The sequence below is a fragment of the Homalodisca vitripennis genome, unplaced genomic scaffold (genome assembly GCF_021130785.1).
Source record: "Homalodisca vitripennis isolate AUS2020 unplaced genomic scaffold, UT_GWSS_2.1 ScUCBcl_957;HRSCAF=3953, whole genome shotgun sequence".
Classification (NCBI taxonomy): Eukaryota; Metazoa; Arthropoda; class Insecta; order Hemiptera; family Cicadellidae; genus Homalodisca; species Homalodisca vitripennis.
This window is the reverse complement of record NW_025777074.1, coordinates 36,113-106,493: the sequence shown is the minus strand read 5'-3', so window position 1 is coordinate 106,493 and position 70,381 is coordinate 36,113. Positions and strand designations below refer to the sequence as shown.

Below are 70,381 nucleotides of genomic sequence, written 5' to 3'. Positions count from 1 at the left end.
AAGCTTCGTAGTAATCAAGCCAACGTTTCAAATCACATGAAATAACCACTGATCCATGGAAGGACAGCAGTTTTCAAGTTAAAAGGAAGTGTTTTATTTAAAAATTACTGGTGAAATTTGTGACAATAGAAACTAGTTAGGGGCTGTTGTTTTTTTTTCTTTCATAAGACTTTGCGAGTCAGTCAGTTACTACTCCCAGGCATAATAAGGTACCGGATTGTGTAATAAAAAATCATTGTAGGACCTGAATGGCTGGTATTTTTATTAGTATATGTCTCTCTGTGCTTGTGTATATTATGGACCCAATTACTTACAAATGATAATGGACAACAACATACTCACAGATATCTAGATTAATGAATAATTGTAGTCACTGGAGTATATTTTCGTCCTAAAATCCTTTTAATCCTGACGATATAATACATAAGCATTTAATTTTATCAAAATTCAACTCTGCAAGCTTTTTACCGATGATAATTTATAAAACGTGCATGTTCCATCGGGCCGTTATGTGCATTGACGATATTAAAGACAAAACAGTCATAAATGCTAGTCTAGCGTGTAAGCTGTCAATTTAGTACGGTTCCATCAGAAAGAGGCCATTTCCCAGCAATGAAAGACTTTTCTCCTGACAAAGGCAAAATGAATCAAAGCATTTCACTTTCAATGTAACGAATTAAGACTATAAATATAGTAAATTAAATTTTGTATAAAAAACAACACTACAACAAATAAAAATTACCACGTTTAATTTTTATTTTTAAGCAGATATAAATAAAAATGTTATATAAATAACAATATAACGTACTGTACTACTTTTTGATTTATTGGTCTATCGTTTTTTTCCATTGTGCGTATGTTAAAACCAGTCATTTTGCATTAAGTTAGTTACTGAATTGAGAATAAATGCCAATAGAACCTCTAAGTACTACTACTCAACTGTTTTAAAATTAAAAAATCTACAATTGTAACATTAACATATGGTATTTGGACATCCATAGAACGGAACCCTTCAGTCAGATTTATTTAAAATACGAACATCGGTAAGCTAGAATATACGAGCTTTCAGATAATAGCATATATTTATATGAAGTAATACTTTTATGTGACGAAAACCTCCATACAAAACTACAAAACATTCACTTAATAGTGTAAATAAGTAATTCAACTTCCTGTTTACACTTTAAATTTTTGCACCTACGCAGTTTCAGAGGGTTATATATATATATATATATCATGGGAAAATTGCAATGTAAATTATGATAAAATAAATATTTACAATTATATTTTCAGTCTCGATTAAAGAACTGCAGACAACACTGTGCAGTACCGAGAATATGTAACAAGGGGTCCGAATGGTTTTCCAATACAAACTCAATATTACGGACTAGCATTCCTTGTTTGGTGTACCATAAAATAACGATATTATGTTTAGAGGAAGATTGTTTCTGGAATAACTCACATAAATACGATTACTTTTTAGAAAGCTAATATTATACAATATACCATTCTCCTTAAATAACCCAGTCCTATTAAATAGAATTTATAATACAGTTTAATTACAAAATAGCATTTTTCATAGGAATTTTACAGCAAAAATGTTATTAGTTCTACACTCTCAGCAAAACACTGGAAATATCCTGGTCTCACATGTACACAGAGATTAAACATCATGTAGCACAACTATTGAGTTCAATGTAAGGTCTTTGCACAGCGTATAATCAATTTAGTTGCAATTATATAAGGTCAAGTCTTAGGCGTCACAACCAGGAAAAACATTTCATATGAAACACTACAGAATTTATTAAATAACATTTATTTTCGTACCGAGAGCATAATTTTGAACTCAATTAATTTCAATTGTTACGAAACTTATCTATTCCTATTATATTAACTCTCTAAAATGTTATGAACCAAGCAACAATAAAGCACGTAATACATAACGTAATTGCAGTATTATATTTATCCTAAATGAGCAATTTGGTTTTTAATGTTTTAGATGAATTTATATTTTTACTAATAGTAGACACTATTCTTCATGTTTTATCCAAAGATCGGAACAGTGATGATCCATTAATATAGAATTACTGATGTCCACTGACATATGCTTTGGTAATTGTGGTCATATAAAGTAAAATATTTTCAAGTTTACATCTTTGTGAGAGCCTCTAAAAATTTTTCAAATGCTTAATTTATCACAAAACTGTCAACCCAAACTGTCATCACAAACTGCAATACGGGTTCTATGATACTCTTATTTATGCATGAGCAAAGCCAGACTTACCGATAGAAACTATTCTCTACAAAGACATTTACTTTAATTTTCTTTATTGCGTTACTTCGTAAATAGGATAAAGGAACTAGAAGGTCCGAGACAGTCTATGCTCAATAGGAGAGATAATTTAACACAAGCAGTATTTGAGTAATACATATAGAGATAATAATTACTACATAACTATCATTATCTGAATCATTTTCCATGAAAAACAAATTGATAACGAGAATCATAAAAATATGTAACTTCATACAACCTACATTAAAAGGCGATAAAAATAAAACTGAATATGAGAAAATTTAATAACGAATCTTCCACTGCAGCGAAGCCTAGATATTTCAATACGTTTTCCAATTTAATCATAAACATTTACAGAATCTCCTGCAAAGAATATCTTCTTTCTAATGTATTGCACTGCACTTAGTAATGTTACAGAATAATATTCATATTGTATATCATCTACAATATGACTTTTATGTATATTTAATATATATATATATATATATATATATATAATTTTTTCATATTTTTCTCTTATATTTTGTATTATATTTATATCAATCTCCACCTATTCATCTTTCATTTGTCCTATTATTAGTCACTAATTAGTTCCAAGTGCAAGATATAGTTGGCATTTGTACAAATTGTATTATTTATATAAATGGATTACTAGTTTGTCAAGGACTAAGTAAATTGTATGTAATATCAAAATTTTACAAAGTAGGTATTCGTTTTAAAATTCTACTAATAGAAATCATTATTTTATTTTATTCTTTTAAACTCTTTAATATGATTTTTTTACATAACTTATTATATTCCACAACATTTAACTTTTATTTGACTACATAATTTTTGCTGAGCCTTATTGTATATTATTTAATTTAGACCCGTTCGTTTTATTATGCACTGAACGAAAGCTCTTTTTTCAAATACTTGTACACGACTTTTTAAGTACCACCTAAAATGTGTTCGAAGTTGTAAAAGGTAATAGTTTAACATCGTATATTCTTTAATGTGTAATACAACATCTACTGTAGTAAATAATACAGAAGACACAAATATTTTTTAGCGAAACATGACTTTTATATTTCTATCTATAACAAAATCTAAATCAAGACGACCGTTATGTTTTGTAGCCGAGCTAAATAAAGTGTATTATTATTATAACAACACATTATTCGTTATGGCAGATTACTTTTACTTTTACAGATAAGAATTATTTTAGGACTAAATAATTTATGAAGAAATGTAAGACGCAACTATGCTGGTACTAACCACATTTCATTAGCTGATTGGAACAGACATCAGCGATGTGAAAACCACCCTAGCCACTAAAACTTTCCGGACGTCTTATGTCTCACGTAAAGTTCCTTCAGCTAATTAGTTTGACGTTTCAGACATGAGGCACTCCCTCAGATTTCTAATCTGATGTGTAAGTTAGTTTTAAGCAATGAATAACAATAAGTTCAACGAAAAAATATATTTTAATACGTAGTATAAAATAACGCTACAATGTACAAAATATGTAAGATTAAAAATTGTAATAACATCACTGTGTTTCATTGCAATATAATTTTCTTAGTTTAATTTATTCCAGATTATAGATCTTAAAGTGCCGACTTATGTTATCATGCGGCGTATGTTATGGTCTGCTGTATTTTTACTTTCTTCCCCAATGACATGGCAAGTCGATTTGGATTATCTAGAAATATGATTTTAAGCTTTAGCCCTTTTGGCCGCAAGTCTTATATTTTTATCAAAAAGCTGAGACCGTAAACACTTATGACGATTAATGTAACAGTTAAATATATGTTGAAACATTGCAAGAATGTTAGGAAAGCTGTATTATATCTTGGCTAAAAAGCCTTCTAAGGATACTATGGTAATGTAGTTTTGGTGGATTATAATTGCTCCATGCCGAGATATGAAGGAGCAGCTATAAACAATGGGTATATATGATGATACTTTTACCTCTTCATCTTTGTAGAAGGAAGGGTTGACAGCAACTAACTTAATAATATTAATTCGGCCGAATTAAATTAATATCTATAAATCTATACGGTAGCTGTGAAAAAAAGAATATGTGCAACTGCATGGCAGTAGAATAAACTGAGTAACATTTTCTGAAATTAAACGATTCATTATTTTTTTAAACAATTGGGACCCTTTCGAGATATTATTGAAAAAAAAAACGCTTCAAAGGAGTAATTGCTCATAACAAAGCACCAGGCCATAGGAAGCGTGATCACTCGTAAAGGCCATCCTGGCGCGTAACGCCGTTAATGCAGTGCTGTTCTCTCAGAAAGACCTCATTTACTGCAGTGAAAGGCTTTTTGTTCTCAGGACCGTCTTGACAAAGATAAATTAATTTCGAAACTCCGAACTTTAAAATTTGGTAAAATTATATTTAAAACAGATTTTTCAATATATTTATATATTTCCTAATTATCTTAAAAAATAAAATCTAAGTATAGTGTTTAAGTACGGTACACCATATTTTTTGTTACCAGGTTTCGCTGAGTTGCAATGAAAATGTTGTGAAATTATATATCTCTATACTGTTTTAAAATAAATCGAAAAATATCGGCAGCCAATCGAAAAATTACTTTCATGTTTCTATCTATAACACAATCCAAATCAAGACGACTGTTATGTTTTGTAGCCGAGCTAAATAAAGTGTGTTATTATTATTACAACACATTATTCGTTATTACAGATTACTGCAGTTGCACAAATTCTTTTTTCATAACTACCGTGTAGTTTTACTACACATGATAAATTTATAAATTTACAGTAAATATAACAGAGAAATTCCGTCTGGTTATTAAGTATTAGGCTTCTATAGGGATTACCCAATTCAATAGTTGGGCTTGTTGGCTTAAGTCCGAGTCAGTTCGTTTTTGAAATATCCTGCGACATAAAGTCAAACATACAGAAATGAAACTTTCCTGGCCTAAGAGTAAGACAGTTTAGCATAGCTTTATACGCAATTTATAGTATTATTACCGATCTCAAAGGTTATTATGATATAACATAAAACAGTAAGGGTAGGTATTTTAAATACCTTGTGTACACAATTACGTTTTTCTCTAAATATATATTTATAAATAATTTATATGTAATTATTTCTAAAGAGTTACTTAATACTTTGAATGATTGGTGTAAACCTTATCAACACTTAAAGTATATTTCTGAGGTAAAGAGGTTCCATATACAGCTACGTTTAGAACTAAGGTTATTGGATGTCAGAAATGAAAATCCACCAAACTGTGATGAAAATTAATTTGTATTAACAGTATCAGTACCGGCTATATACATTACATGGAAGTGCTCTCAAGTATTACTCTGACGATTCACTGGTAATTTTACATGCCTAACACAATCGCTGTGGACTGGTACAGTATATAACTTTAGATTTTAACTAAGAATGCAATTATTTATTTAATTACACAAACTATGTTTTAAATCACCATGGATCATTATAGTTTGGTAAATAAAATAAAAATTGTGTATTACATTTTATTAGCTACTCTTATAAAATTAAATACTTTAGATAGTGAGCTATTGTCGTATATATATCGGTCAGTAGATTAGGATTAAATGAATACAACTAGTTCGTACATTTTGGATTATGACATTTCTAACATTGTTACATGGAGGTCAGAAGGCAAAATATTGTTGAAATTAATTTAAATTTTAAACTGATGCCACTACTTTTTCCATACCATTCATGTACATTACCTTTGAAATACATACCCAGAATCTGAGTTTGCTCTCAATTTATGTATAGTTCTTAATACTTAACAGCAGAATATAACCGAAGTCCCCGTTTTTGGTATTCAACATAAAATAATGGAAAAAGTTCAGGCTGTGTGTGTGTGTGTGTGTGTGTGTGTGTGTGTGTGTGTGTGTTTGTGTGTGTGTGTGAATATTTCTACATAATATATAAAAATGTATTTAATTTTTCTTTTATTCAACTTGTTAGTTTTAATATTATTATTCTGTATAAATTATTTATATACCATTAATTTATAAATTAATTTTTATATATAAAGTTAGGTTAAGAAAAACGGAAAGGTTAAGCTGTTTAAGTTGTTTGTTAATTCATTTCACTCATGATATTAAACACACACTGATACTTACCTTAATGATGTCAATAGAATTACCCTGGTTTGCTAACGAAAAACTTGAGATATGTTGTTGATGATGCATAGCACTAAAGCAAACAATTACAGGTATTACTAGGTCAGAAATGTTTAACGGTCCCTCAACAATATATTGTACAGATAAATATAAACCTCCTAGAGGTTACGCCTTTCAGTTTTCCTATTAAACAAATAGTAATCTTTTTTTTATTTGTTAGATTCATATTCTTACACAGTTTATAATTAATTTCCAGGTAAATATCCGTTTGTAACTATTGGTACGAAACCGAATATTTAGTTGGCGTCAACTGTGTATAAAAAAACTTTACTATAATAATGTTCATTCTTATAATTTTTATGTTTTCTAGAATAACTTCTTATACACTATTATTTAATACGCGAATTAGAAATAACAATAGTTATACGGTTACCTGTATACTATTATGATAGGTGTTCGTTCTGTTTATTTTTCTGTGAGATGAATTTTTGTAACCGATTTGATAAGTCACATGTAACATTTAGAGAGTTGGTAGTCATCAAAATTGAAAGGTTTTGATAATATTTGCATAGGTATATTCGTATCTAATGTAGAAGATAAGGCGAATGTTCTATAACTTAAAGAAATGTTCCTCACATTAAAGTGGGGAAATATGGTCTGGAGTTACTTTAAAGATTTCATTATCAATGTAAAATTACTAAATTTTAGAAGAACTTTTTTCTGGAAGGGAAATGAACTTTATTACCCTTTGCCTTCTGCGTCAGCTATGTATAATGTTTTTATATGTGTCAGCAAAAATAGAACACATTCTTGAAAACAATGTTTATATTCACCTTGTCCAGGTTTTTTGTTTTCAAAACAAAACAATATAATAATTTGCACACACAACCACACACACACACACACACACACACACACACACACACACACACACACACACACACACACACACACACACACACACACACACACACACACACACACACACACACATAGGCCTATAATTTATATATAGACTATTCCTACATTCAAATTTGTTCAAATCTTCGCTAAACATATTTACTGTTGGTATTTAGTATTCTTATAATATTAACAGTTAGAAGCCTTAATAAATTTAATTTAATTTTCCGATACTTTATAAAATACCATATAAACAAAGTTTTTACCCGTATTGAACAACAGACAGTACATTGCAGTACAGGGAGGACAATAGAGCACAATGGTTTTCCAATGGAATCCCATTATTAGTGGCGAGCCTTCCTTGTTGGGTATCGGTTGAAATAGCTAAACAACAATGTCTATATGGGAACGTATGTTAAAGGTTTATTGATTACGATTATATCTATATCTATTGATATAATGTGAAGTTTATTATATACTTGACTGTTTATTAATTGTGTTCGTCATTTCATATTATAAAAGCGTAGATCGTGACACGTAACAGTTACTAATAATAAAATTATGGACTTTTAATGTTCATACAACGGTTACTTATTATTGCAATTTATTTATTCCCGTATATTCTCGTAGCCTTGTGTGCATAATTATATAATACATGAACACAAATACATATATAACATCACTACAGTTAATTTTTTTTAAACATTTGAAACTAGTCGGCAACTATCTTAAATGTTAAACCCGTTAGTGATTTAAATTATTCCCACTCTCTTCAGTAAATTGCTGGACGAATCACGTTGGGCAAGTCTTATATCTGGACTTAAATGCTACCCATTGTTATTGATGCCCTATATTTTAATTGATTCCGTGTATTGTATATTCTTTAAATATAGTTGGTTTAATAAGGGGAATTGTGTGCTTCACAAGGATTTGGTAGCCAGTTGATCGTAGATATTGCATGGATTTTTATCATAAATATAGTTCTTTTTTAATAGCTTTTCTCCTATTTTTTATATTAAATTACATTGCACCAGCGTTGACAGTAGATTCTTCTACATTTAGTTATGAGTAATACTTTGGCAAATGTCTACTTTTTACTATATTTGAATATTTAACATATTATTAAATTCTACGCTATTTTAATAAGTTACCTTTGATTTTAAGTTAAATTAATATTTAAACTAAGATAATTATATTTTTAATTTTATTATTTACTCAGGATATATTTGTTTTAGATCCTCGGAAAAGTCTGCTTTCAGCATAATTGTTCAAGATCTCAGGAAGAAAATAATTTGTTATTTATTTTTTCTTGATTTCTTTAAGAGACTACCCACATCTTGATTAAAAGGTATTTCGTATCAGAGATTTTTATGGAGAATTTACAACATACGAACATAAAATTACATCGAATTCCCAGTTGCAGTATTCGGTCTAGAATATAAATGTTTTCTGAATTATTTTACGATAACGCAATGAACTAGTTTCATTTATCATGTACTAAATGTACTAACGTGCAGTAACAAAGCTGACTTATGTGGTCTGAGATCGGTATATGTAGTATGCCAACCTTAATGGTATATGTACTGAAATTTGCACAAAAAGTATCAAATGGCATCTGTGAGGTGTAGGAAGCTCAAAAGCATTAAAACTTTTTCTTTTCGTGGATGGTAGTTATGCTGTCGGCTGAATTTGCATATACCGTATGATGATGAAAACTTCCAGTCCACGTAGCTCCGGAACCATTAGAGATATTGAAAAACTTTCAAAAGCAAAAATGTCTTATTTTGTAGAGTACAATCTAAAAACAACATAAAATACAGCGTGTTCCAGGCCGCCATTTACCAATATTTCAAAAAATTTGAAAGTTTATCCCTGAGTGAAACTTAAAATTGAGCAAGTTCCAAATTTAAAGTGTGGTGCTAAGTCGTGTACTTAAAAAGTTAGCTATTGGATCACTTTAAAAAAACACACCCGGTATAACGTTTTCTGAGGATATAAAGACGCTTGATAATGCAATTAATCTAGCAGTAATTTCTTCGCATATAATGGGCGGCCAATAACTGTCTTCATGAATCTAAAGTGCATGACTATTTACTACACAGTTGAGTTGGGAAATGTTTTATGTTGTTAAAGCAGTGACATTGTTTGGGCCTAAACTTAACATTCTGGACTACAGGTACATGCTACTTTGGTAATACTTTATCTAAAACAAAAAATATATTTTTGAGATATACCAAACCCTTGATCATCATTCCTTGTTTAGGATTTGTTCAAACTGGATTAGTTTTTAGTTTTATTCTTTCCTCTTTTACTTTGAGCTGGCTATCGTCTAAACAAAATTGATCATATGCATTGCTGTATTTTTGAATTGTCAGTTCAATTATTTAAGATTTATTTGATATTTATTATTCAAGATTATTAATTAAAACAGTTTCTTATTTATAGAACTATTGTTAATTTATAAAATAATTTATATTTAGTAATATATTTATCAACACATAATAGTTTTACTGGAGGTATAATCAGGAAGAATATTGATTTATATACTCTAATATCTCTTCCTAGCTTAAACAGGATATTTGCAATAGTAAGAACAAAATACCTCCAATTTTTCAATAAAAATACTAGCACATTGTGAAATGTATCACGCTAAAGCCATTTACTGCTTTTATTAAGGTAACCTTGAAACAACTAGATGGTATATGAACATTTATGGCATCTAAAACACACAACGGTTCTTAGTGAAGAACAATGTCAATCAGATAAAGCACTCGTTTATTTCATAGCCTTGACGATTTCGTCTAGGAAGATGTGAACGAAACAAACAGTGACAACGTAGTTGACGTACAGACTGGGTTTACACGTTTTAAAAGGAGTATGGTAAGAATAGTTAGTTATATGAAATTATCCTTCTTAATTTAGAATATTTATCAAATAAAACTAATACAGGTTACGAAATTAAACTGTTAAATATTTCTGCACTCTCTTAGGCTAGATTTGGTCTATAATTCACCTGTTTTATACGTTTTAAGTGGCTTTTAAGATGAAAATATTTTATAATTCTTTTAAATAATTTGCATCGTAGTCAAATGTAACTGTATAATAAATTATTGTCATGTATTAACTTTATTTGTTTTGATGTGAAAGTTATACTCTACGTCTTAAGATAACTAAGTACACTTAATTATATTTTCACATATATTTACGATTTTGGTGTTTTAAAAACACTACTCAGTTCTCATTAACTGAAAACCATTTAAATTTTATTTCGCGCATTGTTTTTACAGCGTACTGGTATTTTGTTTTCAACGTTTATTCAATAAATAACTTTGTATATAATTGAGGAAATTTTGGTAACATGTCAAGATAAGAGGAAATAATTAACATATTTATATTATAAGAAATTAAAAAATCCTTATATGTGTTCTGTTAACCTCCATTTCACCTTCAACATAACAGAAAGTCTTAAGTTTAACACCGTAACATATTTGACTCCTAGAATCTTGAATCAATATCCATCTGAAAAGATCCAAAATAACCGGTGACTAAGAAATTTAAAACGAACTCCTTACATCGTTTTGATATCAGAGCCACCTAAATTACAAACAAATGCGATTTTCATTGCCGCATTAAGTGCAAAAATAAGTTCCTTGATTCCAGATTCCAGGAGTAAAAACTGTCATAGCGTTACACGTGAGACGCTGCACTAAGTGGAATGTGAAACGAAGCTAAACTTAACATTCGTATTGAATCAACCCTTCCCACCATTGCTCTATGTTATGTGTACAATGTTATAAGAAACTGTCCAGTGCTTTTAAATATATATAAAGCCAGATCCTTAGAGCGTTTAGAACACAAATTGAAGGAAAGGAGAGCCGAAAGATATTTCTATAAATGTAGCAAGATAAACTAAGTTTTAGTTAAATTTGATTAGCAAAGTATAATTTTTAAAATCTGACGTTTTCCTTATCCGTAACCAACGTAACTCCATATAATGAAAATAATAGTTGTAATCTGAAAATTTGTTTCAGGAAATGCGTTATCCATGGGTGCAACTGAATTACGTCTTTTTCATTATTACTCTGGTTTATAGTAAACCAAATAAGGTAAAATTACAAATATTGTGCAACACATTACTATTCTTAATAATTAAGCTCTAATTATAAAGTAGACTTATAAATGACATTAAACAAACGTTGACACTTTATTTCAATGTAAACATTTGACTTCGTTGTAGGTAGTTCATTATATTGGTTATTTGCCATATATGAAGGATAAAAGCACACATTTTTACCATTAGTTGTCACTGTACACAATACCATAGCTTATTTAGAGCCAAAACTAATAGATTAGATATTATATTTATTATTTAGACATGAAAAAATTTATTTCTGCCAAGTTGATCTCATGCCACAACTACATGATACCTACCAGTATGGTAGCTGTGCCGAACCCCTTGGATTTGGCAACTTGACACATTATTTTCTATCACATAATTTCTTTCAACATAAGGCATTATATTACAGAAAACATCACTATTGTTAGTAGAGGAAGTAGAAAATAGTTCTTGTAACTGACAACCTTTGACTGTACAATTATATTTTATACTTTGATAAATACAACTTCATACTTTTATAGTAAAAAAACTAACTTGAAGGTGCTTCCAAGGCTTTCTTTTTTAGAACCATGCGAATAACTATTTAATTTCTTCTTTTTTCACATTATCTTTTGAAGACGATTTTTAGTTTTAAACATCAAATATAAATGAATCTTTATAGTAAATATACGTTGTAAAACACAATGAAATATTAAATATTTTTCAAAATATTATAACTTATTGAAATAAAATCTATAATGAGACAGCGAGGGCAAACTACACAAGCTGAGGTACGTGGATGATTGCTTCATTCATAAATTCACGGCTCTCACCACCAATTCTTTTCAATAAGAAACCAAAAGCTTGTTCAATAAGAATGGCTAGTACTCAACCAAGCTATATGTGTTTTTCTCCCAAGACACAGACACTCACATGTGATAGTTAATATAAATATCACCCAAAATTTTTACTAAATTAATTTTACAATAGGGTCTCCACATAGTATAGCATTATTTTCTACAATGTATTGATTAAAGCATTAATATTTCCACCATTGTTGTTTTTTGTTACTGTACACCCCTTTAAGGTATTATTAAGGTTACTTTATCGTCACTAATATTTAAAACTTGGTCAATTTACATTTTTATTACAGCAGATAAAAACGTAGGCTATATCATATTATAGTATAACTTAAAAAAATTTTAGGTTTAAGCTACTCTTATGATAGCTTTAATGTTTAAAACCATTATATTAAATAATCTTATTAGCGAAACTTGCTAATAAAAAACATTTTTGTTATTTCAACAATAAATTATTAGCAATGAGAAAAACACTCAGACAGTTCTGAAGACGTCATGTATTCAGATGAACATGAATACTTCAAAGAATGTGTTTTCATATAGTTTATTTAAAATTATTTGCAAAAAACATAAGTATTACAGTTTTTTTCACACATTTTTATTTATAATGATTTATCAAATTCTAAGTAGGCTACCAATTATACACTGAACGGTTAACAATATATGATATACCGCTTATGACACTAACCTATTGTAAGTGATAAGGCACATAACTAATCGTCTGTAACAAACATTTTCCCTAACTGTTAAGTCACATATTAAAATTTGGCCGAATTAAATTATAAGGTTAATTTATTACTAGGTTATTTAATATTAGGTAGGTAACTACCTAAGTTTTTAGTTTATATTTTTAAAGTATTATTTAGCACTTAATATAAAATAATACCTAAGCCTATATGATAAGATAATCTATGCCTTACTTTACAAACTGAAAACTATAAGAACTACGGTGGTATTTGGAGTATGACAATGCAATGTATTAATATTACTACCCATAATTCCGTTAAATATCCACAGGTGCTAAAAATATTATAAGCTATTGTTACATTAAAACATTTATAGAAATTTGCTAGAATTTGTAATATACCAATTCTTTTTAAATTTAAATATTATTTACAGGTAAACAATGGTTTTGATGAACTCAACCCATTAACAACCCATAATAGTGAGGACGTAATACACTTCCAACCAGCAGTTAATATCAGTACAAAAAGAATAAACCCACAAAGCAGCAATAGTACTGGCAATTCTGATTTCCAAGGCAGTGTGATGTCTAACTTACTGAAGCCTCTTGACGGTGGTGAAAAACAAACTATTAATATCACAGCCGATAATGAAGTTGCTCCAAGATTTCTCGGCTTGCTTAGTGGAGTAGTAAATATGATAGCCAGCCCTTTCAAACACGCATTTATGCCAAGATCTCCACCGCCATGTACTTCACCAGCACCTCGCCCTCCAAATATAATTCACCGAACACCACCTCCTCCAACCCAAAAACCTACATCACCAGCACCACCATCGCATCAACCAATCAACATAATAGTAAATATTCCTAAAGATGTCGATGTTGATTATTATTATTGATTTAATGATATGAACATAAATAAGTATTTCTACGGAACATGGTTGATACATGTCAATGTAATTACATTATTAAATGGTATATCTTTACACTTACATTATCAAATGTTTAATTTCAATAGGCTGAGCTGTTTAATTAGAAAGGCTGTCATTGATCCGAAAGAAATTTTGCTTATGATTATTATTTGCCTATCTTTATATCTGTCTATATTACATATACAATACATACAGAAAACAAAATAATACGTAGATTTTGCACATACGTAAGTTTCCACGTTCGTTTGCAGAAATGTTAATTTATATGCAGGCAGCACTTCAATGATGATGCATGTCACACCATAGGATTTCTCTGAGTATTAGCAAAAATTTTCGCATTAGTCTTAAGAGTAATCATGATGTCACCATAAACATACCAGAATAAACAAATTTTAAAAATAAATTCAATACAATCACATAAGATTTCATGTGAAATATTTACTGATATAGTTTTAAAATATGTAAAGGAAAGCGTACTTAGTTATTTGATTTCTTAGTTCACCGGAAGTTTTAGTTTTTGAACACTGCTATGATACCTAACTTATTGAACAAAATATTAAAACGTATCATATCGGAAGATGTCTCGAGGAATATTTCGTCAGCAGATGTTGAATTATTGCATGATAATTCAGATACAAAGAGAAAAAATTAGTTTTTTTAATTTGCACGTCCAACCTTTAAATCGTCCTGGGTTCCTACAAAAATATCGCGCAGTAAGCTGAAATAATTTCTTTTGTATCTGCCGGGGAAATAAAGAAACTTATTTCCCGCCTGTTTTGACTGTCCTTCCATAGAATTATCAATACTGAAATGAGCTATATATCTGAGGCTACGCAAGAAACTTCAGCGAAATCTTTTAAGTGACATGTGGTGTGGTTTAGCTTGTAAAATTTGTATGCAAAATATTATACAATCAATACTCTTATTGTATAGCATTTAATATATTTAATTTACATAAATATTAAAAAAGCTATTTATTGTATAAATGGTCCTCCAGGGTAATATTCCCACTTAACTATGAAGATTGTTTAATTTAAGAACTATAGTATTTTGTTTTTACAAATAACCAGCCTAGATGGAATGATAATATAAAGTTGTATTGTTACACATAATTTTGTCAATACCATTCCTTTAAGTATAGTTCAATAATAGCCTTAAAAATAAGGGTTATTAACGAAGATGGCGCCAATAAAAGTTCCAAGAAACATTGTTTATTCAATCCAATAACGTTTTACAGATTATAATTTATCATGTATTTTTATCCCGGAAAGGGTTATAGTATTTTCATGCTTAGAAACAAATGGAGGTAAAGTGGTAGAGCCAAGAGTAGATTACTAATCTGGATTGACCGAAGGTAGCAAGAACGTTACAATACGTGCAGATTTGAATTTAAAATGGCATGGTAGATATGTGCAATATAATTTAACATAACTATTGTATGGCTTTAAGTTAATACAGGATAAGGAAACTTATATTATACTATAATTTTTATATTTTGATAAGATAAATACCTGGACCACATCCTTGTTTAAAATACTATTGAGTGCCTGTTTAAATAAAGGTTATTTATTGTAGATATGTGTTAAACAGTTACAGGCTTCGATCTGGGTTAAAAACCTTAAGCTGCCATGAGTTTCCAGTAGTTTGGTGCTGGTACTTTGAAAGGTTTCTAGTAGTACCTAATAGAAGTTTAAAATCTCAATTTGGTTGACTTGTGCAAAGGTAAACTGGTTAGTCCACTAGGGTTTGGTATTTTATAAAGTTTTTTTTTAACATATATATATTTTTTTTTTACTAACAGTGAACCCTCAAGGTGGCAAACTATAGTTTTAAAAGTTTGCAAAAGAAGGATGTTTAAACATTTTGGAAAGAAAAGTTTAACTTTGTAAGTAATTAAATCACTTATATGTATGTCAGCACGTCAAATCCAACCCCAAGCTGCAACTTCATAAAAATTACAAAACAAACATAGGCCTATGTTATTTTTATTAATAGGTGAAACTAAAGGTGTACTCCATATTAAGTTTAATTGCATAAATTAAACAGGCACTAGACAAAAGAAGCAAAAGCCTTTTAATAATAGACTATAAAAGAATTATTTTTACAATAACATTAAAGTTTTGAAGAAGGTTTAGAAAAAAAATTTGCAAACTGTTAGAATAAATCAACCCTTTAAGTTTGAATTGCCCTGAACATTCAAATAGCATAGGCCTACATAAAAGTTTGACATATTTCTAAGTAGAAAAATTATCAGATAAATTTAACAGTAACACTTCACTTACCTTGTGTGTAGACTAACATTAACTAACAATACTTTACAAGACTAGAATAAATTCAACACAGTAGACAAAAAAATCATCATATTAGTGCTATTAAAAATTTAAACTCTTATTAACTTATTACATGTACAAAAGGTGTAATCCGTGGGAAGAATAAATAAATAACTAAATAAATCAGGTAAGAATAACATCAATAAATTGCATTTGGAACTAAGGGTTGGTGTGGAGAGGTTAAAATTTTAAATATTCAGATGAAGAGGTGAAAGTTCGGAAAGGAAAGCAATTTATATAAAAAAACAAGAACACTTTTCATTATAAGCCAACCCATAGTAAATAATCTGGTGAAACTGAATGGGGGTATTAAATAGTAACCAGAAAGCTAAAAACTTAAAAACAAAAAGTAGGCTATTCATAGGCTGCAGTACAATAAGTGGCCACCAACTGCATCAGCCCTTCTCTTCGACTTCACTTGCACCCATCTGAGCCAAAGCTAAAATTAATATACCAAAAGGTGCTAGCTAAGTTTAAAAGTACAAGTAATTAAGTACAAGGTTTGTTTAAAGCAAGAGGCTACACTGTAGGTGGTATTAAAAGACAGGTTAAGAGTTAAACTTGGTCAGAAAAAATTTATTAATTTGGTTAAAAGTAAATTTTAAGCTTGAAAAAAATCAACCAATTACCTATGCCTAATTATTTAGTGAGAACAAGTTACCAAAGTTTATGAAATACTGCAACTCAACATTTTGAATTATTATAGAACTAGGCTTAGGTTGCAGTTGGTTGCAAGAACTGCTTGGCTCAGACCTGCACATAAAAACATGCTACTTCGAAAAAGTATCTACATTTGAGTATAAAAACAGTAAGGAGAAATTTAGAAAACTAAAAAAATTTAGAAAACGTCTACCCCCTTAAAAAAAAAACTTAAAACTAGGACTTAGCTCTCATAGTTGTGTAGAATTCTTCCGCTCCCACCGGCAAGCCTAGCCTTCCATTTCAAACCACGCTCTGCTACCAATTTGCGACGAAATTCGTACACTGAATTTGGAACGACTGGGTCCTAAATATTAAACGAGGTCGTGAAACGTTGATTGGAAGGTAGGGCCCACGATATTAACACCAAAACACCGTGCCGGTTCGTCGAGGGAGCGGGCAGCCAGCTTTGATCACAAAACTCCGACCACAGAAACTCTAAGATGTCCTCGCCCTACGGAAGCCAGAAGAGAAGCGAGCAAGAAACCTAATTCCAGATATCTGGAAAAACCTGAAAACTAGAACCAATCAAACAGGCAGAATTCCACAGAAACATCTAGAAATAGAGATAAACCATCTGGAAAAAAACAGACGACTCGACCAGCTGTAGGGAAAACAGTTCCCGGCCCGTCCAACGGCCAACAAAATAAAGTGGCAAACGCCACACAGTGATAAGACATTGGAAAATATAAAGGCATAATTTTCTAAATAATGAGAGGTTTAACAAAACGGAAACTCCCAGCACACTAGGTTTTAGACTACAAAAGCTCCCACTTCCCTGATTTTACCACGGTTTAGATGTCTATAGAATGCAAGAGCCTCTCAATAAAATCTACTCTCAGAGATCGAAATATTTTTAAGGTTACCAGTACATGTAGGAGGCTTATTATGTTGTTGAAGTTCGTATGAAATATTTACTCAAGAAAATGATATTTTTACTAAATTATTCCATTTCAGTTTCAGTTAATGGCTTCCATATATGAGTGACGGTTAATAGCAATAGTTATGGACCGAACTTTATTTGATAAGCCATTTAAATATTCGGACTATTTTGAGCAGTAATTTAAAAATGTTATTACATTGTAAAAGCGCAGCAGGATCTTAGATATTTTCATAGGTCTAACTCTTTCATACGAAACCCATAATCTATTTTCATCGTACAACGATAGATACTATCCTGCATCGTTTTATTACTGCAGTAACTCATAAACAATAATAAATGTTATACAACTAATAATAACAGTTGATTTATCGTATATTAAAATCTTAGTTTTACGCTATTATTTAGTACATATAGGGAAATAATTACTCACCAAACCCCAAAAAAGAATGGAAATTTTACATTGAAAATTAAATGATCTGTTTTTATTGCAATACCCGTTTCATTATGATTAATTCCAATTATGTATGACACGTTTGTTGTTTATTCATAATTGACAATGATAGTTGACTCTTCTCTAACTTGATTAACTAATATTCTTCTAAGATAAAAAGGAGGGTTTATTTCATTCTTGAATGTATTTCCACACCGCCTTTGTGATACTTATTATAATAAAATGTAGGAGTATTAAATAAATTAGTTTAAATAAGTGTAATTCAACATGAATACATTTCATACTTTACATAAACTTGTATTATATTTATTTTACATAGAAAGATACCTCACAAGTTTGATATGAAATTCGCTTCCATTCCCACATATTGTGTTAGAATGAATAAGATGATTTATATGTAATTGATATATGATTTGATAAATGATTACATATGTGTTATCATTTATTACATATAAATGTAAAAAAATCCTGTTTATTAAAGACAATTATTTTTTTCATTGTGGAACATATGGTCAAATTCCCTCGATATAATCAAGGGCATTAAGTTTTATTTTTGGAATAAGAAATAGTTTTGATCTATTACTTATACTTCCAAGATGTCTATTTTTAAGCTTAACATTTTAAAATTAAGTTAAATTCTAATATAAGTGCTATGCTGATGGCAAATGAGTTGAGATATGAGATAGTGAGCAAGACATAATTAACAAATCATAAAATAAGAAGTATTTTACACCAGTTCAAACTCATATAAAAGATAACACCATTATAAACAACAATATCATCAAAACTAGGAACAATCTTACAGTTTCATCGAAATATAGCGAGATAATATATACATTTATGATGACATATCTGAAAAAACAAATTTTATCAAGCATTAAAAACCATTTGAAAAGTACAGTTTTTACTTGTATCTCTATTAAATTTGCAATATTTAATTAAAGAGTTGGTTTTAAAGTTAAAAGACAGAAATTGATAGTTTTTTACGTTGTGGGTTATTTATTTACTTTTTACTAAATAGAAATTAAAACCTACTTATTAATTACCTCCATTAAACTTACACTGATTAACAAATTATGCAGATAGGTAATATACGCATTGGAAAAGAACTACGGTATTATGAAAATAAGGCATACAATAATAAATAACTGTGCATAGTTGAAAATTATATGATGACATAAGAATCCAAGCCGGAAGCAATAGTTGTCTTCCAACTAGAGAATTGTATTTAAACAGGTTATAGAGTGAAACGGTCCGTGGCGCAATGATAGCACCAGATCAGTTTATGAGACCCGCCTCTATGAACATCAGATCTATCGGGAAACAATTCTAAGATAAAGTTTTATTGTATAGACCAGCTAGATATATTTGTCCAAACGATGCTCTTATTTTTTGAGTTTAGAAGTAAACATTACAAAACTAGGTTACGATTAAATATATTATATTTACTATCACACTTTGTTTCTTTTATGTTTTTCTTCTTCGTATTTTTCTAAATATGTGTCAAGTAAATCAAAGTTATAAATTATGTGTTAATATCGCTAACGTTGTTCTAAATTCAAAGTAGTTTTGTTAATTAAAGTATCCTATACAATGATTTAATCTATATAATTCAAAGCTAAGAAAATATAGTACTAATATGTTTGCTCATAGTTAGTTACTATAATAAAAAAACAAATTTTACTAAGAATAAATTTTAAATTTAACAAAATTTGTTCCCCGTGTTCAACACAGCTGTACACCGGTAAGGTAATTTGTTCTCCCCTATTATTTATTTAAATATGTTTAACCTGTAACTTGTGATTATCATTTTTCTACCATTTTTCATATCAAACAAACTAACAAACTGGAACAATGTAGCAACCTAAGCCAAATTTGAAGTATTATAAAGCATATACATTTTTATAATTCGTTTAAAATACAACAAATAATTCCAGAAACAAAAAGTGTCATTTAAAGGAGTAATAAATTTAACAACCATTACTATAAGTTACTACCAATTTGTTTAATTTTATAAATTATGTCTGCTCGTGGCTGGAAATAATATTACAGACTGACTTATTATTTATGGACCTGACTATCCAATTTAATGTTCAGTCTGGGGTTCCCAAGGCTCCAATTTAAGGCCATGTCTTTTTACAATTGTGATTAATAACTTATGTAATTACTTTCAGTCAAAAAAGCATTGTTGAATCCCGATTATGTAAATGCTTTTTTACACATTGAAAGTGATTAAGATTCTTTAGATATACAAAATGGCCTTGATATTGTTTTAAAGATTGACTGTTGATATTCAAATGAATTTTAACATATAAAAGTGCAAATTGACGAATTTTACAAGATCTCGAACATGGATTTAGTAAAATTACATTTAAAAGTGTGTTTCAATGGCTGGAATAAAGAAATTTTGGCATTTAGGAGTTTTAATAAATCCAAATGTATTAGTTAAGTCTTATATCCATAAATGTGTATCGACAGCTTGTAAAATATGAGATTCATATTTAGATAGAGTATACACTTTAAAAAATATGGAAACATCAAAGTTATTGTGTAATGACTTGGTCAGGTCAAGATGGGAGAGTGAATCCATTATTTTGAATCAAATATATGTAACATACCAATAAGGCTTAGAGAGAATTAAAAAAAAACGCTTCATATAGTTTTGATTTTTAAAATAATTAAATTTTTATACATATATGACTACTTATGATGAGTTGCTGGATCTTATTGTGTTCCAGAGGTTATACCTGAGGAGCACATTAACATATCTGGTATTATTGTACAAACTGGTACATGGTCAGGTAGATGATCTCTCCAGTGTAGCGGCCCTGACCTATCGTGACTATAATTTTTATATTCGAAATGAACGGTTGTTTCCTTTACCTTACTCAAGCACTGTATCACGTCGCCGCTTTATTAGGATGTGAGGTGCTGCAGTTAAATAAATAGTGAGATATGATGTTGACATTTTTAATGCAAAAAGAAATGCATCCTACTCACCAGTTAATGTTTTTTATTATAGTAAGTCTTTGCATTGTAATTTAATTGTATTGTTATTATATATAAAAAAACCATACAAAAACATGATATATTAAATATAAAATGATATATTAAACATAATTGCAACAAACTAGAAAATACATAAACAATTTCAAATTTAAAAGAAATACTTTTAATGGCTAATATAACTAATAGTCAATCCTAAAATAATTTATTAACGTTTTAAGAATATTGCAACGAGATAAATCATTAAAAACGTACGAGCTACTTTTACTCTTGGTCTGTATGGTTTTATAGTCTGCGGTATATTTTTTACACAAATGTGAAAGACCACAATACTGATATTTTTGAGTGTACTGAGACATTCTAAATAACGCATTTTAGTCATTTGTATTTACTTGTTAAAAGAATTTTATTCTGAATAGTATAACCATTAAATATATTATGAAAAATCAATAAATATCCTTAAACTATCGGAAAACATAAATCATGAAACCTATAAACCCAGTTCTACTCACTAGACACAATATATTAAGAGATTTCAGATAATATATGAAGTCATAAATTGTACGATACAGTTAAATTTTGTCGATGAGATACATATATAATTTAGATATAGTACCATAAAATATATCCAGCTAAACGAGGATGTTGTTTTTAAAAGGGTATAATATTTTTCAGAACATTAACAAAAAAAATATAGCACTTTAAAAGCGTTGTTTACGTTTTTAAATACAATATCCTTTTTTAATAATCCCTAAAGAAGTTTAAATAATTATATTTTTGTATACATTATAGTAATTAACTGAAGATTTATTTGAAACCTATAGTTTATACATTATATTGAAGGTAGCGTGTGCTACAAGGACTTACAGGAACCATAAAGGAGTCACTGTCCAGCCACACCTCTTCAGTTTTAATTGGCTCCTACAATGATTGCTTAGTTCTTAAACTTATTGAAGAAGGTTCACATTTGGGTTCTCAGCAAATAGCCAATAATGTACAAACTTAATAAACGGCAGCTCTCAATGTGGGCCATGCATTGTTAGAGTAAAACTACTCTAAATCAGTTATTTATTATTTGATTTAATACTTTTTGTGTCCATTATATTTATGAACAAACCCTCAATAAATTAACAATTTTACAATTCTTGAAAACATTCTAGTTTTTAAGATATTCAAAGTTTAAACGTTTTAATTACAGTGGTATAAATATTTAAATAAAAATGCATAAACATACGTAAAGGTCTTTCAAAATGCAAATTTGTACGATATTCTCCACATAAACTAAGCACGTTAAAATAGCATGCGTGAGTTATTGACAAAATCTCAAAGTATCCGCCTTTCTTACTACCTGTATGGACTAATTCATCATGCCCAGAATGAGCTAGTTCAACTAACGAGAATAGTTCAATTTGTATAAAAGTTTCTGCGCACTTCTACTTCTCAAATATTATATTTTTCATTTTCGGAAAGCGTGAGGGCCTGTATCCTTAATTAAGAACTTAAATATTTGTTGTATACTTTAGCATTTAATGATCATGCTGTAGATTAATATAGTTGTTAATTAAAACACGTACAAGTTACATATACTTCAGTAAATGTAATGTATTTTATAAATAAATTTTACACAAGTACCGTGTAAGTGATAATTTGTAATCAGAATTGCAAGAATGCCACAATACATATGATATGTCATTCTTAATATATCAGAGTCACAATTTTTATGTAATGTCGTTTCGTTGAATATCTTCCTTTTTTGCTGTGAGCTCAAATTAAAAAGTAAAACCCGATTGTAAACGGTATAGAACAGATATCTAAAGTCTACTAAGGGAATCTCGTTGAGTTAATAATGAGATCAAATTAATAGCATTTCATTGCTCGTTATCATAATTAAACGCGTCAATTTGATAAATAGTTCTTTTCTTTAACTCAGTACTAACAATGTACTGTGTTATATGTTCATTTAATACATGAAACATAACATATAGAAATTACTGCGAAATTACGGACACTTCAATGTATTACGCTACAGAAGTGATTGTTAAAATCTTAATGAATTAATTATGCAAGCAATAGTCAATGCCGAACAGGTTATACTAGGAAATTTTTAATAATATTACTTTGCATTGTAATAACCCGTTGGAATCGGAATTGTGGAATAATTATTAAATATATTTTCCTTCAATATTGATTTTTAATGTGATTTGCCATGACAACTAACTTATATGCATGTAATTAACCAATTGAAACAGTCCTCGTCTGAAACGTCAGATAAATTAGTCAAAGTACTTTAACATCAGCAGGGAAAGTTTCTTTGGTTAGTAAGGTTCACACATCACTGATTACTGTTCCAATTAGTAGATTAAATATGGTTACTACCAGCATGATAACTTGAAACATTTAAATAACCTCTGATTGGATCTGATACTTGAGTTATAATATAACAATTTTTAGTATAATTTACTAAAACAGTGTTTTATGACAAATATTAAAATTTTTATTACATTTAAGGCTTTGTGCTTTATAAGTGGGCACTTGAATTGAGTAACAAATATTATATAATTATTTACTTTACTTGTTTTTTCTTTACAGGTATATTTTTTCTAGATACTTACGAATAGTTGACAAATATTACATGTAATATGTACGCCACAATTAGCAAGCCGTGTGTTGGTATATATTTTTATTCCTACATGTATTTTTAAGTGTTATTTTAGTTTTACACTCCAACTGCTTTCCCCCAAAAGATTTTAACAGTGAGAATCTAAAAGGATTGTTCCGATAGTACTTATCTATTCTACTATATAAAATATTATGGTATTTTTATTATTGTATGTGTCCTATTTAATCTCGTAAGAATTCTGGACTGGTTTTACTGATATATTTTATAGACAGTCTTAGTATCCCTTGTTAGAATGTAGGCATATTCCAACCCGAAAATATCTCTGGAATAAAGCCAAATCATCTGTAAACTTGAAAAAAATGCATCTTGGTCTTTAAAGTTACATTACACCAAGCAATAATTAACAAATCAAATGGTATGTTAAATAAGTAACTATTTTATATAAACATTGTTTATGCTAGCATAACTATATGATTAATTCATTTTATTTCTATTAGCTTTTTTGTAAAAATTTTGTTACGTATTTTTGAAAGCATAATGTAATATTGATAGAAACCAAACCCATTACACTTCCCTTTCTGTAACTTCTGTTGTGCACAAACGAAGATAATGTCCAGATTAGGCAATTAAAAGTTTTCTTACAAATATTTTTAAATGTATGTTTTAGGAAATATTAAGTAAGCAGTGGTTGTTTAGTACTGTGTTGTAAAGACAAGGTTACTACATAAGTTTAAACATAAATTTAAATAAATCTAAATCTTATAAAACACAAATTATTTGTCTTTTGATAGAAGGCTTCTCAGATTTGGGTGTGGGCATCTTCAGGGCAACAAATCACTGAGTTCTGTTACAGCTACAACTACTACTAGTGAATGAAATAAGACTACTCTTTCAATAGTACTTCGTTTTCGATCGTACTACATCCCTTAGTAGATTGTAGAGACCTGTATAAATAATTATGTAGGAATCTTGGAGATGTCGCAAAGGCACATAAATTGCAGTGCCAGAGATAACACATCTGCCATGAGAAACAAAACATATACATGCTTACCTTCGTAAATGGTTCTATCCAATATTTTATGTTTAATAGTAAATTAACACGCATTTCAAGTAAGAATAACTATTATGTAGTTAGACATGATTTTCAGATTATAGGAATCTTGGAGATGTCGCAAAGCCTAATAAAATTGCAGTGCCAGATAACACATCTGAAATGAGAAACACAACATATACATGCTTAGCTTCGTAAATGGTTCTATCCAATATTTTATGGTTAATAGTAAATTAACACGCATTTCAAGTAAGAATAACTATTATGTAGTTAGACATGATTTTCAGATTATAGGAATCTTGGAGATGTCGCAAAGCCTAATAAAATTGCAGTGCCAGATAACACATCTGAAATGAGAAACACAACATATACATGCTTAGCTTCGTAAATGGTTCTATCCAATATTTTATGGTTAATAGTAAATTAACACGCATTTCAAGTAAGAATAACTATTATGTCTCAGTGGTAAAAATTTAACAAAATTTAGAGGGATGAAAATTTTGATCAGTGATAAAACTAAAAGTGACTATGGTCATGTCTAGTAGTATAATACTGTATCTGTCAAATGAAGTAACAATATTTTATTAAATAAATACAGACATAAATTTGGCCTGCGCTACAACAAACAGTGTATTTTGCATTAGAGCTGAGGTTGCTTAAGCCCATTTAGACCATCCATCAATTAATTATACGCAGTTATCTGTCAACGCAGCTCCCAGTGGACGAACTCAATCTCAGATATAGTTAAACTGAGCGTTACTGAACATTTTACTTTAGTCTTATAGGTAACCATGATTGACTCGAGAAACCAGCCGAATTAAAAAAATTGTAAAGAAATGTTACACACACACACACACACACACACACACACACACACACACACACACACACACATATATATATATATATACTTTATAATAGTGCAAGTGACACTTGCATTATTATAAAGTGAAAAAATATACTTTACAGAAGATAGTGTTAAAATTAAATAGTAATATTTGACCTAAGTGCTCTTTTACGTTGAATTCTTTCGTTAGCGTACTGAAATTTTATTTAAAAACTGCTATAAAACCAAACTTTCTTAATAAAAATGTGAATATATCGTGTGACAAGATACCCCAAGAAAGATTTCATCTGAACATTTAGATTTTTGGAGTTATGTGATGGTGCATTATGAAGTATATAATATGGTTCAGCGTCTTTAATGCAGATATCTCAGTCAACAACCACAATTTATTTTTTGTCTAGTTGGAGGACTAAAATATTATTTTTTATTATTCTTTATCTTTCTTTCCATTCGCAGGAGATCTAGAGAAATAATTCAGCTACATACTTGAAATTTCACATGCTTATAGATTTAATTGCTTATACATGTTATGGACAGCCTATTAAATTTTAATAATATAGTTAGTACCTTTAAATTGACAGCAATAGAACTGGATTCTTAATTTTATACATTATTTCTATTAAAACTAATGTTATGTAATTATTCATTCGAGTTATTCTAATAACAGTCAAATTCAAATTATTCACAGTTAACAACAAACATGTGTACCGTTATTTAGTTTAATTATGTATAATGCATATTTTCGCAACCATGCTACTCTTTATGGGATAATTCAATATTCTTGGATGTGCTTGGAACTCAATTATTGGCGCAATTATTACTTAATTGGCATGCGTAGTAATGCATTAACTTACTCAAAATTGTTAGCCGATCGTCTGCTTACTGCAATTTAAATTAATTCTTTTTCCATGTTAGTTAACCCTTTCAAGAAAGACATCGATTCTATATGTAGGCTATTATGAAGTAAATTTGTAAATAATATAGTTAATTACGTGTGATGGAGTATTATATCCCAAATTAAATTAGATACAAATTGTGAGCATGTTCAAGTTGTATTGATAAATGGCTAACCGCGTAACAATTTTGTTTAAAGCGAGATAATTTTTAACTTCGAATCCTTTTTGAATTATTCTAGTATAGATTGAGTCCTTTTTTTTCCTTTTTGAGACTATAACTGCAATGTCAAACCAAGATTGCTGACGCCATGGTATTTTTATAGATTACAACGTTTAAGGGAAGTAACTTTAAAGTATTATAAATAATTAAGTTTCTAAGCAAATATTCCAAAAAAAACATTGCAGTCGGTTATCTCACCTCTAGAGAAAGTTTATTCTTACTTCTTATTAGCAACAACGTGGAAAAGTTATTTTTTATTTTATATCTAGAAGGGATGAATTTACATTTATTACAAAAACTAAGCTTGGATATAAACTTAGTATTCTCAAGTATTTGTTTCTTTGAACTCAGACATCTCTAAACCCATGTTTTTTTCCATTTGGACAAATAATAGCTGCACAAATCTGCTTCTAATGTTTCTCAAAACATCCAAGTCGTATTTTTTCTCACTTCAGACGAACATGACTCCTTATATCAGAAGTCAAGTCAGTGACAGTGTCAGATTGCAAATGATAGACTAAGAGGAAGGTTAAATGGAGCTATACTTAACATTTATATAATCATGTAAGTGCCAAACATTGTGTCAGTGATTGATAATATGCTATGACAAAGAATGTAAACAGCCGAATATATTTTGCTTCTTGGTCTAATATTGTCAACTATGGTTATTAAATCAACTTAAATCTTTCTTGTACATTCTCATCTCAATAACTTCTTTTGCTGAGTGTTAGCCAATATATATGTTTTCTGTTCACATTTTGAGAATGAATTGATCTATAGAGTCGAATTATTTCGAGAACCATATAAAAGCAGCATCGCCTTTTATGATAGTACCTGGCAATCCCATAGTTTTAGCTGACCTTTAGCGAACATATTTATTTTATTATTTATTTATTACTTAAGGATATCCCATGACGGGAACAAGAAACATAGAAGGGCAGGTAAGTTTGTAACAAACTAGTACAATCATATCAATGGCTTACACTGAAAACCTCGTATGGGCTAAAATACATGTGGTAAGTTTTTCAACATTCCTGGGGAGATCATAGTAACTGTCTGACAAGTTCAGTTTGTTTTTGATAGAGCCATAAATCTATCCGGCCTGTAAATAATACATTACAGTTCTTCATCTGAACGGTCACCTTTTTTGAACTAGAGGAAACAATTGTCATGTCGCTGTATTAAAAAAGGGATTTTACTGAATAAGACAAGTGTATCCTAGCCGTGCGCAGTCTTTAAGATACCCTCCAGATAAGTAGATTTCTCTGTTCATTAGTCTTTTCTCTACCCTGCTGTGAACAGAGTTACATTCCATCTGAGTGACCCCTTTTTTAAGGAAATTCTGTGAAATGGTTAGTCCAGTTTGTTTGGATTATAGCAGCAGAGCATTCAAATAAATACTGGTCCGATTTTGTTATTACACAAATTAGTACAGAAAATAAGTTGGCAATACCTTTTTTGTCTACATACTTGGCAATAGAACTTCATATAGAGTTCATCAAAGATTAAAAAATATATACCACAGTAATATTTTTTCCGACTGATTTACTGTATGTTTTATGTAGTCAATACAAATAGGCTTTCGACTGCCACTTGGGCTCATTCTACATTTTATTGAGTTTTTTTTTTATCTTTCCTGCATTAATGTGATAAAAGTTTGAGTAAGGATTCTTTAAATCCTTCAATGAGATCTCTTCTAAGGTTTTCTTTGTTTCTTATTACAAGGACTTCTACTTATGACTTCTAAATTAAGTAAATCAGTACCAATCTATTTGGCTCTTATACCACCTAATTCACAGGAAGTTACCCAGTTACGAACTATCAATTCAATTACACAAAATATGTAAACAAACATTTTGTTAACCCTCTCTTAACTTTGATCGAGCTTAATATGGTAGACTCGTGAGTTATTTCGTCTGTTCTTAGCATCATAAATATTTCTTTGAGCGACAGGTGTTTGCCTCAATTTAACTTCCAAAACTTTTCAAAAAGCACTTTGCTTTTTTCTATAATCACTCTATATTATCTAAACGATTTTCCACTTTTATTCATGCAAATACATGTTCTTTTTAAATCTCTATTACTTCTCATTTAATCTTCATCCACAGTCTCCTTCTCCTTACAATCTATGTGTTCTGTTTTTCTCCTGGTTCCATTCTTGCTTATTCACTTTTCCTCTCTTAATTATTCTGTTTACCTTGAACTTATTTACTCACGTTTACAACGTATTTTCGAACAGCTTAATCTGTCTATACTTTAAATGCAATTTATATTTTATTACCTTCCTTATAATCAGAAAACTAAATGATTTCCCTCACTTATTAAGTGATAATTTGTATCATGATTAGGATAATCTATGTCTTTACTAATTCATAGACTTAAACCAGGTAGTCGTAGTCGTAGTCCACAAATATCTTTGGCTAGTTTTATCGATAGACTCTGTGATATACGTCATTCAATAAAATAGTGACTGTTATTACACTAATACAGCCTTTTGTTCATTAAGAACACGTTTGTCAGAACATGTTTGACATGATTTATCGTTTAACTGTCCTAGTAACTGTTAAATCCTCATCTATTTGATATACGACGTTTACATAGCTATAGACACAAGTAGCATTTAATGGTAAAATATGAAATACGAGTTTATTAAGAATCAGCGTCATTGTGCAGTAATACCACAAAATTTAAATATATCCGTATATGTTAAATTGTATTTAAATATCATAACCAATAAGGTTTTTACAGTTCTGAAATTTTTTCAAAGTGTTGTGGTGTTACATGTTTACCAACTAATGTATATGAAATACTAAACAAATGGAAGAAACATTCACAGATTTACAAAATTAACATTATCATAATTATTGGATATTTTTTACAATTAAGATAATAGAGGACATTTTAATGTTCTTAATGAAAATAATTTATGAGATTTTGTATAAATTTCATGTTACAATTATAAAGATACATAAATCTGGAGACTAAAAGAGAAGTTGATGGAGTTAAAAGTGACTTGGTAAAGCCGAAATTCTTTATACGTCTTGATTAAATTACTTACACCCTTATAAAATAATGATATAAATAGGTAAACCTGAAATTTATTCATACTTTTAAGGGTTATTCCTGTATATAAGATCAACAAATCGTCCCACGTTTTAACAAAACGCCATTTTTATATATAAAATTAAAAATCGTTTAATGATATACACATTCACGACTAAAGCTAGAAAATTCGTTATAAAACACAAATTGCTATTATTTCGTGATCAAAATAAAGTATGTGCACTAATAACTTATTATTATTATTATTGTGTTAACAAAACTAGTTTTTATAGAACACATATATATTTTCCATCAAACTGGAATACCTATTTTTTAGATAAGTGCTTTCTATTTTGGGATCGAAAACCTTTCAACCCAATTTACCATAATCCAAATGTAGTGTATAAAATAGTTCAATACTTTCAAAGAAGCTTCTAAATCAAAGAATCATGATTTTACTCTGAATAGTTTATTCAGTGAATAATAGTATTAAATTGTAGCTTATTTCATCTCAATTTATTGAATTTTACGCCCAAGCAATTTTATGCACTACTCAGATAAATGTAATATATAAGGGTGAACGTGGCTAAATAATATTTATTATTTACCTGTATAAAACATTACGTCCATACATACGTATAAACAAGCACATAGGAATAAACAAATGTGTATTGTAATAGTTCTAGCTGTAATTTAATGTACAATAATATATACGAGTATAAGATACAGTATGGCTAATAGATATTTTAAGTATGGATATATACTGTAAAATAACTTCCGGAGTTAGACTTAAAATCATAATATAATTTTTTAGGGCTTTTTGACTTGGTCATTTAAAAGAATATCAAACTGCTAGGAGATCAAGATACTATGTTAAACAAGAATTTGGAAACAAATATTAATACAAAACTTTTCCTGTAACTTTTGATTTGTACTCACGATAACCTATTTTGTGAGAAAAGATTAATGTTACAGTTCCGGTTTTACTGTGGGTAAAGAAAATTTGCTCCTAATTTAAAATTTCTTATTGTAATTTAATTTGTATGTTCTTTCCAACAATTACTACAGGTCTCTTAAAGGGGATATCATACATTTAAAAAATTATTTCGATATTACGTTTACCGTTCGAACTTTCATTCAGTTTATATCGAGATATCCTTGAAGTTTCTGTTTTAAGCAAATGTTACCTCTTTCAGAATAACTGTTAGTAAGAAGAGTCATGACACAAAAAGATCATCTTGCTATGTGACGTGCATAAAACTATATGAGTGGAAAGGTCTAGGTCAGCTGAGTAGGGATTTTAATCGCTTGTCGTATCAGGCTTCGCTTTGAGGTTACATCAAAGTTTTAAATACATAGCTCAATTCCTGTTCAAGTTGTCCGACAGTCCGATATACACACAGACAATTACACAATCAAAGTGTTGACACACAAATTACACACCATAGTACTCGTGATGTGTTAATCAATATTTAGATACATGAAACCTTACGTGGAATATATACTTTCATATGTTTACTTTTTTCAATAACTTGGTTTTAATGTAGTGTTTGGATAGTAAAATTACAAAAACCAAGTCAGTGAGCAAAACGTGTTAATATATCAAGTATATTAGTCTCTTAAGGGTTTATTTGCTTTTTTATCTATTAATTCTGCTGGTTTTTTTTACCAAAATGTTTGGCTGCAATACCAATGTTTGTTAAAATATTTCTGTTGACATTTCTACGAAAAATTTAGCTATTTATAATATAAGCAATTGTTTCAATACTATACTATGCATAAATTGTACGTATTTGTATTTATGTAAAATTATAAACAACAACAAAAAATAATATAAAAAATTATAATATTGAATTAAATATATATTATATTATTTATTATATTTTATTATAATATTAAATTATAAAATTATAATTATTATTATAATTATTTATAATATTGTAAAATTATATAATACAATTTATGTTGTGTGGAATAACATGTCCCACATGATCTATGAATTTAAAATAACAGTAATAACTTACAATATTAGGAGCAAACAGTTCTCATGAAAAAGGTAAATGTCATTAAATTTTTGTATTAAGTTAAAATAATGAATGCAAGAGCAATAATACAGAGCACATAATAGTAAACAATGTCATGATTTGATCTGTTGTGTATGATGTTGTGGCGAATGTTATGTCATGTCCAAGCTCGTGTTAACCGAAACATACATACATGTATCCGAGCCGTAACAAACATTTCACATGAGTAGCTCGTACTCGCTGTCAGCATATTCATTTTGTCTCTTCAACTGTCATTTTAGGGTATTTCAATTAATTCAGAAGTTAATTTTATCAGATCTCATTATACAGGCATTGTATTGTATTGAAACATATTGGAATATGAACATTATATTTACATATGAAGTAACATGATTCCATATATCCAAAAGACAATTATAATCTGTTCTTATGTTTCTGTAATAACCCATGATAAATCGCTTTCAACGTCTTGGTTGAATAACCGCCATATTCTAACTACTTAAATATTTGTTAGTGATATATCTTATACAAATCTTATAGGGACATGTATTAATATCACTAAAAATAATTTGCATTTAATTATTTATGTAACTAATTTAATCTAAAGTAACTCATAAATACCTTTATATTTTAAAACAAAATTTGTATAAAAGGTATAACAATTTGTCTAGTTGTAAATTATAACTAAATAATCGAATGGACTTACAATAATTAATTAATAAATTAATATAAACATTTAAATTTTTTTTTTCTCATGAAGAATATTAATTATATTTTAGTTGATTAAAACATTACTTCAAAATAATGAATAACAATTGAAATAGATACCGTAAAGATTTTTGAATTTTTATGCATTGGAAGATTTTTTATTTCGATTGGTGTAGTAATTATATTTACTTCCTCTATAGGTGATAGGATGCCAGTTAAAATGGCAGTCACATAGTTCTAAAGCACAGGTGTGGTTTATTGTGACCGCCATTTTTGATTGATTGATAATTTTTCAATGGTAACTGTAAATGAAATAAATTATTTTGATTGTTATAAGGAATTGAAAACTACTCCTTTAAATGTTACTGTTGGCATTGAATTTGGAGTTAAATAGTCAGTAATGAAATCATTCTTGAAATTTTAGGAAGTGTATCCTGATAAAGTGTTAAAATATATAAGACTAACAAATGTTCTAATTTTAAATTTTCTTTGCCACTCTAGTTTTAATTTTCTTCATCGCAGAGTTATAACGGGCTTCAAAAAGAAAATTTTCTCTCTTTGTGGCTCTTGAAGCCGAATAAAATGTTTAAATTACAGTGTCCAACAGAATAATTAGAATACAGTCATAGTAGGATATTTATGCATGAAAACTTTAACACTAATAGCTCAGTATAAATGAGTAGAAAGAGAATTACTATATTTTGCAATGAGGTAGACCAAAAAGTGACTCTTAGTTGTTATTAAGAACGACGGTTCGAAAAAAATAATTTCAAATACTGTTGTTTTTGAACATGAGTTAATAAACTAACGGTTATAAAATCTTCTCCAAATCACCACCACTTGGAGTGGAGTATTAGTATTAACCAGGAAAGGCGTGGCAGGTTGTATTATTGCCTTATGATACATTCCGGTGTTGAAGCAGGTTACCTGTAAACAAAGTACAGTGAATACTTTCAGCAATAATGAGGTAATGATGATAACGAGAATATTGTGCCTTGCGCAGAGTACAATTTCCAGGAATACTGAATTTTATATAACTAAACCTCCTCAGACCAGGTTATCTGCACACTTTACAATAATAAAATACTCTAATTGAAAGAGAATTATAATTATAAGTAAAACTTTTGAGAAATTTTCAAATAATACTGCATTGGAAATATTATTTTGGTGTAAGTTTTTAATAAATACCTTGTAACAGGCAGAAAATAAAATAATTATTTTAAAATCAAATATAAATATATACATGTAGTCTGTGCATAGAAAAATATGCATTTTGCTATTGATAAAATTTACTAAACTATTTGAAAGTATTAGATTCACCTCTGTTCTGAATTAAAAGTTTGTAGCAAATAATTTTACTGGTACAATATATCATGAAACAGTTTCTGTTTTAACATCTTATTAAATACGGCTTATCTCAATGACGCTGAAAACTGCCAGGCTTTTAATCGCGTTTGCAGATTAATAGATGTTTCCTTAACAGGAAAAAAACTGAATGATAGTCATGACTGTGTTTTCCTAATGCTGAAATGGCTTTGATTTCCTCGAACTGCTCATCCTTGCAATATTTAATATTGAATATTAAACAGGTATATTTAGTCTCATAAATTTTAATATGCTTTTATATCCAAAACCAAAGTATTTCCAAAACTTTTTATAGAGATTACCTACCGTTTAAAAAGTTTAATGAGCATTAGTTAGAGGTCCTGAAGTCGATGGGGTCAAATATTTTTATTACTATCCATGTAATAGAGATATATTTTTAAATTTCCATAATATTTTATACAATAGATTCAAGAATTTCTGTAAAATAGTTCCTTAAATAAGTTTGATAAGTTTTTCGGTAAGTAAGCGTATTCAAATATTCTTAATAAACTACCTCTAATATTATGTATATCCGGTGCAATAGTAACATTTACATCTTTGACTCGATTAAGAAAACAACGATGGTATGAAAATTATATTTTTTTATCAAGTGACTAGGCCTAATTAATTCCGGTTTAGGAGATATTTGATAAATAAGTGCCTTACTTGAGTATGAATTGTTTATGTAATCCAAAAAACATATAGCTCTTCAAATTTTCCTTTAGAAAAAAGTATATCTATAGTTATAAATTGCAAATAAAAGGTATTACCGTGTGACGATAATCGGGTTAATAATTTATAAATATGTTTCAATTTCAAAGTTTTTGGATATAGGAAACTTTAAAACGAACAAAGAGTTCTGTAGTGGTTACATGTCTATTTCAGCCCATATGAATGGTTTATATAATTTAAAAAATTTTCATTTCCTGTTGAAGCCACGAGGCGTTTGTTTGTAAATTTAATCGATCGTCTTAAAAATTATTTTTTCTATTTAAGTGGTGTTTTGTAGTTAAATAATATTATGTAAAATGACACCTTTTAAATTAGCAATAAAAATTAATTTACAAAAGGAGGATAATCCGGTTAGTTACAAGGTGTATAAGTAAGTCTAAATCAACCAATTTTTTACTATCAGAACTAGTCAGGTATTATTTTTAAAGTAGACAAGGAAGTGTTAGATCCTGAAAGAATTTCATAAAAACTGTACCTCTTCTCACAATAACACTTAACCACAATTATATGAACACAGGATGGCTCACTAGCCCACTAGTTACTTTAGATGTGGGGAACTCACATTTCCTTGGACAAGCAAACACGGAGAATCCGCAAATTAGGTTCTACAGAAGTAGAATCAAACAAACAATTTGAAGTAGTTAAGGGATGTAATCTAAATTGTACTTTAAAAGTTAAACTTGAGCTATCACTCTGAAACTGTTTCACATTTTATAACGAAAACAGACGTCTCGTATTGACTTAATAAATCCTTGTCCCAGTTTACTTACTTAATGTCAGCAGTCTGAATAAGTGTCACATAGACGGTTAAATTAGAACTTTGCGATAACCAAGTTAAATACTATTACTTAACACATAAATATATCCGGTATGAATTGTGAGGCAATTGTTTCAATACTATACGATGCATAAATTGTACGTATTTTATTTATGTAAAATTATATAATACAATTTGTGTTGTGTGGAATAACATGTCCCACATAATCTATGAATTTAAAATAACAGTAATAACTTACAATATTAGGAGCAAACAGTTCTCATGAAAAAGCTAAATGTCATTAAATTTTGTATTAAGTTAAAATAATGATATATATATATATATATATATATATATATATATATATATATATTTACAGAAACAGGTTATTCTCTTCTTAAGAAATAAACCACGGTATATTGGTTTGAAACATTTATAAATTTTCGTGTATCTAGGTACACTTCTTCAGATAAATATACATGTATAAATATTTACATAAATTGTGTAAAAATCATTAGGTTAGAACTCAAACAAGAAAAACAAACATTATAAATAAATACAGTAGATCAGCAGCTGATGGGGCCATGGCATGACGTGTGTGAATAAGTTGACGAAAACTAAATTTATCTTAAATTAAGACCCCTTGGATTTCTTGTCTGAAGCACCAATTGGTGTGCAGTTTCACTTTTTTTAAATTTAAATCTATTAAGGCTTTCGTTTGAATCTTCAGGGATCTTATTTATGCCTTTGATGGTGTAGCAATTTTCGATCTGATTTTGTTTATGGACATTGATAGCGTGACTGGCTAAAGGTTTTTCTATATCGCTATGGTCAATGTCAAATCGATGGCCAGTTACTCGTATCCGTAAAGGATTCGATGTCTGGCCGACGTATTGTTTTTCACAAAATTTACAGTCAAATTGGTAAATAAGGTTTTTTGTGTCACAGTTGATAGTTCCTTTGATAGGATATACATGATTGGTTACATTACTTTTGAAATTTTTACTTGTAGACATGATCTTACAGGTTCCACAACGGGGTTTTGGGCAAGGTTTACAAGCAAAGGCCTGTGATTCCTTATTTTCCTTTTTTAGAGTGGAAAATTGCATATATATATATATATATATGCAAATTGGAATGTAAGCAAATGGCACGATAAAGTGTTTGGTTCTACCTTAAGAAGGTAATGACTGATTTTGCAAAACAATATTATGAATTTGTCTTCTGTAACAGTAACTTGATAAATACAAGAAACTAAATTTTTGAGTTTAATTTGTATACGTATTTTAACTAAATTATTTGGTTAAAATTAGTTTAATTTCTTTTATAAATTAGCATATTATTTAAATACCAAGTGCAATACTAATTAGCATTAACAGTATTAGAACGTAAACCATTATTCCCTTTTATTAGTATATGTCCTCCACGAATAGCTTTAAGTGAACAGCTTACAAACCATAAAACAGTTGCGTCAACCGTTTAAACTATAGAATAGTTTTTGTATTAAAAATTAAATAATACACTTGAATACCTGGTGTAAAATCCAAAGAAAAAGATTATAATAGGATATCATTATCAAATTGTTGGATATTATGATTTATAATAATATATGTAAATATGAAGAGAAATAAATGTAAATGAAGGTAAGGAATGAACATATACGTACAGTAATATGCGATATAGTAATTATAAGCTATGGTGATTGTAGCTACCAAACTGCCACTATTCTTTCTATCTATCCAACTAACACCACCATTTGTTTAATACCATTAAGTGTTCCCATGACCTAAGTAACATTAGGGATATCCCTATCACCAGAATTAGGTATTAAGATTAAATTGTAGATGAAAAGGAGAAAATATTATTTGTTGTAAACTGTGACTCAAAATATTAAATAATGGATCAATAATGGATTCTTAAACTAGATGAAGTATTTTATATTTATATATATATATATATATATATATATATATATATAATGAAGTATACAAGTATATAATAAACATTTGAACTATATAATTATTTTTTTATAAGAGTCTATATAAATTATCAGTCCAGAGAGCTTCATAATTTTAAATGCCGAAACAATGACAAAATACAATGGAATTAAATATTCAGAAGCAGTTCATAAGCTCATTACGTTCTGAAATCTGATTAAAGCTACTGGTTGTTTTCATCTATTTATAATAAATTATAGGATTTGTATTTGGCTCATTTCACAAATCAATAGTAATGATCAGTTTCTCTTTTACAATGACCATGGAAAAGTTTTTAATTAGTTGTAAGTTGAAAAGATATTTTTGGTAAAAATAAAACGAATATAGCCTTCTATTATAACATATGATTAAAAGTCACATACGCAATAGAACAAAGAAGTTTATTTGAATAGGTAGTCAGTTTAAAAATGATTCCATAATAATTTTTACCTATAAAGTTTGCACTACAAAAGCCAAATTAGATATTAAAAATGGCTGCCAAGGTATTCACTAAACTTTCCATGTTTGTTTAGTTATAGTCAGATTTTAATAAGTATTCAGTAAAGTTTGATTTGATTTTATATATGTTATTTATTTTCAAACCTTGTATATCTTCCTTAAACCTTTGATTAAAATTCTTGCCAGTTTGCCCTATATCATAGCTTTCAGAGTCACTAGAGCAAATTTTGTATACTCCAGATGGTTTTTATAATTCTTGTTTGCCATCATTTTATTTCCCTTTTTTCAAAAAGTTTAGTGTATTATTTACTGTTTGGTAACTTATAAAAGATTTTGAAAGGTTAATTTAGTATTAAACGGTGCACATATATATTTCTGAAATTCTTTAGTATTACCACTAGGTACTATTATGTTGGATTTATAGATATTTCATGTTTTCTTCTTAATCATTCGTCTACAATCTGGGGTTGATATCTATTTTTGACAGCTAGGTAATTTATTATTCTCATTTCTTTGGTTTCATTCTCTTCTCTCATTGTTACATTTAACATCCTGTTTACCGTTGAGTGAAATGCTGCTAATTTGTTTTTCCAATGATGGTTACAGAATGATGGTATTAGAAGATGTGTTTGGGTTGTTTTCTATAAATTTGAAATGAGTGATTTCCATTAGGATAAGAAATTCTTATATCAATAAACTTAATTTGAACTGTTTGGATTTCTTTTTAAAACTGAATTGTTAGTGATATATAATTGAGGAATGTCAAAAAGTGTTCTGATTGGTTCTCATCTCCTTTGAAAAGACATAAGATATCATCAACAAATCTAAACCAATAAATTATGTTGTCTTTGAATGGAATGGATTAGTATCCTTCATTATTTTGTTCTTTTCTAAACGTTATATATTTACCACAAAATGGCACTTAAATTTTATTGACAATTTTTCCGAAAGTTCGGTAAAGAGTCTGAAAGATTTGTTTACACGTCACAATATTGTTTCTTATTTTAGTCATTTTATTAGTGTTAACAAAAGAGTTTAGCTAGATAAAAAATTCAAGTTTCAGTTATGTACATTTTTATTCTTAAATTCTAGAGATGATTAAGAAAAAGGTAATGAAATCCATCCTAGCATATTTCATCCTATTTTTGCTGAGAATACAGTCCGAAAATAATAATAATTTCAAGTCAAACACCATTGTAATTGATTATCTGTTTTTCATTGACCTTATTATTTAAAATGTCAGAATAATTCTTTTATATTTAATATATTTGTTATTAGTTCCATTGTTTCTGCAGCCGTACGCTACACCACACATAATTTATATATACGCACTGCAATAATATTACTGTGTTAACCAGCCTATGCGCGTGACTGTACGAGGGTTGACGCACCGGCGTCTTTGGATACTATAGATGACTCATGTAATGTACCCACTAACTTTTCGTGACTAACTCCAAAGCCATGTTTCAAGCAAGCGTACAAGATGGCCTCCCAATACTAGCTCATCCTCCTTGTTTTCATTTTGGAATACTGACAAAATTCAATTAAAGAAATAAAATTATCTGTGCACAGGGAAGGGAATAATAGTACACTATTTTGAACAAAGTAGTAAATATTTTGAAGTAATACATTAGTAGCATGATGAATTTAATCTCTAATCTCTAATCGATTTGGCCATAAAATAATAAATTATTAAAAGCTAGCATTGCTGAATTTTAATAATAACGCGTATTTATTGAATTACTATTTTTTTAATATTGATGCCAAAGTTATTTTATTCTGATTAAGTTGGAAACAAACTGACACAACTGTAGGAAATTGCTTTAAATATTTCGCGTAAGAAACGTTAAACTAATTAATCAAAGTAAGTTGACATGAACGAGTAAAGTTTCTACGGGTAGAGTGGCTTGCACACTACTGGTATCTGTCCTAATTATTAGGCGATATGTAGTAATTACCAGCATAAAGACGTGGCTTCAACCACCTCTGATTGGAATTACGTTAATTGCCTACTACTTATAAAGTAAAATACTGTTAGGTTATTTACCAATATTATAACGTTAGAACTATCACATTAAGACAATATAGGCATGCGTATCATGACAAAACTTTTATAAGGTTAAGTATAAATATATCTTTAGACTTCTCATATAAATTGTACATGATTATACATGAATATAATTAGAAGGTGATCGTTTTTAAAAGCTCAATGTGTATTGGGATATAAAAACAAATAAAATTTCCTAATGGTATTATAGTCTTATCCTCATTATTTTTACACCCTGTAGTCCGCAGTATGATAATTAATGACATTGATAAAGATCGAGTGTTAGGATAAACTAGTGAATTGGAAAGAACTTCATAATTTATTATATTTATGAAACAGGCATTAAGAAGTTCTCGTATTATTTTTGGCTTATTCATTAGATGTTACCTATTAATAAAATACATTGTTTTACAGCAAATAAGAAATATGAACACATATTTTGGTTTAATGAAGATTTTACCCTTATTGTGAAACATCGTAGCGGCTATGATTACCGCTAGCCCTAAAAGCCCGTTTTTTTTGGTGATTTTTTTTTTTTCTATTCTCCACGTGATAAATGAAGTTATTATAAAATCTATGCTCCTAAATGACCAAATTAGACTCAAATTTATTGTACAATGTGTCCAGTAGGTGTATTTTAAGAAGTGTTCAAACAAATAAAGTCCTACCCGTATGAGGCTAAAACGTAGAAGATACTACCTTTTAAATGATGGTAATTGTTATTCAAAGCATTGATATGTGTTCAAGTTAGAATTACAAATATTACGTATCATCTTTCATGACTTAATTCAAAACTCCTATCAAGACTAGATCAGCAGAAATCAGTTATACGGAGCAATTTGAAATAGAAAAAAAGTAAAACCATTCTTATTCTCATAAGGTCTTGTGCTTCTTTACACCGCAATGAATCCTCAAACAATGCCCAATTCACAGAAAACATACACGATATAATACAGGGAGAATACATAATTAAAGGTCTACTTATATCTTTCTCTGCAAAACAGTTGACTTGATTTAGTTACAATTAATCCGAAATCATGTTCTTAACTACATACACTTATAAAGATCTATTTGAAAAATTATATAAATGTAAACAGCCACCATCTTTTAACATTATGAGTTTTCGGAAATAAGTACAAATTAATTGTTCTTAAAATTGCTTGAAAATTTTTAAAAGAATATCAGTTTTGATTTAGATTATAAAATAAGTGAGATAGAAATGTAATCGGAATACGAATGACAGTGATAATGAAACGTTTAATTGGTTCAGACTGGTTAACGAACTCAACCAAGCTATGAGTAAATTCTGCCTCTGTACAATTTTTGATCTGATTATATTAAAAACTTCCCTTGTTATCGTATTAAGAGTTTTTCCTGCAATATATATATATATATATATATATATATATATATACACTTTTTGTCCTATATGGTACAAAAAGTGCTTACGCAAGCAAACTGGAAAATTGTTAAATAAACGTGTGAACAGAAATAATTGTAAATAACTTAAGAACTCTAAATCCTTGAGCTATAACACATAAAAAAGGCTGTTTATAATGACTTAATGTATCAAGAAATATTATTAGTTTGGTCTATTTAGGAAAACAGATAAATTAACTTCCATGTTTAATTAGAAAGTTTGTTCGTTAAGACTGGCTAGAATTCAACCAAGCTATATGTGCCTTTCTTCCAAGACACTCAAGTGTTATAAACACACATAAACACAGAAAGAGAGAGAGAAACTATATGCATTTTTCTTTCTAAAACCGTTATGTATTCAAGTTATATGCTTCCAATGTCAAAATTCTTTCTACATATTTATCAATCTCTACTCATCTAACATAGGTTTATAGAACATCACTGTAATAAGTGCTTTCCAAAACATCTGAAGAAATAATACATTATCGAGTTAGGTAAATATATCGAATGAGCTTTTAGCGAAATTTTACATTATTAGAATGGTGAAAGGGTAAAATTGGATTTACTATCCAGTAAAAATATAATATTATTTGTACTGCACTCTATAAACCGTACATACTGGAGAAGATTGGAAATTGTCCCATAATGGAGGAAAGTTGTAAACGCATAGACAAATGCAAAAACAGTTATTTGAAAAGAGGTAATTACAAAACTTAACCTTGTTGAATCCTGCCTCCAATAAAAGAGTAAAGGAAGCAGTTCTTTCACTGAAATCTAAATGGCTGTCTTTCACAGTTTAATGTTCTCCATGATCACTGAGGGAACACGAAGGGGATTTACCTGAAGATTTTGCCACAATAACCTTTCAAAAACAGCTTTAAACAGAGTTTTGATTGTATGATTTAAAAACAATACTGACATAAAAGTCTCTGTTTGCTAACAATTCTATCGTTCATGATAATCTATACTTACCTAGTGAGCTCCCAGAATTTGAATCGTGGCTCATAAAGACTGGATTACTGGATTTTGAAAACGTGCTCAGCCACGAAAAATATATGAAACATAAATTATATTTGTTTTTTGTATTGCTAAAGTTAGTTAAAATAAATGTTTATTTATTTTATACAATATTCACCTTTAATGGTATTGCCATCATTTCAAATATCACTCATATAAAGTCTCATATGTTAACAAAATCATACAACTTATATCTTAATATCAACGTTCGTGTAGAGGATTTTGTTTTGCTTTATGGTACTATTAAGTATTGTAACATTTAAATTATTCCCATTATAGTATTTGTGAATACTGTAGAGAAAAGGTTGAATATTTTTTCAATACATATCTCATTAATTTGACATCTGCCGGATTAGTACTCAATGGACGAAGTAATAGAGTCTCTTCTTACTTAGTTGTCTGCATTGGCAATGAAGGTATTAAAACATCGATATATAATTCCAATATACATTGCATGACAAAAAGAACTTGCTCCGCTATTAAAATTAGGCTATTGCCATTTATACAAATTTAATGGATGTACACACACACACACACACACACACACACACACACACACACACACACACACTTCGTGGTCCAACTCGATACGATTTCGTGGTACCATCTACGGGGGGAGAGGAATGTTATTTTTAGTGGGTAAGTCTGGCAGGAATCCCACACTACCCCCACGTATATCTGCCGGAAGATGGACGGTGGAGTTTAGCGATGGCGGTGTCTTTGGAAGATCTTTTTTCAGACAAAAAAACACACACACACACAAAACACACACACACAAAACACACGCACACACACGTATATATAAAACCTGAAAGTTAACAACAAAGTTTTGCATACAATGAGAAATGATAAAGAGTAGGTTTAATTCGTACTTTTATAACAATAGGGTTCACATTAATAACATTGATAACTTTGTTATCAGATTAGGTGTGTTAAGTAAAGGTTTTGCACTAAAAGAGTGTTTAAGCATTTTTACGGCCTCTGCCTCTAACGATTGAAACTGTTTAACTCTTATATGAGATGGCATTGGTAGCTGATACCATTATTTCTTGTAATTTTTAATGATTGGACGGTCACTTTGACTTACTCGGTGTTTGATTCTGCGCATAACAATGCGTGTATCAGGGTTCATCTCCTTCACTAGTGCCTGAACGTGATCCCAGCAGAGCAGAAGCTCCATCGGTACAACATCCTCCTTGATTATTCACTTAAAGGCCATGCTTCTCAAAGTAATCACAAATGATTTCATAACGTCTTTCAAACACTTGTGATATTATATTTCTTCTGCAGTTTGCCCTCTTCTCCTAAACACCGAATAAACTAAATTGACATTTAGAAACGTCGGTAATCGAGTCAAATTACAAACTAAAGTTGGGAATTGTTTTTATTTTACAAACTAAATGGTTCTAAATGACTGTAGAAATGGTACTAATGCGTTATATCTTGTATTTTTAGATAAAGAAATATCTTGCATTTTCTTAGAAACTTCGTCATAAAATTTGATGTTACATGCTGCTTTGATCAAACATGGTTTTACTAGTCTTTCTCCGATCACATAGCGTTTCTTCTCCTTGGTAATTTAATACGAAATTCCAAATGAAGCGGTGGTACCTATTAAGATAACTCATATGCTGCACCTGTTTTTACCCTGTCATTATAGTAATTTTTTAATTTTCCAGAGAAGAATTCAGGTGGCCTGTTACCTACGTTTGCATGATTTGTCTTTAAATGATATTCTAGCTTTGCAAGGTGTAAAGGCTTCATTACTGAGAGCAGCTGCATAAATCACGCACTGAGGTTTAATATCTTTAATTAGTTCAATCACCATACTTCCAAACCTTATATCTTAACAGTTATACTTACGTTTTGGATGCATTTCTAATGGACAAAATACAAACAAATACGAATAAGTACAGTATATTAAACCAAACAATGTCATTAAACATAGTACAACTAAAAAACTCAACTGTATTGTTACATGGAGCTGGCCGTTCAAACTAAAACTGAACAGCGAAAAAATAAGTAAAAGTTGCCAGTTTTACTGTTTCAAACAGCGCTGTCCACAATATAACGTGATAACAGACTGTGCGTACGACGCCCGCATGCCTAACCACGAATCGTACACCTGTTATAGTGGTATTGAAAGCTTTTTTCTACATGATACCCAAATTATTTAAAATGTGAGACGGTTTATCATTCACGAGTTGTACACATACAACCTTGAAGTAAAAATTGATTTCCAATGATTGATTTGCAAGTGTTCCACATTCGTTCGATTGCATGTGGTGTATTGTGGTCTTAATTTCTGTCGAGTCACACCGTATGGGTTTATTTTCTGCAGTTAGGAATTCAATCTTTTCATACAGAAGTCGGTTATAATAAATATGTTTTCACGCGACATTCAGTTGCTGCACGTTGTAGGTTTTAGGTACATATTTATTTATTAAGGTTTATTACATGAGAAATAGTTTGGATTTCAACTATGAAATGAAAATGAAAATTCTCTTTATTTTTTCAGGCGAATTTAGGACTACATAGTCCTTTCTTACGCTTAACCTGATTATTAATATATGTAAGTACAAGCTATTTGTTATCTTCAAAATACAAATCAAATCAGCAGTGTTTCAAAAATAAAATGTATATTTGCTATGTATACTAAAACTAACAACAAATCACTTAACCCTTTCCTGCCCATAGGCTCCGTATGGATTCAGTTTCTTTCTGATTTTCTAGAGCTAACATCTGAAATCTTACAGATTTTAAACTCTGGGGACGGGTAAATTTGATGTTTGGGTGGGAAAATGATTTTTTTTCATGTTGGCACACCTGTAAATTCTCAAAAGAAATGGTTTTGTTCAGCTGAACTCACAGCTACTACATCAACTGCTGGATTCATAATTTTCAGAGATAAATTATTATTATTTACTATTGCTATGGAAACTGGGAAAAATTATTATGATGTTGCCTGGGTTTTCACAAATGTATTTACTTACATAAAATTAAGATAAGTGGTATAATCTTTTGTAAAACACCCAAAGTATAATTGAATCCGTATGGATTCAATAGGCATGACAAGTTCATTGTTTTATGGTAGTGAAGTTCTTCCTATGCCTGTAAGTGCCATATGGATTCAGTTATTTTGTTCAAACGTCATGGTTCCTGCTGTACCTGTAGGTGCCATATGGATTCAATTTGATTTACCTGTGACTAGTGTTTAACTGTGTATATTGCAATTTGTAATAATTTTGACCAGTATTGTAAATAATACATTGTTCAAGAAAAATACAAAATGTTATTGTTATTATTCTGCTATGTATCTAAAAGTTTATTTATTTTTTTTTTTTTGTAAATTAGTGCCATATGGCACCTATGGGCAAATAATTGTGTAGTGACAAAGTAATTGATATTGGATACTTGTGTTCCTATAGAATCCATATGGACATAGTTTCCTAAATGTTTAAATTGTAATTGATTTTCAAAATAATTAATGAAAAGTGTTTATTCAAAGTATAAATAAAAGCATTTTTACAGAAAATTATTTTTTTTTCTTACTTTTTCATAATTTGGGCATGAAAGGGTTAACAAAAACAAAATTGCACTCTTAAATGTATACTGTGCGTAAAATTAATATTTGATTATAAAATAATATTGTTGATACATTTTAAACCAAAATTTAGTAAAAATATACAACATTACAATTAAAAAATTATATTTTTATTAAAATTATTTAATAAAACTATCGAAATATAATGTGAGGCATTTTCTATCTAATAAAGATATCAAATGTTTGAAATTTTGTCATGAAAAAAATATAAAAATAGTTTTTTGAAAATTGTGATAAAAAGTTTAAAAGGTCTGAGACGTTCATTGGTCATGCCATTTACAGAACTAACATTGCCAAATTTTTAATCTCACAAATTTTATGGTCTGTTAAAAAAAAAAAAATTAAAAAAAATTAAAAAAAAATTAAAAAAAAAACAATATGGGACTTCACTTAAAAGTATCATTAAAGATTGTAATAACATTTTTAATAAATTTGACAATGTTTAACTAATTTTTTATATACAATGTGTGAAATCAGCTGTGACTTTTACATTTTAACAAGTATTAGTGGATTCCGAGTAAGGCAATCTATAAAATATACCCATGCTGGTAATAAGTACATATAATCGAATTGATTTTAACTAACCCCTGTGATGTGTCAACCAGTTTAACCACAGAAACTTGTCCCTACGATATGAACTTGCTTTAACAAAATAGTTTTTTCAGACGACGGCAGTATCGAAACGTTTATTTTATGTAAGCTAGTTTATTTATGTCACAACCAATTAAATAATATTATGATCAATATGGGAAATACACTAGTTTTTATGTTTACTTTATGATTCCAATAAGTGTATATTGCCATTAAAGCCAACTTCTTAACAGATTAGTAATAATTTTATTAAAACATTTATGCTATTAAATGCACTGAAAATTTCATTTCTCTTGTTAGTGAGTATTCTCTCCTTTCTTTATAGAAAGTTTTAAAAATTTCAGGAATGTTTTTAAAACAACTTATAAAACCACTTGATTTATATCAGTAATCACATTCTATATACGGTCACTACTGAAGATAAAATGTTTTCTAAGCCAGTTATAAAGCAGTAATATAATAATAAATTTTACTTTATGATTTTTCTGTACTGTAATTTATTAATGCAATTTTATCGGAATTTTCTTCGCTGTTTATGTTTAAGTATTATTAAATTTTAATAACAGATTTTAAAATATTATTAGTTACTTTATGCTTAGTACATTGACTTAAAGATATCCTCTGTGCTCGTATGCTATGACATATTCAGTTGGTATACATGCTGCAAATGGTAAGTTCCAGTATGAAAGCGAATGACCACCATCCACGGATGACGTTACATCTTCGTGGTTGGCTGTCATAGCGGTACCATTATCCCTGCCGGTTTTCTACGACTGTCGGAAAATGTATCCACATATCCACTGCTGCCTTGCCAAACAAACCTAAACAAATACTATGGCGCAATTATCTCCACTGTATTATTTTTTTCCAACAGAAGAGATCACGTCATTTAGTTTAATATTAATAATGTCTCCCGTATGAGCGTTGAGTTTAGGTTCAGTCATAGTCCTCATAGTGCAGCGTCTGGAATCTGACGCCGTCACATATTTTACTGCCGGAATATGGTGATATGTTCCTCTGAAGAAAACAAAAAGTAGTCAATGAGAAGCTCAAATCAAACTCTTTACTTTGTGCGGACATCAGAGACACCTAGAGAACAAAATATAAAAAATACAATGAAATCTACGTGTATCTATGTTTTCGTTACGATAATTAAAATTATTAGAATAATGTTTGTTAGTTAGGCATAGTTTTCCTTATAATTAGTTTTTCCGTAGATTTTTTATTTTAAAAGGCACCGGTGTTGGTCAAAAACCAACAAGTAAATTTAATCCATTTTGTTAATTCAAAGAGGTCTTTTTATGTGATAGTCCAGAGCGACGTCAATTGATACATAGTATTAGTTAACTCTAGGTTTATCCAAAAACCCTTTAATAGTTACGCTTGAATATCTTTTTGAAAGAAGCATAATTATAAAAATGCATATGTTTCAAGAAATTTTAAAATCTACGTACTTCAAAAATATTATGTTTAGTTCATTTATTCTTAAAAAAAAATTACCGTACTTAAATTTATCTGTAACTAGGATCAGTTTTAATGACTGAATTAGATTAAGATATTTTACATAAATAAAATGAAGTTGTACATATTTTACATGGGATTTTCAAAAGAATCTTGCGCTAATAATCTTAAAATATGTTTTGGTTTTTAAAACTGAATCCCTATTATAATAAGCGATAATAAAAACAGCATTATTTAGCGATTAAATTGTATTTATTTGTTTTTACATATTTTGCTAAATGATCACGTTAACAACTTAAAAAAGTATTTTTATAATTACATTTTTATGATACAGTGTCATTACTATTACCCGTTGTAAGCAATTCAAGTGTTTTTTCTTGTTATAATTTCTTACAGTGTGGAATGTACTGCAATTTCTTTTGTCATTTACCATGTTTTTATCGTGACATCAATTAGTGTAATGTGCAAATGCTTATGTTTTTAGGGCGAATTTACAAGAAAATAGTAACACAACTACCATGTTTAATATGTATTTGCTACATAGTCAATTTTAAATTAACTAACTAAATATTAAGGTGAGAAAATATATGCTAAAATATTTAAACATTTAAATAGTTTTTTTTAATGAGGTAAAATAAATATTTAATTTTGCAATAAAAGGTCAGCATATGTAGGGACAGCACAGTATTACAGCAGGTCTTTTTTGGTATTCGACTTTGATAATTTGATTACAATAGGGCGTAAGTTTTAGTCGACAATTATTCTCTCTGGCCATGTGTTTGTACAGTCGGAGGCCAGTCAAAGTCGTCGGTAATAGTTAGCTATCACAAGTATTTGTTTGACGAAATTATTTTAACATCATTTTAAATGGTTTTATGTATAGCTCTATGTACAAGTGTCAACTAATTATATCCCAGTACACCCGGCTCTGACTTTTAGTTTGTTTCCTACCCTTGCCATAATTGACATGATCTAACAGAACTTTTTTTCAATATTACAATGTTCCATATATTGAGGTACTTTTTTGTGTATATATATATATATATATATATATATATATATATATATGCATTGAATATACTAAAACATCTTAGGTTGATTAGTAACGAAGACTAGTTTTAAAAATTAAATTAGATTGAAATATTTTACAACATTTGTGTGGCTTGGATAGCATTACAATGTGTTTTGTCACCTTATGAGAATCTTCAAAATACGTTAGTATTTAATATTCATAAAATATTAGAATTTTATATTTTAATTGTATAATGCAACTAGTAGAATTAAAACTATTATAATAGATAAATACATCTTTCAGATTATAAAAAAAGTATTAGTTCCATGTACAAGTAATTGAGGTATACCAGGTATTTATACCTGTGTTAGCCACGTATAATGTACTAATTGGAACAGAGATGTACAAACCATGCTAACCACAGAAGTTCGCTCGATGACGTTGAGTCACTTTGACTAATTAGTTTCATACGAGGGCTGTTTCAAGTGGTTTGTCACATAGATATGAATTATTTGACATCATACAGTAAATTAAATTAGATTGACAGATAAGGATTTAGAGTAATTCTTTATCATGTATGAGGGATACGATATTGCTCGTTAACCTAATCCTTTTACTATTAAATTCAAGTTTAAATATTACTCTCCCTGACTACTAGAAATAGACCCTGATGATCGGAACTACGTTGTATACTATATAAATGGTAATGACCGAACAATAGATAACTTTTACGTAGTTAGTTTAAATACTAATACTACATACTTAATACTTCGAAATACTATAACACACTAAGAATACTGTTTTACAGTTTTACAGCATGCTGTTTATACCGATATCGCTTTCCAAGAGGCATCCCATTCTAGCTAAGTATAAAAATTTTGGTATTTCACTGGATTTGTCTTTCTTAATTTAGAGATATATCTCAAAGACTGTAAGCAATCTTATTTCAGTTTAAAATTCAATTTGAAAATTTCTATTACTTCCCTGAAGCAGAGACGCTTTGTATATAAATAATTTTATTGATATTTAATTAAGGAACATACGAAGTTATCAACGTACTTAAAATTCAGAAATATAGGAAGATCCACTATATTTGCAAAATAATCTGTGTTTTAGTGATTTAATAAAAACAAATTGAATTTAAAATTGTAATTTGGTATAATTATACGTTTTTATTGCTCACATATTTGAATAAATGGAAATATTTACTACCTAAATAGTGCTATGGCTTTTGATTGTATGTAATTTTCAAACATATTTCTACATTCCTAGAGAGTTCTTTTATTAGAATTTATGAAATTATGATATTTAAATTTTCCTTTTAACTTACTAGATTTATAAATATATTACATGAAATATTAAATTTGGATGTGAAAAATAACTGATTTTCTATAACTGGATATTACTGATTTCTTGTATTACTATACGATGGAAAATATCCGGAACAATCCTCCTTCCTCACAACTGATTAATATGCTAAAGTTTGGATCAATTAAAATAATGCCAAGGCTGTATGGAAAAAATAACGTCCCGTACCCTGTACGTTGATTTAGCGATTGGTACTTAAAATATTAACATTTCTTTATCATAGAGAAAATATTATAACACTCTTTAATCTTTTTAGATGAGAATTGTTTAGTTATACTGTATATATTCCACTAATTATTTTTAGTTAACATGACAACTAATATTATTAACATGAAATTATAGTCTGTTGGTATGATTATATTGGAGTAAAGTGTTATTTAACTTAAAATATTGTGAGTGATATTTCATACTACATATCGAATCAATGATGTTGTAGTGTAAGATACAAAGATAACAACAAATAAAACATGCTACGTACAAGAAATAGGCTACTAAAAAGAGTTTATTTAACGGCTGTAAAAAAAATTTAAAAAGTCAATAAAATGTATGGACTAGAGCAGTGGTTCTCAACCTTTTCAACGCTGCGACCCCCTTTTTAGGTTGAGAATTTTGGCGACCCCCCTTCTTGTAACATCGTAAAGTAAGCCTTTGTATGCAAAAAAACAGCAATAATTAGTTTTAAAAAACATAAAAAAACACTATTCAAAACTATATAAAAACGTTAGTGAGCACTAATTTCTTAATTAATAAACGATCCGGTAATAAATGTAACGAAAGTAGTTTAAATAATTTTCAATTCTTCAATATCAAAGCAGGCAAAGACTGTGCGCAGTGTATTTACAGAACTGACGCGTGGTGTATTTAAAGCCGCGGAGACAGCATGACATAGAGCTGCGCGCGCAGCCATCGCACGGCGCAATTCGTCCTCCAACAAGCCACTGTGCCAGTGTGCCAGTCGACTGCCTGACGTCTTGAGAAATAGTGCGTACTTTGATCTTCAAATTGAACACTCAAGTTTTAGTATTAATAATGGATAAGTTTTTAAAAAGAGAAGCTTCATGTAGCAAAAGTAGTTCCGAAGTCTCAAAACCAAAATGCCGAAAGTATGATAATGCATATCTACAGTTTGGTTTTACTGAACTTGAAAACAAACCTCAGTGTGTTATTTGTAGTGAATTTTTATCAGTTGAAAGCATGAAACCTTAAAAAATGAAGCGTCATCTTGAAACTAAACATTCTGCGCTGAAAAACAAACCAGTCGAGTTTTTCCAGAGAAAACTGCTGTCCCTTCGCAGTCAACAGGTAAATATTAAGTCATACTGATGTTAGCAAAAATACCCTCAAAGCTTCGTACGAGGTAGCGCTAAAGATTGCTAAAGTGGGGAAGCCACATACCATTGCTGAGGAATTAATTCTTCCTGCCGCAATCGATATGGTTTCAAATATGATTAATCCTCAAGAAGCTGACAAGCTAAAAAAATCCCACTATCAAATGACACTGTGTCACGACGAATATCAGACATGGTGAAAGATGTTCAGAACCAGCTAAAGATGCAAATAAAAGAAAGCACGTTTTTTTTCGATTCAATGCGACGAATCAACTGACATTGCTAACTGTGCTCAGTTTTTGTATTTTATTAGGTATGATTGCGGTCACTCTATTAAGGAAAATGTATTATTTTGCAAATCTTTGCCAGACCATCCCACAGGTGAAAGTCTTTTAAAAAGTGTTCATTGAGGCAACTGAACCATTTGAAATTGATTGGAACAAATGTGTTTCAATTTGTAGTGATGGTGCAAGAGCCCTTTCGGGTAAAAACAGCGGATTGATTGCCAGGTTGAAAACGTTAATGCCAAATGCAAACTGGGTGCATTGTGTTTTACATAGACAAGCTTTGGCAGCTAAAGGAATGCCGGATGACTTGCGTCAAGTTTTGGCTGAGGCTATCAAAGTTGTTAACTACGTCAAGAGTCGACCATTGCAGAGTAAATTACTTGAAAACTTGTGTGAAGAGGTAGGAGCCCTGCACAAACATTTGCTATTCCACACCGAAGTGAGATGGCTGTCCCGGGGTAACGTGTTGAGTAGGCTGTTTTCATTGAGATCAGAAATATTGCTTTTTTTAATGGACAGTAAACATGAACTTTCCCATTTTTTCAGCGATGAAAAATGGTTAATAAAGCTTGCTTACTTAGCTGATATTTTTTCTCATCTCGACATTTTGAACTCATCCCTACAAGGACCAGAAACAACTATATTGTATGCTCAAGACCGAGTAAATGCATTTGTAAGAAAACTTACTCTTTGGAATACAAGAATAAAAGATGAAGACTTTTAAAATTTCCAACTTACACAAGAATTCAAGGAGTATGTCTCAAGTATTGGTGACACATCCATTGACACATCATCTTTCTCATTACTTATATCATCACACCTTGAAGCCTTGATAAAGCAGTTGAATGATTATATTCCTGTTAAAGATACAAATGGATCTGTGTGGATAACAAAACCATTTTCCGAAAAAGCTGTTCAAAAAGCTGAATTGAATGCTGGCCTCCACAATGAACTGATAGATATATCAAGTGATCAGTCATTGAAACTAACTTTTGACGATGTTTGTCCCGACAAATTTTGGCTAAGTATAAAGAAGGAACATCCAGAATTGACCAAAGTAGCATTGAAGATTTTGATACCTTTTTCTACTTCTTACAATTGTGAAAAAGGATTTTCCACAATGGTGAATTTAAAAACCAAATCAAGAAATCGTTTGGCACTGGAAAATGATATTATTTTGTGTTTGACAAAAATCAACCCAGACATTCTACAGTTGGTTAATTCAAAGCTTAGCTCAAGTTTCACATTGTCATTCTGCTGGACTTTTAAAAAAATTTATTTTTTGCAATGTATTTTGTGTAGTGTGCCTTTTTTAGAATAAACAAATTTTGTCTCACAACAATAAGGCCTACGTTACGATACAAGCGGCGCGGCAGGCACCATCATTTTTAGCAACGATGTTGAGTCATTTAGAGCTCCATTTGTTCCTTTTTGTTAATTATAGTTGTATTTTAAAATAGTATTGATTAATTGTAAATTGATTAAATATACTTATTGTATTTAACAAGCGGACTCAACTCAGTTTCTAAATAAGTACATGGTCGCTTCATTTGATATTCGCCGCTCATATGGTATATATGGCCTGAGTCGCGACCCACCGGTTGAGAACCCCTGGATTAGAGGTCTATAATTATAACAACTTAAATATATTTCAGTTCTTTCCTAAAATATGTAATAATGTATCATATTTCAATTGTTTGTATTCAGGATTTTGATAAACTTAATGAAACTTAACTTTATGTTTTGTTCAATAATATATGACTATACCATAATTATTTACATGATGCCGTTTATTGGTTCTTATCTCTTAGTCCAAACCTGAACCATTTCCATAACTGTATACGAGAATTTGATTATGTTACACTTAGTACGTTGTAGGTGCTTCTAAATTCTTCACTTATTACCGGAATTATTAATACTTAAGACTATAGGAATATTACCTGACCTCAATTCTTGTAAAAGGTGAACTTAATTTAATAATAATATGAAACAATGGGGGAAACTGAATACAACTGATGTCTTAATCTGTTAATATTATGAAGTCACTGATTTAAAGTTTGTGGTTTATTCACGTGATATTCCATGCCTCTGAACAACCAAATTAGATCCAGTCTTATTACGACTAATTCCAAAATATAATTAAACTAATATACATTTAGTAGTTTTACTTAACCAGTTATACAAAATAAGTCCAAGACGCATTAGAATTACCTACAGTATGCATTAAAATTATTGTTCCCTTAGATTGTACCTGGCTATATCTGATCAGTTGACGGTAATAAATAATGGTACTTGTCATAGAAATCTTACTGTTTAATTATTTGTGAGCATAAAGCCATACTTGAGAGCATGATAACGTATTTTATTTATTATGCAAAATATTAACATAAACACTCTGTAATCAGTAAATATATTGTAATTAAAGTTAATGGTTGAATTTCACAACATAAATATATTATTATTTAACCTGGTAATATATCAATTATATTATGAATGGATATCCACATCAAACGGCAAAGTAAATAATTATAACAAAATGTGCCAGTATAAATTATTGCAAAATTACTGTATTACATAAACAACATAGCATAATAGTTACCATTAAATAATATATTGCAGTTGAACTTGAATAAAAAATGAGGACAGATTATGATAATTATCATTTAGAGAGTAGCAAATTGAATTGCTTATTATTGTTATACGTAATGGATGTAAATCAGAAGAAATATAATTTCTTTTTATCAATCTATAATAATAATTATATATTAATGAGTGGACATACTTGAAAAACCAGGTTTTTTTAACAAGTTCTTTGAATGCCGTATTAATATATGGGCGGCTGAAAGGCAAAGTGGTCTAAGTCACTTTTTTTGTCATTTTGAGTTATGGTCATATTTGGATTGCCAGCAGCTGATTTCATTTTATGGCAAAGAGACCCAAGTCGTAGTTCGCCTAAAAATCCGCTAGAGCGCAGAAGCTTACTGTGCCTGACTGATGTCAGCTGTATATTCGGCCGGCAGAGTGGTCTAAGTCAGACTTAGACCAGTTTGCCTGAAATCGATTTGTTCATTCACTTGTCATACCAGCTGAGGCTTGAAACAGTTGCTTTCTTTTGCCAATTATTGTTGTGTTTATAAAGTTCACGGTGATGGAAGACGATGATACACCTAGTGAGCCTAGCGTTCTTCAGTACTCAGAACCAGATGACTTCCAACCTTCTGATGAATTTAGTTCAGGTAAGAAAATAAATAATTATGAACCTAACCTCAAAACTTGTACCGGGCTGGGCCTAGATCTACACATTACTAGGTACTTTTTTAGAGCGTACAGCTATAGTTCAATCTGTATAAACGAATATGTGTTTTTTGTTACAGATGACTCTCGGCACTCTGGAAACCCTGAAAATTCTGCTGGTGATGGTGATGGCGAAGGACATGATGAAATGATTCCAGTTGCTGTTCAAGAAGAGCCACCCAAAAGGACACGAAAACGTCAAAGAAGAGAAAGCAAGCGACAAATTAGAAAGAAGCAAAGGAATTCTGGTTCGTCCTATAAAACAGAGAAAGGTAAAACAGTTGTAGCAAAATTATTTAGAAATACTCCGTGCTTGTGCAAAAAGAAATGTGACAATAACATTGATGAAGAAACAAGGAAACATGCTTTTTCAGTTTTTTGGAAGTTGGGATCTTTCAAATTGCAAAATGCTTATTTGTGTGGCTTGGTTAAGCAAGAAATCCCAAAATGTCGTCGGCCAAGGGATGGTTCCCGCCCAAACAAGAGCTCGTCCAACCATTTTTACATTCATAATGTGGATGGCTACAACATCAATGTTTGTAGACAGTATTTTGTTGACTCCTTTCAGATCAGCCACGGTCGATTGACGCGATCCTTGAAGAAGCTAAAAGATGGAAAAGCACCTGGATTGGACGAACGTGGCTGTCATGTTCCAGCCAACAAAATTGCTGTTGATCGTATGAATGTTGTTAGGGAACATATATTCTCTTTTCCTGCGTACCAATCGCATTATACTAGGACTCAAAACCCTAACAGAAAGTATTTACCATCACACTTGACCATCACTGCTATGTACAAGTCGTATTTAGAATACTGTAATGGGAAAGGGCGATCCTGTCAGTGAGGCGGTGTATCGTCGCACATTTAACACTGAGTTCAACTTACATTTTAATTCCCCTCTAAAAGCTACTTGCGGAAAATGCGATGTGTTTAAAAATAAATTGAACGTATTACAAAATGAGCAGGAAAAACAACATTTGAAAGCAATGCATGAACTGCATTTAAGAAAAGCAGAAGCTGCTAGGTCAGCAAAGGACGAAGACGCAAAGCAATCAAAAGATGATCCAAACTATTATGCGTTCACATTTGACCTAGAAAAAGCTTTACCATTTCCTAGACTTACTACTGGTATAGCTTATTATAAGCGAAACATGTATTTGTACAATTTAGGGTGTCACGAACTAAAAAATGGGTTAGGGTTTATGTACACATGGGACGAAACCCAAGCTTCCCGTGGTTCCCAAGAGATTAGTTCCTGCGTAACCAAGCACTTGCTATCAAGGGCTAAAGATTGCGAACATATTGTTATGTACAGCGATACATGTACTGGACAAAACAGAAATTGGAACTTTGCTCTTGCTATGCAAAGGTTGACACAGATGGAAACGTCTATCGATGTAATTGATCTGAAATACATGGTAAGTGGCCATTCATTTTTACCAAATGACACGGACTTTGCTTCAATCGAGTCCTATGCGCAGAAAAAGCTACAGGTAATTTATTCCCAAATGAGTGGAATGAGGCCATCCTGAAATGCCGAAGTAAGAATCCGTTTCACTTAACAAAAATGGACAGAGAGGACTTCTATTCCACCACGGAGTTAGTTGATGCTGTAACTAAACGGTCAGTGAACGTTGATAAAGGAAAATTCAACTGGCTGAAAACCCAGTGGATCAGATTTATCAGAGAAGAACCATTTGTCCTTTTCTACAAGGAAACTCTACAGAAAGATGTACAGTTTGAATCAGTGTCTCTCGCTTGGTCGAAACAAAAGACAAAGAAAAATCGAAACAATGACCAAATACCTGTTGGGTTGATTGAACAAAGTCACTTGTACAATGCTCCCCGTCCTGTGACTAAAGAGAAGAAAAGGGATATGTTAGACCTTTTGGACTATATTCCACCCGTTTATCATGAGTTCTACCATAACTTGATCACAGGTAATGATGTTGAGGACATTGGACTTCTGGAAGAGGTGGCTGAACCAGAGCAAGACGAAAACATTGATTAAAAAAAATATTTATCTGATGTAGGCCTATCATGTCTTTTATACAAGTTGAACTGTAATAAAGTAAGCTACTTTTTATTATTACCAGTTTTTTTTATTTTTCATTTTCCCAGATAGCTAAAAGTATCAACTAACGTAAGCCAAAGTGATCTAAGTCACGTTTTACCCATCTAATTAATTAAAATTGGTATTAAAACTTACTTAAGGTAAAGTGGTCTAAGTCAGTTTTTTGGCTATAGCGTTAAGGAAAAACACGCTAAAAACTTTATATGCTTTAAAAAATAAAAGATTATTGTACAAAAGTAACTAAAAAATAATTGTTTAACTAAAGTCAGTCATTACAAAATTATTGCAAAAAATCTAAAACATCAATTATCTCAGAAACAGGTTTGTATGACTTAGACCACTTTGCATTTCAGCCGCCCATATTATAACATATTATTATCTAAGATAATGTAATGGCTATGAGAAATAATACAAAATAAGGTTGATAGGTGAGATAAAATTTTTCGGGATCTTTTTAGTAGGTAAAGACAGGGTTTATTTTACATGTGTCACGAACATTTTCCGAGCATGGTGCCATTGATTGATACCTGGGCGTGACGTCAAGGACTGTAAACAGCTGAATCTAATTTGTTTGATCGTCTTATATTGACAACTGTTATATTTTTACATCATCTCTCTTACAAAACTCGTTTGATTTTCAAACTATTATACTACTTCTTCTACGCACCATAATCGATATAATGCAATATTAAACAGTGGTTTTTCAATGGTAATTAAAGAAAATTTAATTATTAAATATTGTAAATAATGTGTTGTGCAAATCATTACTCTATCTCTCTCTCTCTCTCTCTCATTACAACAACCTCTCTTTAAAGCATTTCGAGAACTTTTTTCATTGTTCTTTTTTCGTACAATGTACTTTTAGAATTCTGGGAATTCATCTTCAGGTACTAAGGTTAAGTTAAATTATAAAAATAAATAATTAAAACCAAATTGTCATGTGTTTTTTCACTACCTTGGGGGCTAAGTTTGTTGTATTTCATTTTATGTGTGATCAATGTATATTGTTTGAAAGTCTATCGAATAATAAATGTTTTGTTAGAAAAATCTTTTTCATTTAATAATAATATATTATGAATAACTTCGGCACTTTTGTAAATTTCAAAATGTTGTAAAGCAGACAAATAGGCGACTTTTTTTATTTGTGTGTAACATGTCGATGTTAGTGTATGTATGTCCGGTGTTATTTAAGTGGTCTGCATATTTTGAATTTGATGAAGTTTTCAATACTTTTGTGTTCATTAAATATAATTTTGAAGGATCGGCCGGTTTGTCCAATATAGTGGGATAGACAATCGTTGAAATTTAATTTGTATGCTTGTACCGTAAATTAGTTAATTAAATTTCATACAATGTAAATTTCGCAACCTAATCAGCCAGTATAATATAATATTATTTTACATCCAATGTTCCGGAACTAAATTATTGGGCGGAGTAACTACCAAATTGGCACGCGTATGAATTTTTTTCTTCTAACCCTTTGTAGCAGCCCAACTACGTAACCGATCTGACCTCGCGCGCTTTGTCCGTAAGTAAAATTTATCTTTTCGTGTTATTAAATTAGCCCTTTGATGCCAAACGTATAAAATGAATGTAACGTAAAGTAAATATGTGAATAGTAAAGTAACTTACCCTTGAAGATCTTTTATTTGCTTGATGGAGATAGATAAAAGGTTGTGGCGTCGTCCTTATGGCGACGAGCACGTTGTTATAAATTGTAATTTGTATCATTAAATGGCTAATACCCTCGCGAATTTGTTTTAGGCGAGTTTACGTAGCTGATGTTTCTCACGTGTTGTTTGAATAGATGGCTACCACTTCCTAACTTCTACTCCTCTTCAAGAAATAACCGTTCTTAGACTACAGCTTCAATGTCTCGTGCCAAGACGCCGACACCCGGGTTGTGAGTCTACCTATTGCGAAGGGAAGTGAAATATTATTGTTTTGTAAAGTAATACGTCGTACGCATAATTCAATAGAACATTGGATATCTTAGGCCCATCTAGAAGATATACTTTTTTAGTTATTATATTCTAATTGGCAGCAACGTGGCATTACATAATTTTTCCTTTACCATCTAAAAGTGGTGCTTTTAAGTTTTCGTAATTAAACTGAACTTATAAGTAAACTTTATATTTCTAGTATTTATTACTACGACCTCAGAAGTCACCACCCCCATGTGTTATCGTCATACGGTACATAATTTTATTGCGCCAATCTGCTATTGATGTGCCTACTCTGCCATCAACTGGGTGAAACTGAGTGAAAACGCCACAATGCCTGCCATTAAAATAGAATATTTGTCTAAAGATGAGTTGGTATTTGAACTGATATCTAGAGGTATTAAATTAAATAGTGACAGTACAGTAAATGAACTCAGAAAGTCCTTAAGACAGTGTTTGAGAAACAATATTTTACCTACTCCTAGTAGCCTATTAAAAATAGACCACAATCAGGAAGTAAAACTTCTCAGTGACAAAGTGATATTATTAGAACATGGGTGCAGTGAATTGAACAGTGCTAGTTCACCTTTAGAAATCACCAAATTCCAAGAAAAGTGTAAACATTTAATAAACCGTTTATTTTTAGACAACCAGCTTGAACTGAGTTCTGTACATAGTGAAACTTTATCAGCTTTAAAGTGTAGGCTAGTAAATGTTGAACAACAGTTAGCTAAAAACTTGCTACCTACAGTGAACCTAGAACAGCTTAAAGTGTTAGAAGCCAATTTAAATGAATCATTAGAACAAGATGAGGCTATGGAACAGGCAGTGAAAGAACAAATAGGCCCTATTTCTGTACAACCACCAACAATATCACAGCCTACTGCCAGTACCCCCACTTTGCCTATAATGCCTATTTATAATGCAAACAATGATTGTATTAGTCAACCTATGTCTGGTTTAAATATGTTTAATAAGTTAAACAACCCTGTAGAATGTTATTTACAGAATTTTACAGTAACAAATGGCTTAGTAGTACCTGAGCTAATAAACTTTTTGAAAACTTTGTTAAAACTAAAATGTGAAACTAGCCTATCAGAAAATGAAATTTTAGCATTGTTACCATGTTATGCAAAAGGTCCACTTTTAGCCAAAATAATACAGTGTAAGTCTATCATGCCCAATGTCAACTATCTACACAGGGATTTAATTAGTGCTTTTATCCCTGTAGGCCTAATTGAAAGACTTAGACTAGATTTAGTTTATAGGCCACAAAGGTTTGATGAGCCACTGTATGAATACATATATGACATCAAAGAGCTCAGTCAAGTTTTATTGTGTAACATAAGTAAACAGGACTTGGTAACTTGTATAAAAAGAGGTATTAAGCCTACAGATAGAAATAAGTTAATTTTTGAAAACAATCCCATTTGTTTTACAGATTTGGAAAATGTGTGTATAGCTAGTAACAATATAACCTTTAATGATAACTTAAGGGACAATTTAAGTAAGACATATGTTAACAACATGTATCCACCACATGTTGAACTTAGAAAAAGTAGGCCTACTGTCAAAAACCCAAAGTTATGTTTCAATTGTAATAGGCCTGGTCAGTTAGCAAAAAATTGTTTTAGGAATCCAAAAAACTAGTCGATAGGGGAGTGGTATTACACACAACACCTAAAAATATCCCTCCCCGGTTTCATAAGTTTAAGAATAATAATTTTATAAATAGTAATACAGTAAGAAAAGAAAAACACTATTTTGTGAGAGTCTATGGTAAGGTAATTAAAAATTGGAGTAAATTAAACTATAGAAAACCTAATTTAAGACTAAATGTTAGACAGTGTAACAATATGCCTTTAATTGAAGCTATAGTGGGTAAAAATGTAAAAACAAACTGCTTATTAGATACTGGTGCTACAAGAGATATAATTAGTAAAGAATTTTATGATAGCCTATTGTTGAATAAAAATGTTTCTAAATTAATGAAGTCAGATGATATAATGTTTGCTGCAAATAACACTGAAATAAAATGTTTTGGTTACTGTTATGCTAAGATAAAAATTTCTAAATTTTTGTTGGAAAGTAAAATTTATTGTATTGGATAATTTAAAATGGGACATTGTATTGGGAAACCCATTTATAACTAATAGCAAATTAATTTTAGATCTTGATGGAGATTCATGTTATTTTAAATTCAATTGTAATGAGAAAATAACTATTGTCAGACAACAGCCTTTTGAACATGAAGTAAACAGCATTGATGTAAAAATAGGGTGCACTAGAGCTGAGGCTGAGATACAAAACCTTATAGGGGATTTTCCAAATGTTTTTACTCCAAAATTAGGAGAGGCTCTAGATTTGGAAGTGAAATTAGTTCTAAATGACCCCACACCTGTAAATATTAGGCCTTATTTTATGAGCCCTCCTACTGTAAATAAGATGAAAACAATAATACAGGATTGGTTGGACCAAGGAATAATTGAACCCAGTACTTCAGCCTACTCCAGTCCAGCCTTTTTAAACAAAAAGGACAGACTTGTAGTCAATTATACCGAATTAAATAAAAAGTTACAGAAAATTGATTTTCCCATTGGTGATTTAAATAATTATTATCAACATCTTAGTGGAGCCAAATATTTTTCAATAATAGATTTAAGAAAAAGTTTTTTGCAATGTCCATTATCACCTGATAGTCAAGATCTTACCTCATTTAGCACTATATTTGGTAAATATAAATTTAAACGAGTACCCTTTGGTTTACATGTTGGTAGTGCTGTATTGTCCGCCTATCTGGATAAAGTCCTAGACAATATAAAATTTAAATATGTGATAAATTTTTGTGATGATATCTTAGTGTACAGTAAAGACCTTGATTCGCATTTAGTACATGTCAGAGAGATTGTAAATAGACTAAGCAAACATGGCTTAACGGCAAACCTAGAGAAAGCAAAGTTCTGTTTTGAGGAAATCTCCTTTTTGGGGAATTTAATTAAAAATAATACAGTAACTATAGATCCCGAGCGAACAAGGAGTATAAGAGAATTTATGCCGCCTAAGAACGCCAAACAAATTTCACAGTTTTTAGGTATGACCAATTTCTTTTCAAAATTTATAAATAATTATGCCGAATTATGTAATCCTTTAAATCGTTTAAGAAGGAAAAACGCTAAATTTGTTTGGACAAGTGAATGTCAATATTCGTTTGTAAAGTTAAAAGAAGCTATAATGAATCCTCCTGTACTCCAGTTAGCCGATTTTTCAAAGCAATTTATAGTAATGACAGATGCTAGTGGAATAGCCGCAGGTGGTTGTTTGTTACAGGAAAACGACCAAAATGAATTAATGCCAATAGCCTATTACTCTAGGAAATTTACTGATGCCGAATTAAAATATACTGTTTATGAAAAAGAAGCTTTGAGTGCACTAATTTGCATAGAAAAATGGCACGAATTTTTAGAAGTAAGAACCTTTAAATTAATAACTGATAACCAAGCTTTATCCTATGTCCTCAATCACAAAAGGAAGGTAGGAAGACTTGCCCGGTGGATCGAGAGGATTTTGAATTTGCCATTTGAGGTGGAATTTAAAAGTTCCACCGATAATGCGCTGGCAGACGCCCTTTCACGTATGTTTGAGGGCGAGTCGACGCGACGGGAACAGCTGATCCGAGCCCCAGTGACTGCCGGAACGGTCCTGACCAGGATAAAAATAGATTATCGATTTCCTTCTGCCATTCAAACTCCTCCCGAAGGCAAACATGTAAACGAACATCTAATGTAAAGCCTAAAATGCAGATAAATAATAAGTGCAATAACAAGGATAATTTGTGGTTGTTAATTAATGATTTGCCATTAGCATTTAAAGATTTAGAAAAATATCAACTTCAAGATAAAGAAACTCAGAAAATCATTCAATCTGTAAAAAGCAATAATAACAATTTATGTTATTTTATAAAAAACAATTTACTGATGTACAAAAGGAATGTAAAAAGTAAGAGTAAGATATTTTTGCCTGTACAGTTAGTTGATTTAGTATATGAATTCTTCCACAGTTCTTTAATAGGAGGTCATTTAGGCATTGCTAGAACGCAAAGAAAAATTAATCAGTATTTTTATAGACCTGATTTAGACGAAATTATAAAGGCAAAAGTGAAAGCATGTAATGTTTGTAAAATGAGTAAAGTGTGCCAAAGAAAATATGAAGGCGAATTAGTATCTGTGCCATTTAAGAACAATATGGATTGTTTATTCATAGATCTTTTAGGGCCCTTAGTGAGAACTAGAAACAACAATGTATACTTACTTGTAGTTGTAGATGCCGCCAGTAAATTTCTATGGCTAATCCCTTTGAGGGAATGTAAGAGTGCTGAAATATGTAATAAATTAGACCGCATAATTTTTAACAACTTTTCTGTACCTAAAATAATAGTGTCAGACAATGCCGCATATTTTACATCACTGTATTTTAAGAAGTTCTTATTTAAGAATTTTATTGAACACCGTAGACTAGCGCCTTACAGGGCTAATGGAAACCAATCAGAAAGGCATATTAGAAACATATCTACATTATTACGTAGTTTCTATCACAACTGTCATAGTAATTGGGATAATGACCTAGGCTATATACAATTAAGTTTAAACACCGCCCATAATGAAAGCACAGGTTTTGCTGCCTTTGATTTAATGTTTAATCATTCCTGTAATAATGCTTTATCTAATTTATGGAAGCTAAATGATCTAATTGGTGAGAATTTGTCCAAGGAAACTGTTGTAAACAATTTAAAGAGAGCTGTGGTGAATGTAAAAAGGAGTATAGCACATAACAGTAATAGACAAAAGTACTCAGAGCAAAATGTAAAACATCCCTTTAAGTTGCATTCCTTAGTATGGATTAGAACCCACTATTTAAGCAATAAGGTAGAAAAGTTTTGTGCAAAATTAGCACCAAAATATGTAGGAATTTATAGAATTTTATATTTTTTAAGCCCTGTAACTTGTATTGTACAACACACTGAAAATGTTTTGAATGTAAAAAAGGTTCATATTGTAGATTTAAAATTAAATTAAGACCTGTTCTGTATAAAATAAAAAAAAAATTTTTTGTAGCATCCCTAGCTTAAGGAACCACTTGCTGCCAAATTTAAAAGATAAGACAAAATCCAGGAAGTTAACTGTTTGGTGAATTGTTAACGAATGTGTCAATGGAAATAAAATATAGAAAAAGAATTTGTAAATAGACTTAGTATAAAGAAATGAGACAAAGTTGATCCTGACTGTTTGTAATGAGGGAATCAAATATGAAAAATTGTCTGTGTTTTGTATGTATGCCGAAATGTTGAATTTTGAATTTTGTAGATATATTTGAAGTGTTTAAAATTCATGTAGATGTAAGATGTATAGGATGTTGTATGTAAATATATATAAAGAGTGATGCAGTATTAATAAGAAATGTGAGACTTAGCTTCTCGTGAGGGGACGTTTCATTCCAAAGTATTCGATCCATATTGGTAACTTGTCCGCAAGTCTCAGGGTATTTAATGGCAAAACACTATACACAAAACACTGGTATGAATGCAAAAAGAAGTATGAATGTGGCGCCTATATAACAAAACACTACACTACACTTGTTTACGATTTAATCGCCTTAAATGCCCTTATTCTTGCAACGACCCGCAAATTCTAAAACGCTGCAACGTGCACTGCATGAAAATAGTTTGCCTAAATTGATTTTCTATTTTTGGTCCCTAAGCGAGCAGTCATAGAACTGCATTGGCATGCAATCTAGCGGATTTCATAGGAAACTTTTGAAACCCCGCGCTATCGTATTGTTATGGTTGAATTTGAATTTATGAAATGAATAAAAGGTTGAATTAAGTTTGTTATTTAGAATATGTTTAAAGTAAAGCGACTAACTAGGTTGCGAAATCAAAACAGGGGGGATATTCTGTACCGTAAATTAGTTAATTAAATTTCATACAATGTAAATTTCGCAACCTAATCAGCCAGTATAATATAATATTATTTTACATCCAATGTTCCGGAACTAAATTATTGGGCGGAGTAACTACCAAATTGGCACGCGTATGAATTTTTTCTTCTAACCCTTTGTAGCAGCCCAACTACGTAACCGATCTGACCTCGCGCGCTTTGTCCGTAAGTAAAATTTATCTTTTCGTATTATTAAATTAGCCCTTTGATGCCAAACGTATAAAATGAATGTAACGTAAAGTAAATATGTGAATAGTAAAGTAACTTACCCTTGAAGATCTTTTATTTGCTTGATGGAGATAGATAAAAGGTTGTGGCGTCGTCCTTATGGCGACGAGCACGTTGTTATAAATTGTAATTTGTATCATTAAATGGCTAATACCCTCGCGAATTTGTTTTAGGCGAGTTTACGTAGCTGATGTTTCTCACGTGTTGTTTGAATAGATGGCTACCACTTCCTAACTTCTACTCCTCTTCAAGAAATAACCGTTCTTAGACTACAGCTTCAATGTCTCGTGCCAAGACGCCGACACCCGGGTTGTGAGTCTACCTATTGCGAAGGGAAGTGAAATATTATTGTTTTGTAAAGTAATACGTCGTACGCATAATTCAATAGAACATTGGATATCTTAGGCCCATCTAGAAGATATACTTTTTAGTTATTATATTCTAATTGGCAGCAACGTGGCATTACATAATTTTTCCTTTACCATCTAAAAGTGGTGCTTTTAAGTTTTCGTAATTAAACTGAACTTATAAGTAAACTTTATATTTCTAGTATTTATTACTACGACCTCAGAAGTCACCACCCCCATGTGTTATCGTCATACGGTACATGCTCCACTATTGTTAAATTTAGATTATGGTTTGTTGAATTGCTTTTGTTTTTGTTCAAAGCTCGAGGTTTTGAAAGCCAATTGATATCCTTGTTTATAAAATGATTTGTTAATTTTGTGACAATGTTTACCAAGGTAGTGTGATTGAATGTATTTGATATCTCTTTCTTCTTATTTTCTTTCTCTGTGTATTTCTTCGATAATACATCACTCATGCTTGGTGTATATCCATAATTTTGGGATATGTATTTAATAATATTTAATTCTTAATAAAAATCTTCTCTCTCTCTCTCTCTCTCTCTCTCTCTCTCTCTCTGCATTCAGTGCACGACTACGTTCTTTGTTGTTGTATAGTGCATTTCGTGGTTTTAATTATTTATTCATACAATTATATGGCGAACTATTCTCACTTTATGTTTACGTGTAGAATTTTTACGTTTTAGTAAACAACTAAACATTATTAAATAGTATTGCATAAAATATAATGTCATTATGCTACTATATTAAAGTTAAACTCTATTAGTTGAGAATTCTTAAGACTAATCATAACATGTTGTTTATTGATTGATTGATTCTAAGGACGTTGCTAAAACCATTTAATAAAGAATAAGGGTTTTTATGTTTGCCACACAACATATTTTGTACACCAGAATAATTTTTGATCTATAATTATTAATGGGTATATGCAAGCACCGATCTCAATATTTTTCCAAATAATGCAATACCTATCCACAAAGTACTTGAAAAAACGTACTTTTTGTGGCATATCTTTGCTTATAAACTCTGAGACGACTATACTTCTGCCAAGTATTATGATGTACACATTTTTTTCTAAACCAATAATCTCACGATAGCACTTAATTATATATGATACAAGTCATCTCTTCGAGAGTAAAGACTCATGTAAGATATGTCCATACAACATATATGCGTATAAAATACATTGTTATATACGGTTTTCGTTTAGAAATATGCTACTTAGAAGGTCTCGTAGTTAACTGACGAAAACATAATATTTGCCAATGGTAACTGAACAGTATTTTGTCTATTATTTAATATTAGATTTGTTTCAACAAAATTTAAAAATCCAGTATCCACCTGTTTTTATACAAATTTATTATTTGCATTATTAATGATCAAACAGTTACAAAAAGAAACAAAAGTCTCTTGTCTATAACCAGCGTGAAACCCTTGGAATTCTACTGACCCGTGATATTATTCCTCGTAAAGTTTTACGCAGGTTTCAAGGCAAGCTTAGTTTTATGTGTCCTGGCGCTTCTTATCTACAGCTATTCTGAGAGAGGTGAAATTTTGTTTACAGCTTAAATATCAAGGGTATCTTGATATACATAAACATTTGAATTCAATGCAATTGAAATAGCAAACGCTAGTAAAATTTTTAATAATAAAAAATCCACTCAATACTCTCAAAAACTTTCAATGTGCCAGCTTTTATAGTTTATTGATAAAAGCCTAATATTTACATTAATATATACCTTATAAAAATATTATGGAACATGAATAGTGTGCAGTCTTGAATATTTACGTTATAAATCATCATTCAATGCTATTTTCAATATGTCTGCCAAAAGCTTGCTTTGTTGGAAGCAAAAAAAAACTATAAAGACATAATCTATTTATTATAGTAAATATTTAGATTATCATAAGATCTCATAATATTTATTTCCTATAATAATGATTAGTGAATTTAGTTAAAAGAAATAAATATGATTATAATATTTAGAAAAAGCAAGAAGGGAAAGGAGGAAGTGGAGAGGTTTTCAGCAACTTAATTAATTTTTAAGAATTCTATTGTTACTGGTTTTTTGAAACTCACTGAATCTGAACCATTTTATACTTGAAGCGTATAGTGTGTACAGTAACACCAACCTAACCTTTGAATATCCACGGTTTTCCGTGTCTGTTAATTTATGTTAATCTGTTAGTTTTATGATCACCAAGATGTAGCCACATTCAGATTGTGAATAGCAGTCCTCTTTAGTATTGAATAAATTATTATTTTTTAACATCTCTATCCTTTCGAAAAACAGGACTGAATGCAGCCACTGGTACCTCTAAATCTGATAAATTGGGTCTTTGATGTTCCTGTCAGAAAATGCTTTTTGATTATGGGTGCACATGACTTTTAAGCCTCTATTACCTGAAGTATTGTGTAGTAGTGAAGTTTTCTTTTTGGCCTATGTAGAATACATTCATATACAGTCATATACTCGGCACGCGTAGCAGAACGTACTGCCCTCTTCGTACAACAATATTTCACTTTCTTGTACTGCCTCTCATACTAGGCCTTGCGACCACCTTACGTTATTCAGTAACGTCATGGATTTCCTTTAGCTTCATTCATGGTCTCTATATGGTTAAACATATCTCATTATCCGGTATCGTCGGAGCTTTCAGCTTTTTTCCAAACAACTGTTCATACGGCGAAAATCTCACGGCCTCATGAGATACATAGATATGGTATTTAATTCTTTATCCAAACATATAGTATGGTTAATTTATTAATTACATTTAAACACAAAAAACCAATATTTAATACTTTTATTTTTGTGAGGCATTTCGATTGCAATGCTCTCTTTGTAAGTCACATCACAAAAGTAAATACAAAAAGTAAATTTTTAACAATAGTTAAACATGTGATTTAATATTAATTTGTCCTCTGTGGCGTAGTGTGTAAATAAAATAAAATTATTACTGCTATTATACTGTATACATTTTGAATGTTGTTTTGTAATCTTCGTTTAAGTAATATTGAAATTTTTATTAGTCCATCTTCTTGATTTAATAAATCTTCTGTGTTTTTTTCATTAATGTAATATGACCCCCATGCATTTAAATATCTTCGAGTGTTAACGTGTTTTAATAGTTTTAGGTTTTCCTGTGATATAGTGTGTCCAGTATTGATATAGTGGTGTGCGACGGCCGATGTTTCTTTTCTGTAGAATTTAATGTGGGAGCAATGTTCTTTATATCGTGTATGAATTTTTCTTCTTGTATGTCCAATGTATTTTTTGCTGCAGTCTTCACAATTAATTCGATATATACCTAATTTAGTAATAATTTCTTCGTCATCTTTTGGATTTTTTAGTTTATTCTTCAAGTGATTTTGTTTTATAAGTGACGTTTTTGTTTGTATGTTTTTTTATGATTTTTGTACATCTTTTGATATATTTGTCCATTTAGTGCTAATCCAATCGAAAGGCTTCACAAAGATAAAAGTATTAAATATTGGTTTTTTGTGTTTAAATGTAATAAGTTAACTTTAGCCATTATAAGCTCCATCTTCAACATGTGGTATGGTCTCTTCATTTCTTGTCGTCAGCATGTAACGAATAATATAATAAGGTAAGAATATAATATAATTTGATAACCTGACGAGTAAGATACGATGTACAACGATATTCTTTTAACACTACTCACTCTGAACAAAACCTTTTCCGGGCTTATCAAGAAATTCTTCACCTCCCTAACTTCTAAAAATGGCGATCGTCGTTTCGATGGTTACGGAGTGTAGGAAGGTCAATAACAGGGAGTAACTGTACACATGGCTCTAACGAAAACACATATGATTTGATATATTTTCCCCGGGTTGTGATCCACTGTGTAAGTGAATTCAGCAGCCTCAGCGCTTACCTTATTAGTCTTATGCTTGGCTCCTTCAAAGATAACATTCATTTGGGCTCAGTATGATCTGTATCAACCTTAAATTCCCTGCCTAACTAGTTACATCTGAAATATTTCGTTTCAATATATGCAACACAGACCCTAGAGCGTCAATACTAGTATCAGTAGTTAGGACGAACGGCTAACTAAAAAAGAGGATATGAACACTAGTGATGTAAATAACTTCTGCTTAAATGTCTCCAACTCAGCTTGGCACGCCTGATCCCAAAAAACCCCTTTCCTTCCTTCGTTAAGCATAAATGGGTTCCCGGTGCCAGCAATGCAGTCTATGAAATGACGATAATATCCAGCTAAACTTAAAAATTTACTTTTACAGTCTTAGGTACGATTCCTTTACAGCCTTAACATTTCCTAGTAGAATATGCATATTTACAAGTTATTGCTTTACCTACACAGTTAACTTCCCCTACTGCAAAATGAAATTTGATAATTTGCACGCTCAAAC

At 30.2% G+C, this 70,381-nt stretch overlaps 1 protein-coding gene across 1 annotated transcript; it reads left to right on the top strand.

The window, feature by feature from the left end:
• Positions 1-10,063: 10,063 nt before the first annotated feature.
• Positions 10,064-15,094, top strand: LOC124371119 (rho GTPase-activating protein gacO-like). The gene is made up of 3 exons (XM_046829433.1): positions 10,064-10,198; positions 11,350-11,424; positions 13,394-15,094. Exons 1-3 carry the CDS (start codon positions 10,196-10,198, stop codon positions 13,856-13,858), a joined length of 543 nt encoding a protein of 180 aa, XP_046685389.1. The 5' UTR covers positions 10,064-10,195; the 3' UTR covers positions 13,859-15,094.
• The last annotated feature ends 55,287 nt before the right edge of the window (positions 15,095-70,381 follow it).

Bases quoted from the DNA above. Each gene is read 5' to 3' on its own strand.
- LOC124371119 (XM_046829433.1), top strand. The intron at 11,425-13,393 runs GTAAAATTACAA...TATTATTTACAG, and splicing joins TTTATAGTAAACCAAATAAG to GTAAACAATGGTTTTGATGA.